Here is a 72,089-nt window from a genome sequence, read left to right on the forward strand (position 1 = left end):
GAATATTAGGCCAAGGTCATATAAACCAAACAAGAAAAACATGTACACATTACAACCATTCAATACACTAAATATAGTTGACCTATTGATTATAGTTTATAAGAAACAGACTAAAACAAGAAAACATTGACCAATGAACCATGAAAATGAGGTCAAGATCAGATGAACTGTGCCAGACAGACATATAGTTGACCTTTGCTTATAGTTTAAGAAAACAGACAAAAAAAAACAAAAACTTAACACTCAGCAATGAACCGTGAAAATGAGGTCAAGGTCAAATAAAACCTGCGAGACTGACATGTACACCATAAAATATTTCCATACACCAAATATAGTTGACATGTTGCATATATTATTAGGAAAAAAACAACCTCAAAACTTAACTTTGACCTCTGAACCATAAAAATATGGTCAAGGTCAGATGAGACCAGCCAGCTAGACATATACACCTAACAACCATTTCATACACCAAGTATATAGACCTATTGCATACAGTATACGAAAAACAGACCAAAAACAAAATCTTAACTATAACCACTGAACCATGAAAATGAGGTCAAGGTCAGATGACACCTGCCAGTTGGACATGTACGCCTTACATACACCAAATATACTAGACCTATTGCTTATAGTATGTGAGATATGGACTTGACCACCAAAACTTAACCTTGTTCACTGATCCATGAAATAAGGTCGAGGTCAAGTGAAAACTGTCTGACGGACATGAAGACTTTGCAAGGTACGCACATACCAAATATAGTTATCCTATCATTAATAATAAGAGAGAAATTAACATTACAAAAAATCTTAACTTTGTTTAAGTAGTCACTGAACCATGAAAATGAGGTAAAGGACAATGGACATCTGACAGACGGAAACTTCGTAACATGAAGCAACTATATACAAAGTATGAAGCATCCAGTTCTTCCACCTTCTAAAATATAAAGCTTTTAATGGGTTAGCTTATGCCGCCACATCCTGATCACTATCCCTATGTCGAGCTTTCTGCCACAAAAAATGAAGTTCCATTATGTTCACGGTGACATCCCGTTAGTCCGACAATCATTATTCCGACAGCCCATTACTCCGACAGCCCACTATTCCGTCAGCCCATTACTCCGACAGCCCCATTATTCCGACAGCTCATTATACCGAAAATGCATCTGTCTTAACTGTATAGGTAACTTTCTTCCAAAAAGACACAACTATGTTCTCTATAATATTTGTGGTTGTTCGTTTTGATTCCGATTCTTCTTCTCATGCGGGATATTTGTCTCAGTATATTGGAGTTGATACACATGCTTATATTGCAACTGCTCAGTCCCTACCCTCGCCCCTCTTTCGTTTTACGGGTCTGGGTATTTTATTTGTCTTTATATTTCGGCGTTTGTGTGTCTAATGTCATAGCTGTTCTAGTATGCAGTTTCTTTTTAGCTCACCTGGCCCAAAGGTTCCAAGTGAGCTTTTCCCATCACTTTGCGTCCGTCGTCCGTCGTCGTTAACTTTTACAAAAGTCTTCTCCTCTGAAACTACTGGGCCAAATTAAACAAAACTTGGCCACACTCATCATTGGGGTATCTAGTTTAAAAAAAAATGTGTCCGGTGACCCGGCCAACCAACCAAGATGGCCACCATGGCTAAAAATAGAACATAGGGGTAAAATGCAGTTTTTGGCTTATAACTCAAAAACCAAAGCATTTAGAGCAAATCTGACATGTGGTAAAAAAAATTATCAGGTCAAGATCTATCTGCCCTGAAATTTTCAGATGAATCGGACAACCCATTGTTGGGTTGCTGCCCCTTAATTGGTAATTTTAAGGAAATTTTGCAGTTTTTGGTTATTATCTTGAATATTATAATAGATATAGATAAACTAAAAACAGCAATAATGTTCAGCAAAGTAAGATCTACAAATAAGTTAACATGACCAAAATTGTCAGTTTACCCCTTAAGGAGTTATTGCCCTTTATAGTAATTTTTTAACAATTTTCATAAATTTTTGTAAATTTTTAGAATATATTTTCCACTGTATCGGGCCAATTTCATTATAGATAGAGATAATTGTAGCAAGAAGAATGTCCAGTAAAGAAATATCTACAAACACATCATGATTAAACAATTTTGTACTGAATTTATCTGTGTCCATTGTTTAATATGCACATAGACCAAGGTCAGCGACACAGGCCCTTGACATGAGAGCCTCTAGTTTTTTTTTGTCTTGATCTTTCTCTGTTCACTAGATTTTCGGTTTCTCCGTTTTGCGTATTGATCAGGGGAGTGACTGAGGATTTTACTATTAACTACATAGATAAATATATCAGAGTTGGATAACACTACCCCTCTTTGGTCGCAACACTTTCTACCCCTTGTATCACTCAACTGAGCTTTATTTAGACTCGGAAATTAGCGACTAATGTAGCGTCAGTCAAAATGAGAAAAAAAAAGACAAATACAAACCCAGATCTTAAAAAAAGACGACAAATAAGACGAAATATGTGCTCTCAAAAGATCAGCAATTCCAGCTTCTATACCAAAACACCTACCCGTGCGATTTTATGCATATCATGTTTGTGAATGTGAATCCACGAAATATTGACAGTACACAGCACTTCAGATAACGATCGATCAGACCATCAGACATAGTCTGAGAGATGACACTCGATATATTTGTACGGGCTTATTTTGAAATCTAGAGCATAATATCAATATAACTGCAAATGGGATATACATTTCCCAACTCATTCGGTATTTAAGAACTTGAAGCTGCTGCTCAGACTTTATAAAAAGCCACTTGTGTCTGAGCAGAAAGTTGTTGAACCAAGGGTTTATGTCAATGGACGTCTAGTTCTAAATAAATTTCATCTGACAATACCAATATATGGCAAGCAGTTTTGCTATGTATTCTTACTTCAAGATATCTCATAAACTTTATAAGATTTCTATATAGTTTATAAGATATCTCATATAATTTATCAGATATCTTATATAATTTTCTTTATAAGATATCTCATAAACTATATAAGATATAATAAACTATATGAGATATCTTATAAACTATATAAGATATCTTATAAATTATATGATATCTTATATAAAACTTGTTTATAAGATATCTTATAAACTTTAGAAGATATCATAAAAACTTTATGAGATATCTTATAAACTTTAGAAGATATCATAAAAACTTTATGAGATATCTTATATAACATTAAAGATATCTCATATAACAATAAAGATATCTTATAAAAATGAAAATTATCTTATATATTAAAGGAGATATCGTATATATTATATAAGATATCTTATATATTATAGGAGATATCTTGAAATTCGAATAAATAGTAAAACGGCTTGCCATACCAATACCTGGTTGATAAGCAACTTCACAAATAATACATGAATTGATGGTCTTGAAGTAAGGATTCTGAAGGTACTGATGTTGTTGATCATCTTCGTGTTGTGGTGTTCTATTATGTGTCACTGTCTTTATATAAAATAAACCAATTAACCTTTAATATTTAGTCAATGTTTGTTAAAATCCTTTTGGTGTGGCTCGGTAATCATATACATCCAATCATCGTGTTATTGTGCTTTTTCATTTTCTCGTCTTTCATGTTTGCCTATGATTTTGTTTATAATTCATTTTGTTTCTCATTGTTAACAGTTGTTTTTATTGTGATTCTGAATTAGCATAACATAATGTTGACTGCTGTACCCCAATTTTTGACATTTTTAACTATTACGTCTGTTTGTTTTGTTCACACATTGTTGTCAATATAATGGATTTTTTTGCGACTATTATATCAGTCTAGAGATTAAGCTACCTTTAAAACAAGGCTAATCCACCAATAAGGAAATGCCTATACCAAGTCAGGAATATGACAGCTTTTTTCCACTTTGATCGAACTTGATCTGTGTTTTAGTCATAAGCATTTTGTAGAAGTTCATCACATTTAGTTGAGGCACACTAAAGTTAAGAGAAAGGAAACCAACTTTAGGACGTATGGGGGCATACATTTATGTAATTAGGAAAATCACTTCATCAAAATATATTTTAAAACAAAATCGTGCCCATGGGACATTGTCCCCATCACACCGTCACATAAACATGTTTTGTAAAAAGAAATTCTATGACATTGAATACAACTTCATAGTTTTATATCTACCAAAATTGATATATAATCCTAAAAAACGTGGGTATAAACTGAAGACAATAGCCTGTTGTTCAGTGGTTTTCGTTTGTTGACGAGGTTCATAGGTGTTCCTCATTTTTATATATAGATCAGAGCTTTGGTTTTCCTGTTTGAACAGTTCAACACCAAGTCATTTCGGGCCCTCTATAGCTTACTGTTGGGTATGAGCCAAGGGTCAATGTTGAAGATAGCTTCTTATATATTTTGACTTGGATGGAGAGTTGTCTCATCGACGCTCAGACCACATAAATGTCTAATGATGGCAAAGTGATCTTTGACTATTTCTAAATCTCTCCACTGTCAGAACAAACTTTTTTCTATCCATTGTAATGTTAACACAGGTGTTCAGCGCAATATTTGAAGTAAAAATGTAGTTATAAATCATCTAGCTGTCAAGTTTTCAATTATATTGACATTAACTCTTTGTACTCAAATTGACATTTTGGACTGTCAAAACTTTCCCAAATTCTATGCACAGCAAATAGGTACTTAATTGTTATGATAGAATGTCATCCAATTTATTTTTTCAAGTGTACCTATTAACAATGCGTTTTACTAATGAAAATACCCTTTGAAAGGGACATCAATGACATTTCTAGGCCTGGTTTTGCTAGTTTCCAAGGAATCAAATGCCATCGTTTTTTTCTGTGTATTGTAACTAGAAAGTGTACTGCTTGGAAAGTGAATAATGGTTGCAATTTCAAATAAATCAGTACCGAAGTAAAAAGTAAATCAGTACTGAAGTAAAAAGTTTAAGTGACTTGTTATATCACTCAACAATTTGGTTCAAAAAGGAAAACATTTAATAAATTTTGACCATCTGACCCCTATTTAGGGAAATCACAACTTATCTTAATTTTCCATTCAGTCCTTATATAGAAAGGACAAGGTACGATAAGCACCCCTATTTTCTAATTTTTCAAAACAAAATTTGAAAAAAAAAGGAATGTTATACATTTTTTTTCTAAGTCAGGCGCCTGCTTTTCAGTGGTTGTCATTTGTTGCTGTAAATATTTGTTTTGTACAGACATTAGGCTGTTAAGTTTTCTCGCTTTTTTTAAACAGGACCTTTCACAGCTTGCTGCTTGGCAAAGGTTTTGCTCTTAGAAAGCTGTAATGGTGACCTATAGTTTTTTACTTTTCAAGTCATTTGGTTTCTGGTGGAGAGTAGTCTCATTGGCAATCATACCACATGTTATATCTATATAATCTGTCAAGTTTTGTTAGAACTGATTCAACAGGTCCTTAGAAGATTTTATTTCTCAATATAAACAAAGATAAAGTACATGACAATCATCTTTTTGAATTTGGCAGTACCCTAATTAAAACACATGATAAAAGCATTATAGGAAACATCTCTGGCCAAGTCTGTTATTTTGTTCAAACCATTCTACAACAGGTTGGAAATTTGAATATTTGTGTTTTTCTGGTCTAACCATTCTAGAACAGTTTATTGAATATTTGTAAAATTGTTAATCTGTCTTGTATTTGGTGTCAAGGTGACATATACGTTCTTGTTTCCTGATGGATGGTTGTTGTCTCATTGACAATTAAAATGCATCTCATTATTTTAATAATGTATTGTACATTATGGAAGTTAAAAATCTGACAATATTGTTTTTATCCATTAACCTTTATTTGATACACAACAACTGAATATTAGAAATAAAATTTGGAGAATGTCACAATCATCATACATAAAATCTTGGACTAATCAAGCTAAACTCATCATGCAAATAAGTTATCCTTTCTGACTCTTTAATCTCTCCAGTATTTGGTCAATAAAATATTAAGTAGTATTTACATTAAAACTGCACAGATAAAACACATAGGATTTCAGTATTTGGTTTGAACATACTTTTTTCACACCTGACATCAGAATGATCATCTATAGTAGCTTCACTAGAATCTCAAGATTAGCACATAATACAAAATGTTCTTACAACAACAAGAATGAATATCTCCATTCTACAACTGATTTATTTGCTTTTATCCCTGATTTTTCAGATGTTTCCAGCTATAAAAAAAATGCTCAATATCAACCTGTTCTTACAACATAAGAAAACCACGAACTGCTAAATGTAAATATGGCAAGTAATTTTGAGGATTCCATAATCCCTGTGACTTAGTTGTATTAATGAAAATTAAAAACATGTACAAGAAAATAAATATATAAATCTTATTACTCTAGTGCATTTATTAATTACATTCATCTACTTCAGAAAATAAATATTCATTTCAAATAAATATCCATCAAATCAGTACATCATAGAAAACTGAAAACTACCTGCCATAAATTATATGAATAATAACAGTCTAATTCTACAAGCAAAGTTTATAAACATGTTTGTACAATACTGTTTGAGGTTTACATTAGTAACTTCTTACAGAGCATACAAATCAACCCATCATCATCATTATAGTAGCACTTGTGAAAATAAAATGAACACAAAATATTTAAAATTACAAGTCATTTAGAAATGGAGATCTACCAATAGTAAAAATACTATAGAAACTTCTTGATGCAGGTGTGATATTTGCTTGATGAACACAGTAGTCATGGAATGCTTATAAACTTGTCAGAAAGTCATAACTTACCACAAAACGTCTAGCTTACAAACACAACTACAAATACTCAAAATTTTGGATGATCATTTATTTTAATACAATTCAAAAGCATGCTACGAGCACAATATGTATGTCATGTCAAAAATGGATCACTTTATAGATAAAAGCTGCCGATCCTCAGTACCTTACATAGACTTTGGCAATCTTTAACATGATAATTGGTCAATTAAAAGCTGGAAAATATAAATGGAATTACAAAGTGTTCACATGGTTAATCTTCTATCACTGTACCACAAGCAGGTACAATCACAATATGCTATAACACAACATCTTGCCATTATAAGATCCTTATCACAATGTACAAAAAATCTAAAATGCTGCGACATATTTCTGGCAGAGTTCCAGATCCTATGTTTTGATATAATGCCTCAACAATTATGCTTAAGATATGGAAACGACCTGACAGCAGTTAGCGAGACTTCTCCTCGTAAACTGAGGTAGGCACAGTGTCGTTAGGGGGTGGGCGTCTAGCACTACAAGTGGAATCACAGTCACCCACAGATGATTGGTGGACAATATCACAGTAGTTTGTTTACACATCTTAAAAATAAACATCAATATACTTATTATATCTATTTTTTTTATAGTTTTTTTTTTTTTTTTTTTACATTTTTATAATACACATGGCATTTTGAGAAGTCTTGACATAAATAAAACAATGAGGTTGTGTGCACACTTAAATACACCCTTCAATAAATTAGAGTTGTTAGGTGGAGGTTATCATGACCAAGCCCACCTGACAAGAACAAGGAATTATGAAAGACTAAAATACTTCATTGGAAGTAATGAAAAAATAAAATGTGCTGTGCTTCTTGGAAGCATTGAGCACCAAAGTATTTGCATCGTTGGGGGCTGGTCCGTATCTCTGACCTAACAACTCAGAACACATTGGTTAACAAATGGAATACTGTATCCGCCCCACAATTAACCCGCTTTTATATAGAGATCACGAGGCAGTCACATCGACTCCCCCAACATATTGCCGAGCAGAGAGTTGGCATTGTGGTCGTCACCTCCCCAAAGACCACTTCCACCATTACCCCACATTCCCCCCGAATTGTAATTATTGGCCATATGGTTAGCCTGAGCTGGTTGATTCCAGGAATCATTGCAAACACCCATGCTGTTTTGGCGGTACGCAGAATTATTAGGCTGCTGCGGCTGCGACTGCCACTGACTAGATGACTGGGCTGTCATGGCAAATCTAGCCGCTTCATTGTCGGACACAAAATCAGCTACTATGGTTGTGTTTCCTAATACACATGTGTTGAGCGATTTCTGTGCTTTGAATGCTTCTTCCTTTGAGTGGTATCTGACTAAGGCTTGGCCATTGTTCAAACTAAGATAAAACCACACTAGAGGACCATGTTGCATGCAGAGGGTCCTTAATGTTGATCCATCTATCTGTAAAGTAAATGAATATTTGTTAGTATTTGCTTTAAATATTTGAACAATGAAATATTTCTCCCATAATACATGCATTCTCATGAAATTGAAATGAGAGAAAAACAGGAGGAGACACCAATTTTGCTTCTATACATAATCCCAACAAGTCTCATTGAATTGTTATAGGTGTCATTTTTATTATTGTGATTTGTATTTTCTTTTTTAAAATCATCCCTCATAATCACAGGTGTTAAGCAAACATGAATCAAACAATCAATGAATTATAATAACAGCTTTAAACACAACAATACTATAGGGTTATTGCATGAATATTGTCTCGAGTAGAATTTTATATTGCACACACTTGCGAGTGCAATATATGTTCTACGAGGGACAATATTCATGCAATAACCCTTTTATTGTATAGCAATACAATATTTGAAAGTAAAAATTGGTTTAAATTAAGATTTTGACTTTAATGACGTCATGAATTTATAAGATTTATTGCACTAGTGCAATATTATAGGGTTACTGCATGAATATTGGGGAATATTGTCCCGATTGCCAGCCGATCGCAAGCTCGTGCAATATATGTTCTACAAGGGACAATATTCCCCAATATTCATGCAATAACCCTTTTATTGTATTGCAATATAATATTTGAAAGTAAAAATTGGTTTAAACTAACATTTTGTTGTTGATGTCATGAATTTTGAAGATTTATTGCACTAGTGCAATATTGGAATTTATTGCACACTTACTTTTGGTTACTTTCTGTGGGAAATATTATATTGCTATACAATAATATACAATTACTGTCTTTTGATGAGGTAAATGTGTAGTTTTATTCACTTTTGAAAAACTGATATTCACTGAGGCCAACGGCCGAAGTGAATATCAGTTTTTCAAAAGTCAATTAAACCACATATTTACCAAAACAAAAGACAGTAATTGTTTTATTCCATGTTCCGAGAGAAATGTATGTAATGGCAATTATTAACCAAAACCAATTGTACATCAAACGTTTTTTTACCAAAATAGTGCAGGTAAAAGCACGCGACGTTATGCGCGGTGAATATCCTTTTTCCGCAGGTGAATATGCTTATTTATTCAAAATCCCATTCATATAGAAAAACCTACTAAAGTTTTAACAATATGGAATAATATAATTTATTGCACGCTAACTTTTGGTTACTTTCAGTGGATAATATTATATTGCTATGCAATAATACATTTTATTATCTGTAGTCTTTAAGTCAACTACATCTGTTATGGTCTAAAGATAAAAATCAACCCTCATATTAAAGCAGCTAACAATGGGATTCTGCAAATGTGGCTTCGACCATGTCTTGTCAATACATTTAACTATCTTATGTAAACCTGAAATAATTCAGTGGTGGTCTTTTGTTGGTGAATATCATATTTATATTTCTTTCTTTGTTTCTTTCACATAAGTCTGGCCATTAGTTTTCTCATATAAATTGTTTTACATTTGTAATTTCAGGGCCTTTTAAACAATAGCTGAATATGCGGTATGGGTTTTGCTCATTGTTGAAGGCCTAACCAACTTTAAATAACCTTTACATGGTTCAGATGATTAATGCATCTAGATATTTCACACATTATTTAAAATTAAAACCTTACAATTATTTATTCCAGATTAAAGCTACTTCTTAGGGCCGTTCCAGAAAATAATATATCCCCCAGGAAAGGCAATATTATAAATTTTATGTGGGTGGTTTATTTGAAATACCAAAATGCAAAGGGAAAGTTCAACGATCTCATTTATTTTTATTTGGGGGGTAAAAAAGTGCATTCCCTGGGGGGACAGTATTTTCTGGAACAGCCCTTGTTATATAAAAGTCAACTTACTTGAGGAGTGAGATTTTTCAGGATCAAACAAGGAGTAATATTGTTTGACATCCTTGCATCCCAGTTAGACATGTTCCCTGTAAAAAATGACAAAAATGTAAAAAACCATATACAAAATGTAATCAACCTGTTAATTCAAAATTAATACCTGCAAATAGTGGTTTATCGTAATTGTCAAGTCATAATATGTCAGATTTAAATCTTTTGAAAAAATATCTCTTTCAACATGAAGCTTTGATACAAGTCACACTCTACATTGTCAACAATGCAAAACAAACAGGTCAATGAGATTATAAGATTTATCTATTCATTTTCTTAAAGTGTTACTTATTATGAATTCAACTCTCTAAGCTAAAAATCTGTGTCACTAAATATGTTGCAAAAGTTTCAAGGCAAGAGAAGTTACAAATGAGTAATACAAATCATTCATTCACACACCATCTCATGTAAGAAATGAACCAACACAGTCACAGTATAATACTAAATAATTAAATTAAAAATCCATTTGGTATTGTATCACAAGACCAAACAGCATAAGACTAAGCTGGTATTCTTAAAGTGTTTTTTTTTGTTGTATAAACAGACTTAAAAGGTGTGTTATTTTTTGTGTCATTTGGTTTCTTGGCGAGAGTTGTCTCATTGGCAATCATACCAGATCTTCTTTTTTATAGTGTACAACTGATCAGTCCATATTTTTAGCTATGCAATAGTACAAGGTTGGCAAATTTCATCCAGACCTTACTGATATATTTATACATTGATTGGTATTAATTGAAGGGTAAATCATCATATCATTTGCGAGTCAAGTTTGTGACAATACTTGATTGTTTAATCAAATAAATTTAAAATGAAAAAATTCTTTTTTCAGCTGACTTGAAGACAAATAAAACAGATTTTTAGTTTACCTGAATTGAAAGAAGATGGGTCAGTTCTGGTTCCTGCCCAGGAATGTTGACGATTTACACCAGACCAGTTGTTTGGCTTCAAACCTGGTGGTGGACGCTGCTGCATGGCACTGTTCTTTGGTAATGGCACACCCCATACTTCGTTGGAGAAAGACGTTGGAGCCATGGAATCGCCGCCACTCCACGACTTCTGGGACATATTCTTAGGATTCATAGGCGGGAGGGACTCACTTGGACTGGTTTTAGTGATTAATGATCCTAAGGAATCATCTCTGATGGTATTGACACTTAAACTGAGAGAACGAGAAAAGCTTCCTGGCGTGATATGTGGATCATCTTCGACACTCTTTTGAGTAATTCCTGGCCAAGGTTTACCAGGTACAAATTCTGGTATTGCATCATTAATAGTGAGAGAAGATGATGTAGATGGTAAGTGAGATTCTTTAATATCTTTCCCATTCTCGTCAATTGTAGATGTGGGGCCCGTTGATGAGACACTGATTGTAGGCCAACTCTGGGACCCAGATGTAGTTGCTGGCACATTGGACCAGGTGGAATCTCCTCCAAGTTGGGTTAGACCAAGACCACCATACTGAAGACTGGACTGTGATGAGGCCTGGCTAGTTTTAGACGAGCCTGGGGCCTTGTTTAAAGCACTATATTCTGCATTAGCACCAGAATCTGGACTGGACTCTTTTTCTGTGGGTTTCTTCCACTGACTAAGTTTAGATTGTTGAGGTTGACTGTTGGGCATGTTGAGATTTGAGAGACTGGACTCGATAGTGGAGATGGCATCCTCCGTTGATGATTGTGAAGTTGTTGTTGGTTGAGGTTTAATAAGAAGACGTTGAGCATCATGGATTTGACGTTGGGTTATAAGAATTTGTTGTTTGATCGTATTAATTTTCATATTGACCTGTTCAAGTTGTTGACGTTGAACCATTGGGTTCATAGAGACACTGTTCTTTTGAAGGACTTGTTGGGTAGTGATAAGCTGTTGTAGACACTGCTGATGCTGTAGTAACTGCTGGAGTAGAACCAACATATACGGAGGCAATTGCTGGTTGAGAAGTTGTGGACTGATTAATCCTGCCTTAACGGCAAGGTGTAACTGCTGGAGAATCTGTTGTTGGGCCATTTGTTGTGCGACAGCCTGAGCTCGACCAGCGGCAGGCTTTTTGTTTTGTTGCGGAGGCATAATACTAGTTTGACTAGAGACTGGCTGACTAGGTCCCTTGAACGCTTGAGCATTTGGTGGAGGAAAAGGAGTATTTGGATTAGGCACAAATGGATTGTTTTCCTGCTGAGTATCTGATATGTCATTATCACTTATCACTTTGGACTTGGCACTTTCCAATAATACATCATCTCTATAAGTAGCACCTTTTTGCTTGTATAGTTCAGCTGAAAGTACATAAGAGTTCTATGTAAAAATCTTATATCTATTTGAAATAATGTGTTTATCACTTTATCCCCTCATTAGCACACAATCGATTATTTTTTTTAATTGAAAATGCAACATTTGATTACAGTAAATCATTTAAATGTCAATGAGCTTTAACACAGACATACTTATTGAAACTGAGGATTTCAGATTGAATTGTAGAGACCTAACAATCAAAATCTGAAGCAAGAACAAGAAACTTGTGTGAATATACAACATGCCTATTACAAACTATTTTATCTTTTAAATCAACATTACTTTACTGTGGATTATAACAGTTAAAAAAAATTTTAAAGTAATATTTCATACAATTTTTTTCTTAAGCTTACTGCAAATCATTTTGATACATTTCAAAAGTAGTTATTTGTTTAATAATGCTGTTCAGTAAACATTTTACTATTATTCCCTCCAAGTCATAAAATCAATATAAACAACACAATATTTTTAAGCCCCCTTTTTTTTTCAAAGTCCGTTATCATTTTGTTTTCTGTTATATTCCATTATTTCCGCGTTTCTGTATACTATGAATAGACATATAATACATTCTATGTCTCTGCTATGTACATACATATACATATTTGAACTATTAATTCTAAGTTTCTTCTCCATGGCAATCACTGCTATATTATAAAGAGTGTCTGTATATATTATAGTACTTAGTATTTTAATCATAGTATACAGTACATGCAGATAAACACAAAAATAATTGTCCTGTCCCCTTCCGAGAACTTATGAAAATTATGTGCAAGTTAAAACCGAGGTATAATAGTAGTGGTTCTTACGATCTAACAAGAGTGCACACGCTGAAATGTCTCGCCTTCTATACAAATCATTGATATTATGTTGATAGTCCTAAGTATAAAGCTAAGCTTTATAACAACTGTCACATAAACTTAACATTAACCAAGATAACTAAACATAGACCAATGAACCTTGAAAATGAGGTCAAGGTCAGATGAACCATGCCAGGCAGACATGTACAGCTAACAATGCTTCTATACAACATATATAGTTGACCTATTACTTATAGTTTAAGATAAATAGACCAAAACACAAAAACTTAACACTGTGCAATGAACTGTGAAATTGAGGTCAAGGTCAAATAAAACCTGTGCGACTGACATAAAGATCATAAAATATTTCCATACACCAAATATAGTTGACCTAGGCATATAGTATTAGATAAAAAGACCAAAACTCAAAAACTTAACTTTGACCACTGAACCATGAAAAAGAGGTCAAGGTCACATGAGATCTGCCTGTTAGACATGTACACCTTACAATCGTTCCATACAACAAATATAGTAGACCTATTGCATATAGTATGAGAAAAACAGACCAAAACACAAAAATTTAACTTTGACCACTGAACCATGAAAATGAGGTCAAGGTCACATGACATCTGTCCGCTAGACATGTACACCTTACAATCGTTCCATACAACAAATATAGTAGACCTATTGCATACAGTATGAGAAAAACAGACCAAAACACAAAAATTTAACTATAACCACCGAACCATGAAAATGAGGTCAAGGTCAGATGACACCTGCCAGTTGGACATGTACACCTTACAGTCCTTCCATACACTGAATATACTAGCCCTATTGCTTATAGTATCTGAGATATGGACTTGACCACCAAAACTTAACCTTGTTCACTGATCCATGAAATGAGGTCGAGGTCAAGTGAAAACTATCTGACAGACATGAGAACCTTGCAAGGTACGCACATGGGTCATTCTCAGTTATTCAGCATTTTTTTATATACCTTGGTGAAAAATATAAATGTTGGCTTTTGGTCCATTTTTTGGTATCAAATTGAGACTAAAACATTGATCTTTATGGTTCTAATAATAAAAAGATAGTTCAGTATGTGGAAATATATTTTAATTGAATTTTTTTAACAGTACCCTCTGTGTTTTGGATGTTATATATTTTTCATTGACAGTATCATATATGCATTAAATGTACAATTTCAATAGAATAATTCATATATTTTAGATAAAGAAGTTAATATCTTTAAAATTAAAATCATTTATCAACTGATATTACAATAGAAAGGGAGTAATTATGTATAATTTGTTGTTGTGGATGTGACTCAAAATTAATACATTAAAAGTTTAGTTCAACAGTTTGTGTGTCAATTATTTTTAAAGGAGAATTCATAAGATTTTGTTGTGGTTATTCATTAAACAGATACATTGGACTTTTCAAATAAATACTCATTATTGCATATATTTTTTTACGGAATTATTATGGATGTTACATTTTGACAATTGACAAAATGGAATTTGTATAACATCCAAAACATAAAAAATATCCTGAGTTTGTGCATCAAACAGTAATGTCCAAAACATGTCACAGAATTATAAGTATATTCCAGAGCAACGGTTAAACCATACACATGTTAAACTAATTTTAGTTTATATAATATAATAGTACCATGTTTATATTCCCTCAATTAAAATTTAATGGGGTTAGTCTGTTCTTTCTGTTTTGGATGTTACTTGTTCGAGTAAAATTTAGGTCACAATAACATCCAAAACAAGTGTTTGTGCATCAAACAGTAATGTCCAAAACATGTCACAGAATTAGAAGTATATTCCAGAGCAATGGTTAAACCATAAACATGTTAAACTAATTTTAGATTATTGTAAAATAATAGTACCTTGTTTATATTCCCTCAATTATAATTTAATGGGGTTAGTTTGTACTCCCTGTTTTGGATGTTACTTGTTCGAGTAAAACAGTAATGTCCAAAACATTGATCATTGATTTGAACATTGTATAATAAAACAGATAATAACTTTGGATATTGTTTTATTTTTCATCATCCAGTGCTACGATATTTAAATAGTGCAGATACACAATTTTAATATATAACTTATTTTTAACTAAAATCGTACGGACATTACGCAACCACGTGCTTATCACGTCAAAATATAACATCCACAAAAAGGTTGACAGGTCAAAATGTCACCGTCCATATGCATCTGTGTTGTTTATCGTCAAATTGGCAATTTCCGTCATATTATATTTACCTATATATTGAACCACGTAAATAACTGATCATGCAATGAAAACTTACCATTTAGTTGCGTATTTATTACAATATCAATGAATTTAAATTAAGTTTTGGATGTTACAACTTGCTTCCGCCTGACCGATGACACTTAACTTCATTTTCGAAAGTCCCACGGCTGCTTTGTGTACACAAAGATCGATGACGTCTTTTTGGACGAGTCCAAACTTTCATTTAGGGGGGTTGGATATCGGACGATTGTAATATTGGAAGTAAACGAGGATTCGTTTTGGATGTTAATTATTGACCGCTATTACCACGTCTGTAAAAGATTGACGATTTCTTTTTATTATGAAGCCCTGCATGTCATATCATTTTACAAAATACATCTAAAGACAAAACCCCTGTTTACTTTGCGAATAGTGTTGTCCACATTCTGTTCTGTGTAAATATTTATCGCAAAATTAGGTAAGGTTTGACCGATGCAGTAACATCCATACACTAATTTTTATTACTAAAATATATATATTAATAATGCCCTGTTTATTATATTTTATACATGAACAAGTAAATCTGAGTATATAGTTTTTATTATTCCTTAACTTGCCCTGGTTGTGCATACAAAAATGACATAAAAATATGATTAAATATGACCATGGAAAAATGTCCCAAAATGGACGCCATCAAAACACCCTTTTTTTATTTTAAAACTCTTGTAAATTTCTTTCTTCTCCACTTATTATCCTTAAATTATCTTTACTATCTATTCAACATTAGTAGAAAAGAATAACACATCAGATTTGCCAATATCTCCTTTATTTTCTTCACAAATTATCATCAAAGTCCAATGGTACTGAATTGCTGATTAACTGAGAATGACCCATATATCAAATATAGTTATCCTATTACTTATAATAAGAGAGAATTCAACATTACAAAAAATTTGAACTTTTTTTTCAAGTGGTCACTGAACCATGAAAATGAGGTCAAGGACATTGGACATGTGACTGACAGAAACTTCGTAACATGAGGCATCTATATACAAAGTATGAAGCATCCAGGTCTTCCACCTTCTAAAACATAAAGCTTTTAAGAAGTTAGCTAACACCGCCGCCGTAGCCGCTGCCGGATCACTATCCCTATGTCGAGCTTTCTGCAACAAAAGTTGCAGGCTCGACAAAAACCACAATATGGACAACACTCTGATCGGCTTATTTATTTTTCATTTTTGTTATCTATCATACGATTGGTTCTCAATGTTAAAACCGGTAGTCATGTCTGACATAAAAGTCGGTCTGATGACTGAATGAATATACGGACGCCTCTATTTTCGTTTTTCTCCCAAAATAACTCAAACTGAATAGTCATAAGAATGGATGACAAATGTGACTATGCATGGTACCAATAGGACACAGAGGCATGATGATCAATTTATTGTGGGAGGAACAGAAGCAACACACAAAATGAGGTCTCTTTGTTTAATAGTATAGATATATTTCGGTCTTATAGATTAACCAAACAATGTTACATGTAATTTTCAGTCTCAATATCGTCTGTACATACTAATTTGAATTGAAGTAATTTTTCCAGGGAAGAACTTAAAACTTTTTTTTTACATCATCTTAATACCCTACAAACAGCATGAAAAGACAGAGGTGCTATTCACTACAATAGAACTGAACCTCAAATAGAAGTTCACTAGCACTCGACTTTATACTCCACTGTTGGTCTTGCTATCCAAAGGAAAAAATACATGAAAGAGCAATCACTAGTCGCTTATAAATCCAGGGGTTCAAATTTGTTCTAAATAATAAAAGGGTCAGGATCATTCAAAATTTTCAGAGAAGATCTCCACAAGAAATTCCCTGGAACTGTATAAAGCATCAGTGTAAATAATTGTAAGTTCTTGACTTTTGTAATTCAAAAATGAAAAGTCCCTTCCTAGAATTAACAGGTCCAAGAGGTCCTAGTCCTCTGACCCAAACTAATTTGAACCCTTATAGATGTATGTATACGTGTGTACGGGTGTGACTAACCTGTTTTTAACTTTTATGTAAAAAAATCTTAAACCCAGCATATACTTACCGAGAGCACTTTGATAATTCATATTGTTGCTTATTAATGCTTGCCCGGCCTCATCTTTCTGTTAAAAAAAAACAAAACATAAAATATTTTAAGTTGGACAAGTAAGAAAAAAATTCAAGAGAAACCTACATATGCTTTTATAGCCCACTCCCCTTTGAACTAACTAGCTGTATGATCATGTTTAAAGAAGATATCAAATAAATATACAAAAGTTTGAATATCCTTATTTGTACAACAGAATGAATAGGTCATAATTACTTTCATTGGTCTATCAATACGGTATTAATTTCAGGGTGGTTCTTTTTAAACATATCAGTTATCCAAGAAAAGCATTATTCATATTAAACGGCAAGACTTTGTGAATCTATAAAACAAACAGCAAATTTTTAACTCAAAATTAATTGCATACAAAGTGTTTATGTACACATTTAGGTGCCCCTAGGTAAGTAGTATTATGAATATGAGTGGTGAGACAGGTTTTGATGGATTTTTTGTGTTTCAACACTACTTTTAAGCACCTTAGACTATTTACTGGCGTCCAATTTTTATTGGTGGAGGAAGCCAGAGTGCCCAGTAAAAACCGCTGACTTTTGATAGGAAAAACTGACAATGCTAGTCAATTAAGATTGGGTTCAAGTGCACTCCCACAAGCATGGTTTGAAACTAACAACCTCAGTGTTGACTGGCTAGTGATTACAGCAACTACTTAAACCACTTGGCCAATCAGGCCAACCCCCCCCCCCCCCTGGTGAGACAGGATAATGCTAAACATATGACTTTCTTTTAAACACAAGGAAATAATTTAAAACTGAACATTTGATCTCTTTTCAGATGAAGTCAAAACTTTTTCAGACTTATGCATATCTATTGATGAATATAATTTATTAATTAAATCCCGACAGGAATAGACATTTAGATGATGATGATGTTTATTGTAAATGGAGTACATGTGCATATCAGCCTTTTGCAAATAAATATTTGTTTTAAATTTCACTGGACATGTCAATAGACGTAATATAAAAATGCTAGTTTTTTTGGGGGGTATTCAATCCAAATGAGTGTTTTTTCTGTGCTTAAGATAAAATCAATGGGAAACAACATTAAGAGTGTGCCAACTTTTTATTTACATAAGACTGAAACACAGATTCAATTAAACGTATAAGTTCTGATACATTTAAATCTCCACTTGCATAAATACACATACAGTATGAACTATAATTGTAGTGTTTACAAATTAAAATCATAAGTCATAAATACGTCAGCTATAAAACTTTCAAAACAAAATAATTTATATTTTAACATTGGACTGCTTATTAATTTAATATTATTAATGTATTTGTATAATGTTTGGCCATAGGCCAGTTGATCTTAAGGCAAAAATCAATCAACTTTAAATGTTTCAAGTATGCTGTTTTCTTTCCAGATATTTTTTGGAAGAATGTCAAATTTGCATACCATGTTACATAGTGTTTATTTTAGAATGTTTTGTCACATTATATAAAATTATTCAATGAGGAACTGGACTTCACTTAAATATTATGAGTTTTTTTAATATTTGAAATTTTATACTTTTATACTTTATCTCACATTACTTGATAAGTGAGTGCTTCTTTTTACTTTGATTGAACAAAAGTATATTTTAGTTTAATCAAATTAAATAGAAGCACTTGCATATGAAATAAAGTGAGATATCATTAATATAAAACACTTATTTATTTACAACCTTAGACGCTAGACATAGGATCCCACAATTAAGCTTATCAATGTTACCGAGTTACTTAATTCAAACTATTGACACACAGAAAAAAACAGTAATTTTGATAGTAAAATGGGAATGTTGAAATTAAATGGCAATATTTCAGTATGTTAAATAAGCATAACATTCAAAGTCAATTAACCATGACTGAAGATGAAGGGCTGATTTATAACCCTGGGAATGAGTAATTCAACTGCATACCAAATATCATTGACTTGTCATATTAGCGGTTACCCTTAAACTGACGTAGTTACAAACTTTGAACCATGAATGCAGTGACAGGGCCACATAATCTCAATGTAAATGACAATTAAAGTTGCTACAATTCTCATCGACTTACTATTAGACGTTTCCCATAAACTTTCTGTTGGAAAATACCATTACTTTAATTAATTGTTGAAGTAGACTCCATTGTGAGTATCCAAGTCATGAATTACAAACTTTAAAATCAACTAATGATCTTATTTAGAAAGTTAGATGTTGTCCACAAGTGTATTACCTGAAAACCAAGCTCCATTAGCTGCTGAATCATACGACTCCTCATCTGAGGCTGATTTCCACCAGGAAATCGGCTAGCACCACCCTGTAAATAAACAACACATGTCATTCCTTATCACATCACATCACATCACAACAATCAATCTTTTGACAAACAAGCTACAGTATCTCTTCCTTAACCTTTGTTTACCTTGATCAAAGTTTTCTTTCCCCTAATCCAACCAGAGGCGCTGCTCCAAGTAGAATTATTTTCTTGGGTATCATCCATCCACGTTCCCATGTCTGTATCTTCCCAGTTTGTACTCTTGTCCTCATTCCAGAACATGTCATCCTGCAACAAGACACCAATCCATCAGGACCCTGCCAGAATCAGCATCAACCTCTCAGGCCCTTCCCAAGCTGAAAATCCCCCCCTTGTGAAATTATCCTTTATCCGTGCTTATGCTGTCTACCATATTAATAGTAAAATTCCAAACTTGAAATCCACCTTATATTCCCAATACCCACAAAATTTGGAGAATGCAGTTTTTAGATCAACTTAACCTGAAGTTATTGTTTAAGAAATAACATACAAAAGTAAAGATGGACCTGAGAAAATCCTAAAACCATTAGGCCAACAGTTCAAATTGTCATTAAGTTGCAGGCACCTTAGTCTGGAGAGATTGAGCAATATGTGATAATGTCAGCATTTGTGACAAGGTTTAAAACAGTTCAAAAGCTCGACATTTAACCAAATATATGATGTTTTCAATAACAAAAAAGAAAACCCCAATAGCAATGAAAGCATCAAAAATATTTCACTACTTAAAATCACTTTATACCTTTGAGTTTCAAGGATTAATGTTTTCTGTATCAGTTATAAAACTTTAAAAGAAGTACCAAGGAATCATGTTTTCAATCTCTAAACTGTTATAACTTAGTTTGACCAGGGAGCCATACAATAGACATATATTTACTTGCAATTATAAGATCTGATTATTTCTGTATGGTACTTTAAGAGACAAATAGCGATTCCCCCTTTGGCTAACAGAAAAAAAGAGGATTTTACCAAAAATCATTTTTCCCCGCCTTCCTATCTTTGAGAAGTAAAATTTTAAATATTACCCAATTTGACTACAATAAAAATATATTTTATATCTCTTAACTGCAGACCACTTCACTTATAAAAATTACTGTCTTAACAAAAAATTATTTCACTATATGACACCAAAATACCATAATGAAACAAAAGTGCCTGAATAATATTTATTTTGTGCTGAGTTTTGTTATGAACTGAACATTATTTTGTGAACTAAAACAGAAATTAGGTGTTAGTAAAAAAAAAGTACCCTGTAACTTTATTAAATAATTACACTGCAATCTATAAAGAAAATAAATATGCACCACTATCTCAGCATTATCCCGAACTAAACTCAAAAATATGTTATCTATCGCACAGTGCACAACCCATTTTTTAAGTTATGAAGAAAAAGAAAAAACAATGTGGAGACTGCAGCTTGTTTGTCAACAATTATGTAAAAAACAACAACAAACATGTAGATTAATAATCATGCATCCTCCTCCCCAGGGGAATCAACATTGGTCTGAGATCCTCATAATGGATTAAAATGGGGAATTTGACTATGAGGATCTCGAAAGGCTTGTGACTCATGCAAATACTGGATGTGATCTTACCTTATTATAATCAGACGTATTCCAAACCATGTCTGCCTCACCCCAGTTGAAGGTACCTTTTGGGTTGGGACCCTGTTCAGGTGGGCGATTCCAATACCTGTCCCCATCTTGACCCAAGTGGGAGGAGGAGACTGTACCCACACCAACAACAGGGTTTCCCAGCCTTACCTTAACACTGGGGTCCTCAGACCATGAAGGCGTCTTTGGTTTTTGGCCAGCTGCTGAATTCCACTGATTATTTGTTTCTCCCCAACCAGCTGCCTGAGCCTGCAAAAAAATTTAAACTTACAGAAATCTATAAATATTGTCTGGGTTCTACCAGCTGATAGGACTTTTTCCATTCTACATAAAGTTTCATATTTTAAAAGTAAATTAATCGACACAAATTTCACTGTAACGTGCTATGCTTTGTCTTTCCCCTAACACAGGTAATGTCAGTTAAAAGAACTTTTTAATATGAACTTCTGTCAGTTCATAGAATCAAAAACATCAAGTAATGATTTTTCCATGTGTTGTGTGAACAAATGCATTGCTCCTGATTCCGTAATTGATACATTTTTTTTATTTGGATACCATGTGTCAAGTCAACTCAACTAAACTGAGCCATCTTTTAGTATTTCTTTTATAAATGCAATATTGATTACTCACCTTCTACCTGAATAACAAAAATGAACAAATATGTTTAATATTACACAACTCTTACACTTGTGGCATTCAAGCCTTCAAGTATAAATAAATAATGTTTAATGTGGATGATACCAGTTCGAAAGAAGATAAGCAGCTAGGTCAGCCTACAGACTTCCACATCATCATTGTATTGCAAAGTTTGAATCAACATGTGTTGGTGTATTATTCTTAATAGTAGACAGTTAAACCAATCTATCATTATCTGCATATTCAACATAGATTTGTTTAAAATCACATGTTTTTAAGGGTTTTGATATGTATCTTTTTTTTGGGATTTGGTGTACAGGTACTTGTTTAATTTTCTCAAAGATACCCAAATATTGATTGATTTAGAATATGTTATACCGTTACATCCAGAATATGTTATACAGTTACATCCACCATAAAGAAAGAAAACTAATGGTAAAACACACCTGTTTTGGAGAACCAGCAGCCCAAAGACATGTTCCATCGTCCACTTTTGCAGGTGGAGGAGGTGGTTGTCCCCATCCAGGTGGCTGTGTTGGTGGTGGTGGCGGTGGTGGTGCTTGGTTCCAGTTTGGTGGATTGCTAGGTGGACCTGGTTGGTTCCAGTTTGCTGGTTTACCTCCTGGATTTCCCCAAAGAGCAGTTCCATCATTATGTTCCTGTTTGCCAGCTTCTCCATACTGACCTGAACGTTCACTGGGCCAAGAACCAGTTTCTGTTTTCCCGCCCCACTGACTTGAGGCTGTATCATTAGGATTTGTCCATGTGTTTGGATCCTTTGCCTGAGGATCTTCCCACTGAGCAGAATTTCCTGCTGGGGCACTTGTCCATGAACTGGTTTGCTGGGGTTCTTTTGTAGATTCCCAGATACCAGTTCCATTATTATTATTCCACATATTGCTGTTATTATTGTTTGGGTTAGCTGCTGCAGCAGGTTTTTCTGGATTTACTACTGGTACTGTTGCTGGGAACTTTCTTTTTGCTTTTGGTGTGGTTTCCATTTCCCATGCTGTATCTTGACGAACTGGTTTCATACCCCAACCATCATGACTATCGATGGCTACACGAAATTCACTAGGAACATCTGACTGTGATATGCTTTGAGATTGTGCATTTTGATTTGACACTGGATTGGAGGGACTAGTAGAAAGGCCTTTACCGGCAGCCTGAGCCCATGACGTAGGTTGAGGTTGGAGACCTTGTGTTGAATCTGGTGGCCACTGTTGTTTTGTAGATGCCATGGATGTTGGAACAGTGCTATCACCCCAACTTGAAACACTACTTGCCGAAATTGGAGCCGAAATTGGAGTGGGTGGAGGATTAACTGGCCATCCAACTTCGGGCATCATTTCTGGTTTTTGTTGAGCACTATTGCCATTGCCCTTGCCTGCTATATCACTGGGTATAGTTCCGACTGCACCCCATGAATCACCTACAGGCTTGAACGCTGAAGTATTTGCACCATAAGAAGCCTGATTAGAGACGGAATGAGACGATTGCATACTTTCTGCTGCTGACTGCTGTATTTGCACTGAATTTTGTGGCCTAATCCCTCCCAGATTTTGTCCAAGTCCCTGGGGGAGGGTTCCAGGGACATTTCCCCAACTTCTAGAAGGATCACTAGAACCAGCTATACTAGTTATTCCTTGCATATTATTTGAAAGACTTTGAGGATATGAGGAGCCCCAAGTGGAGCTGTTTGGATTTGTATCCCAAGTGTTTGATTCAAGTCCATTGAGAGAGTTGCCCCAAAGGGCAGTGTGGTCCTGACTGGACGAAGATATCACAGATCCCGATTTGGCAGAGGCACTATCTTCACCATTGTCTGAAGTTGTTTCGGAATTGTCACCTCCAATGGAAGGCCAGGACTCTTTGTCATTCCTATCTACAATAACACTTGGTTTCCAATCTCCTGCTGGTCCTTGCCATTGAGCTGCCAATTCAGCATTGGCAGCAGCTAGAGCACCTTAAAATTAATACAAAACATTTTATGAAACACTTTTACATCAATTTGTATTTTCCTTTTATAGACAACTTATATTATCAGGTCTATAGAAAACAGCTGTTATAAGAAGTGGTACATGAATACCACAGATTGTTGGTAATCAAGGGATAAGATCTGATATACAGCACATATTGAATATGCATAGGTATTGCAGAGCTAATCACTGAAAATCACAAGCATTCATTTAGAAAAATACAATAATTTTTTTTTTACTGAATAAAGTGTATACTTTAAATTTTGCTCATCATGGTGCAACAGTCAACTGATTCAGGGCTGTTCAATTGAAACTTATATTGAGGACAGTAAAAGCACCTTGAAAATGGTGAAAACTACACTACTGAATTGGTTTTCAAATTTCCCTTTCATTACACCATCCAAATCAAATATAAACACCCATCCAGAGTTGTGATTTTCATGTGCCTACCCACTGCTATGCACAATTTTTTTTCTTTTTAGCCAAATACTCTTATCTTATCATATAACAAAACCATCAATGTCTTTGTGCAGTTCAATCTGAAATTATAACTAAGAAAATGTATGTCAGTTACCCATCCATCCACTTCCCACACCAGGTGGTCCTACACCCCATCCCCCATCATCTTCATCAACACCAGCTCCAGGCATGGGGCCACTATTCCCCCATCCTCCGCTGTTCACTTGATTATTCATATTGACTGGTTTTGCAGCTGAAATATAAAATAAATTATTTTTATCACTTTATTAAATTTTAACATGACAACTTAGTTGTTTTTATTGTTGGGTTATCATCTTACTTATTGACTATAAAACAGTGACACATTTTTTTCATTTGATAGATTGTGCTGTCTAATCATTTAAATTTTATTACTGAAAAAAGCTGCACAAGTGAATTGCTTTTCATTCATTGATTGATTTACATAAATATGCAATCTTTCTAGACTAAAGCAGGAAAAACTGTCTTTCAAAATTATGTAATTGCTTTCAATGTTAGATTTTTTTTGTAACCAACAAAGATTGGCATGGCTGATCGAGACTTTTAAAGTCCACACTTTACAAGCTAAATCTTACCTTGCTGCATTTTGTCCTTTGGCACAAATAAATCTTAAAACAATTCAAACTTCACTTAAAACAGCACTTTTTGTTCTGGATTAACCTAAAATAAAAAAATAATATTAGCAATCTTAACCCTTTCACCGATTGCTGCCCAGACAGAAGCTACTCTGAGACGATGGCTTCCCTGGCTGCTTTTACTCAAGTGGGAGACCTAAATAAATGTCAATAAAAACTTGTTTATAGTTATTTGTGTATTTATTTCATTCACTAACACCATGTTCACAGTTTTGTTCATTTTTTGATAATTTTTTCTTCATAAAATATTCAAATTTTCAAATTTATCGGCATTATCTAAGTGAAATTCTCAAAATTCTGCTCTTAGACCCCAAATCGTAATTTTTTAACCCAAAACGGCAAAATTTTGAAAAATTTTATGAGGCTGTACAAATTCCTCACACTGAACGATGTCCATTCCAAGTGTTTTGTATATAAAACGACATTATATGTCAAAAAAGTATACTAGTTTGGCTTCATTTCTTCCATATTCTTTCAAAAAAAATGTTCCCTCATTTCAAATTCTCGTAAATTCCGTAAATTTCGTCTGATTTTGACACGGTCTTCAACAAACGGAAGCGCCATGTTTACACTTTCATCCGGGTATTCATCAAAGAAAGATAACTCATGTTTGCACTGTTTTGAGCGGAAAATATAAAAGAGGTATTCTGATCCCGGTAAAACGGGACTCATCGTCAGCTGTCTGAAGCGTGAATCCCGGTAAACCGTGACTCATCGGCGAAAGGAAAGGCTTTTTGAAAAATAAAAATTCCAAGTTTACACATTAATAGTTTATCATGACAAGTTATCCATCTTTAATGTATTAGAATAAATCAGTATTTTTTTGTAAACCTCTTATTTTAGTTTAAAAATGGGTAAACATTTAAAGCAAATTTCATCCATGTGGTCTTAAAAAAATCGGTAAAACTATAAACAAATTTCATCCATGCAGTCTTATTTAAACTTTTGTTGCTACACTTAACAAGTTTTTATATGCAAAACTATCAAATTCAAGATAGTATCTGAAGAAAAAATTTTCTTTCTTGTGAATTGTGTATCAACTAGATTTTTGTTTGAAATAAGCTTTGAGATTAAGCAAAGTTTAACTCGAATCAATTCAACCAAGGATAGGTTCAATACTTTTTTCATAAAAAAAACTGTAAGCCGACCAATATTCAATTTCCTATTGGAGGTTCTGACACTGGCCTGACAAGAACCGAAAATAAATATTCTAGCCAAATACTGGATGGAAATGAAAATTCTTTCCAACAGAACCACAGTATATTTATATATTGTGTATTAAACTGACAATACATTTTCCTTCCATTTAGGTGTCTAGCAAATTATGTAAATTGTGAAAATTAATCTACAAAATACCTCACTATTCCTCCCGAAATCAAAATATCTTCTAATGCTGTCAGATTTATAACATGACAAGCATTATCATGACCACTCACTTCTCCCTGTTTGGATGCCAGGCAGAAAGTGACCACTACAATTGGACACCTATATGGTACTTTCAATATTCAATGGACAGATTATTTCAGAGATTCTCTTTAAATGAATATAACATGCAAAAAAATTTCAAATTGCAAGTCAATTTATTAAAATATTTTCAATTCAAAATTTGTACATTTTCCTTTAACACTTACCAATAAAAGAACATCAACATTTAACAAATAAATACATGGCAGCACAACCAACATAACAACAACAGTCTGAAAGTAGAAAGTAGAAAATATGTCTTTTCTTTTAAACTGCATTGTATAAGCAATATACAATTTAGGCAATATTTGGAATTTGACATTATCAACAGTGATTCTGCCAGTGCTGGTCATTTTACTCATTTAAAAAAAAAAAAATCTTCTTGAAATTTTTATAATGTTTTTTTAAGGTACACATTCTACAATTTTTTAAAGTTTGTCCATATGTCGTACTGTTAGTTGCACTACTGTTCCAAGTTATGGGGAGGGTTTTGTGCCAGCCAACATGTTTCATCCCACCATATTCTGTATATGCCTGTTACAAGTCGGGAAATTCAGAGGTTTTTGTTTTATTTATGTACATCATATTTGTTTTTTGTGGCACCACTGTCCCAGGTTAAGGGAGGTATGACCAGACATGTTTAACCCTGCCGAATTCTGTATGTGCCTGTCCTAAGTCAGGACCTGAAATCAGTTATAATTTTTTGTTGCTGTATATATTTATTTTGTTCCAGGTTTTTTTTTAACATAAATTAGGTTGTTAGTTTTCTCGTTTGAACTGTTCAACATTGTCGTTTGGGGCCATTTATACTATAGTTGACTACGCAGCATGGGTTTTGCTCATTTTTGAAGGCTGTACAGTTACCTATAACGTTTCACTCCTTTGATATATGTTGTCTGCTTGAGAGTGGATTAATTGCTAATATTACCAAATCTTCTTATTTTCAGTCACATTTCCCCTGATCTGATATGTATCTTTTCGCAAATAATGTCACTTAAAATTTTCCTGAACTTAAATATGAATAAATTTTACAGGAACAAGTTCAATACAACATCTTATTTATTGGAAACAGGAAGTTGAAGAGATTGTGAAAATGCATCATCAGTACAGCATTCTCATATGGAGCCCAAGACCAAATTTCATATTTTTTAGTTTCAGTAGAATATTTGCAGACCGTAAATGGACAAACATATGCAAGCTAAGTGTTTCAGTGAAGCTAATTAAAATAATGAAAAACAAAAGTTATGAAATATGACAAATACATAAATTTTTAAGAATACAAATTCCTCAGTACACTGCATGCATTGTACTTACTTTGGATTAAAAGCAGATCAGGCAGTGAGTTTGTTTTTGGTCAGTATTAATGATGTGGAACTCCTGCAAAAAGAAAAGAGCATCCCATTATATATAAATAAAATGCAACCAGGTGCTCCGCAGGGCGCAGCTTTATACGACCGCAGAGGTCGAACCCTGAACAGTTGGGGCAAGTATGGACAAAACATTCAAGCATGATACAGCTCTGAATTTGGATTGTGATCAAATTTTTGACATTACATGGTTTTTTTTTACACAAAACAAATGCCAAGATTTTACAAATCAATTAAAGATTTCTTCTTCAAACTTTTTAAATCTAAAATTAAATAGTTGACACAGCATAGGTTTCTGACACAGAATGAATGTGGTCTAATGAACTTAAAAGGTTTTTTTTTGCCTTTGAGCAAATCACTATGCTGTTGAATATTAATCCTCTCAAAAAAATGTTTGAAGAAATTTTCTTTTTATTTATGAAATCTGAAATGAGAAAAATTTAACCCCCCCCCCCTTTTTTTTCACATCCCCGTTTCCCTTTTTCAAAACTGATATCAATTCAAATTTCTAATGGAGTTTGCAACAATAACTACTCATTTAAATACATCATAAAGTATTAAGATGTAAAAAAACTGCTTGTTATCACTGAATGGTAAAGATTATTTAAATTTATCAGTTGGTAGTAAAAAGTGTATATACATTGTATATTGTATATAACAAAGATTTAAGTTGATTCTGGACAAAGAAAGATAACTCCAATTAAAAAAAAATCTTGCTATTGCACAAATAGGATATTTCTTGCTTACTATTCTGGACAAAGAAAGATAACTCTAATTAAAAAAAAATTTGCTATTTCACAATATTGTGCAATTAGATATTTCTTGCCATTGCACAATACTGTGCAATTGAAAAGACTTGCTATTGCACAATACTTAATATAATAATTTTAGATCCTGATTTGGACCAACTTGAAAACTGGGCCCATAATCAAAAATCTAAGTACATGTTTAGATTCAGCATATCAAAGAGGCCCAAGAATTCAATTTTTGTTAAAATCAAACTTAGTTTAATTTTGGACCCTTTGGACTTTAATGTAGAATTTGAAATTTGAAAACAGGACCAAAAATGAAGAATCTACATACACAGTTAGATTTGGCATATCAAAGAACCCCAAGGATTCAATTTTTGATGAAATCAAACAAAGTTTAATTTTGGACCCTTTGGACCTTAATGTAGACCAATTTGAAAACTGGACCAAAAAAACTTCAATAATCAAGAATCTAAGTACATTTTTAGATTCAACATATCAAAGAACCCAACCGATTCATTTTTTGTCAAAATCAAACTAAGTTTAATTTTGGACCCTTTGGACCTTAATGTAGACCAATTTGAAAACGGGACCAAAAGTTGAGAATCTACATATACAGTTAGATTCGGCATATCAAAGAACCCCAATTATTCAATTTTGATGAAATCAAACAAAGTTTAATTTTGGACCCTTTGGGCCCCTTTTTCCTAAACTGTTGGGACCAAAACTCCCAAAATCAATACCAACCTTCCTTTTATGGTCATAAGCCTTGTGTCTAAATTTCATAGATTTGTATTTACTTATACTAACATTATAGTGCGAAAACCAAGAAAAATGCTTATTTGGGTCCCTTTTTGGCCCCTAATTCCTAATCTGTTGGGTCCTAAACTCCCAAAATAAATACCAACCTTCCTTTTGTGGTCATAAACATTGTGTTTAAATTTCATAGATTTCCATTTACTTAACCTAAGGTTATTGTGCAAAAACCAAGAAAAATGCTTATTTGGGCCCTTTATTGGCCCCTTATTCCTAAACTATTGAAACCAAAACTCCCAAAATCAATCCCAATCTTTCTTTTGTGGTCATAAACCTTGTGTCAAAATTTCATAGATTTCTATTAACTTAAACTAAAGTTATGGTGCGAAAACCAAGAAAATGCTTATTTGGGCCCTTTTTGGCCCCTTATTCCTAAAATGTTGGGACCAAAACTCCCAAAATCAATACCAACCTTCCTTTTATGGTCATAAACCTTGTGTTAAAATTTCATAGATTTCTATTCACTTTTACTAAAGTTAGAGTGCGAAAACTAAAAGTATTCGGACGCCGGACGACGACGACGACGCAGACGCCAACGTGATAGCAATATACGACGAAAATTTTTTCAAAATTTGCGGTCGTATAAAAACAGAACACTGCACAACTACATGGGAAGCAAGAAAACAAATTGATCTTGCTTTCAGTAAAGCAGCTTAATTTCAACTTCTTTCTGACACGAAAACATATTAAACAAGTGAAACTGCGAGCTACTGCTCACTGATGATACCCCCGCCGCAAGTGGATAATATTAATAGTGTAAAAATATGCAAGTGTTCGGTAAACAGGAAGTTGTCGAGTGATGAATCTGAAAACGCATCACACGGTATAGCTGACTTATATAAATCCTGAAACCAAATTTCAGAAATCCTTGTATTGTAGTTCCTGAGAAAAATGTGACGAAAATTTTCAACTTGGCTATCATGTGTAAAATCATACAAGTGTTCGGTAAACAGGAAGTTGTCGAGTGATGAATCTTAAAACGCATCACACGGTATAGCTGACTAATATAAATCCTGAAAGCAAATTTCAGAAATCCTTGTATTGTAGTTCCTGAGAAAAATGTGACGAAAATTTTCAACTTGGCTATCATGTGTAAAATCAGACAAGTGTTCGGTAAACAGGAAGTTGTCAAGTGATGAATCTGAAAGCGCATCACACAGTGTGGCTGACATATATAAATGTTGATACCAAATTACAGAAAGGGTGGATGTGTAGTTCCTGAGAAAAATGTGACGAAAGTTTCATGGGACGGACTGACTGACTGACGGACGGACTGATGGACGGGCGGACTGACAGACAGAGGTAAAACATTATACCCCCCCTTTTTTAAAGCGGGGGTATAAATATTTAAGTATTACAAGGGAGTGTGTGATGCATGAACATGTACTGAAAAGCCACATTGAACACTTCACTATATATCCAAAGTAGATCTTTTCCCCGTTACATAATGTTATTCAGATTAGGGATTGGTAAAGCCTTTGCAATAGTGATTGATATTGATTTCAAGACAGACTGAAAGAAATTCCACAAGACTAATAGAATCTATACAATATTTTCAAGATAGAAAATTAGCGTCAGTCCTGTGGCAGCAAAATTTTAATGTGAAATCCAGCATTTTCAGCTTAAATCACTTAACATTTTTGTAAGCATATAGAAAATGTAAGGGATTCAAAAAAAATAATTTACTTCTCTTTTGCCACTTCTTTTATTAATTAATTCAAACTCAAGTTATCTGTAGTTTAAATTAAGAACTAAGAAGCATTAATTAGATGGTGCATATTAATGGCTTAATGTGAAGCACATGCTTACAACCAACCAGAATACTTTCATGGACTTTTCCATTGAATGATCTGCAGACCTCTTGCAGAAAAAAATCTGAATTTTAAGAGTTTTATGTTGTCCAACTTAATCATTTTTCAGTGAACTCTTACTTTTTTTAACCTTGAAGTTCTGATTTTGACAGAAAATTAATAAATTAGTGTTGAAATATTTAACAGCTAGCTATAGGCAATAATCTAATTAATATTATGTGTTAATTGAAGGGTGTAATAAATTAGTGGTCAAATGACTTCAAATGTTACTAGTACATGTATTTAAATGAGTTGTTTTGTACAACTTTCATAAACATAATGATAATCACTTGTTTCAAAGTGAATGCTTCTAGTGTTTTCCATAGTTAAATGCTTGGTTGGGTCCATGGTGAATTTAAAGTGTGTTTTGCAAAACTTCTGGAAATTCTGAAAATTTAACTTCAACGTTCGGCTTTTTGATGGTTTGCAATCATAATCAAATGAGATAACAAGTGCATATGATAACATAATATATGAATTTTTTTCCTCAAAAATTCCATCATACAATGTATACCATAAAGATATTTATCAAAGATCAAAGATTTTAAAAACAAGAATAATCGTCAGTTGAAGTTTTTTATTATAAATTAAACAGAACATGCATGTGAATGTAATTTTTTAGTTCCTATTCTTTCAGTTCTACAGGTGTATTGCCAACTGACTTAAAATGTTTAGTTAACAAAAAAAAAAGAAAGAAAAGGGGAATGAGCATCCCATGTGTCACAAATAACCCTGCTTGCATAGGTTCGACACTAACGCTAGCCCGAGACTAGTAACTTTTGTGTCTGGCTAGTAAATGTCCGTTGCGCGGTAGCCCGAGGGGCTAGTAAATTTATTTGTCATTGAACATCAATCTGTTGTACTTTCGGCAAAGTACAGTCCAAATGCCGGTCATATCTGACAACTTCGTCGAATATTGTCTACACTAGTTCCACGACCTCTTTATTTACATACAGATACAGATACTGGAGTGTAAAATTTCTACCGTAAACCAGTCGCTATATACAGTCAACTCGGTCTAAGATTACTCGGCCCATAAAGTAAGAATGCACCCCGTTTCAAGATAACCCATTTTGAAATAAACATTAATTATACTGCATATACATTTTGGTTTCATTATATTTTATTATTAATCACATCAGAGATCCTGATAAATCGTGTGCATAGTTTAGCCTTATCTATTACATAGTCATCACGTAAATAGTTTAAATTGGAAATGTTCTTTCGTTCTTAAAATAGAGCGTTGAAAGGTTCCCTGTTGAATTTTTCCTTTACTCCAAAGGTACACGTGGTGATGAAAAGTTTTCGATCTTCTCTGTCTTTATCAATTAGCGTTTGTCATGTCGTCATAATTCTTTTCATATTGCTCGGGATTTATCATTACAGTTGCAATAGACTGAAACGAAAGTAAATTTCCGGTAATAATATTAAATGTGATTAGCTTCATCTTGAGAGCTGAGGGGTGTTGATGATAACAAGACTAAGCCATTGGTATCAGAAAGCGTCCATTGCAAGTACCGGGATGTATGCATGTCATAATGCATTAACGAGAACAGGGTAAAAACTCGTCATGAGACAAATCAGTTGGAACATGAAGACTCAGCATCAGAAACCAAAAGTAAAATAGGGGACAAGTCAACTTATTTATACATGTAAATAAAATTAAACAAAAACATAGTTTTTTTGTTTAATTTGATTATTTTAGATGAGTTTTTTGTAAGCAAAAAAAGTGTCCCATGAAATTGTGTCTTCTTGAACTATATTTCACAATTCATCTGACAAACAAATTCCCGTCGTTAAATTTCTTTGGTGTTCATTTTTTTTTTATGAAGATATAAACAAGTATAAAATAGTTATTTTTCAGACTGAAAACATCTTCTTTAAAGGCCTCAGAATGCAGGATTTTGCATCTAAATTTCAAAATAATTCGGGGGGGGGGGGGGGGGGGGGGGGGGGGGGCACACAACAATGTGTGTATGGGAGTATATTACTATGCCTTGAAAATTGTGAACCGATGACAATCCGAGGTTAATTGAGATTTTTTTGCACCCTCATTAATAAACAATCCGATGTTATTTCCACAAAAATTGCATGTAAAAGTTTGTATAAAAGTTAATGTCGAACCCTGTCTATATCTGAAATTTATTTGACCAGAATTTCAAGATTTCTTATTCCCACTCTTTACAAAACCAGGAATATTAACATTTTCAGGACCAACCACTTATCAAGATGCATATAACATTCTGTCTAGCATCATGACACAACTTTTTTTATTTATTAATGAGGGTGCAAAAAAATCTCAATTAACCTCTGATTGTCATCGGTTCACAATTTTCAAGGCATAGTAATCTACTCCCATACACACATTGCTGTGTTCAAAGAGGCCCCACAGAATCTAGACAGTCTAAACAAACTAAAATTGTTGCTTAATGACATTTGTCAACTTTACAAATTATTTCAATAACATAGTATAGCCCTTAAAGGGAAACTTCGCAAAAAAATCAAAAATTGATATTATGTCCATTCTGTATAGAAACGCTCAAATTCAAAGATATTAAAGTTTTATTCTGCTAAATAAGAGATGACCATTGATTTTCAATTTAGAGTATCAATTCTCTGCATTCGGCCATTTTGTCATCTTGTCCGATTTGAAACCACGATATGTCTAAGGACCAAAACTACAGTAACCTGATGTAGTCGTTATTGCGTGTCTATATTTTGTCAATCGTACCGTTGTTTTATCCGACTAGTTAACGAACTTGATACGGAAAATTTTCTTATTTTTTAAAAATAACCATGGTCTGTTAATATTGGAAATAGTTAAAAAGTCAAAGTTCAAATCATAAGTAAGTGTTCCGTGAAAATTGAATTGTTTTTGAAAATCTAATTTGTTCACAATTTTATGTAATAAACTTTATTCAAATAAATTCGTATCTTCTCTCAACTGATCACCCGCATGGCTAAAGGTACTACTCCCAAAGGTATTGTGAGGGGTGTGAGGTGACACGTCCATGTATTCAAGCGATTTCCTGTTGGGCTTGTAAGTTCATGCATAGTTTCACTTTTAAGGGTATTGATCAGTGTACACGGCCGATAACTTATAACTTTCCATTTTGAACTATTAAGTGTATAATATACATCTCTGTCTTGCGTGTCCGAAAGTGATATAATATACTAGTCATTACTAAACACATACGCTTGTTTATAAATAACATTTCTGGTGTAAAGAATATTATTTATATAAATATAAATAATACACAAAAAAAAACAAGATTTGATGAAATAAAAATCTATATACATATTTTTTCCAAGGGTAAATTTGGTAAAATGTAATATATACTTGTTGTCAATAGTGAAGGACAGATTGGAACATACCAGAAATATTGATTTAAAAAAATTTACGCACATGTCGACCATTCGTTTATACGCCTGGATAATAAGTTACGGAACTATACATGTAGCACAAATTGAAATATATACATGTATACATTGAACATAAGAAAGAAACATACATTTTGTGTAAATTGGAGTAAAGGTTTTGTAAATAGACTAGTCCTTGTATGCCAACAGTATGTAATAGACTATTGTATACCAAAAGAAGAAGAAGTTTCAAGAAGAAGAGAGTCAATTTGATTTAAATACAGGTCGATATATAACTTTCTTTGGCCCATCGAAGTTATGGACATAGTAAAATCACAGATTTATGTATCAATTAGATTGTTCTCGAATAAAGGAAGAAATTCGTCATCATCACAATTGTTCCTACATGCATGTAATACATACGCAACTGGATGTACACAATGATCTCCAAGGGATGTGAATATTTTCCAGGGAAAACTATAGAGTAACAAAGTTTCAAATCAATTTTGGGATTTATTTTCTTTCTTTATATTCAATGACAGCAATTTAAAGAATAAACTGTTTGTCCGCTTTAGGGGTATTCTTGCCAGTTAAAACAGACTTAAAATTTGTTCTGTTTTTTTTTAAACATCATTGGTCAAATAGCTAAAGTATTATACATTGTGAGACAAAGACTTTTTTAATAAGGACATTCCCGATTATGCCTAAATTTTGTTGATGATCCTTTAATTTCCTAAATTTTTTAAAACATCTTCTTTTTTCATATAGCTGAAGTATTCCTGCGTTGTGAGATTTAAAATATTTTGATGAGAACATTTATTCCTAAATAGGTAAATAAAGATCGCTTTGGATGGACTAATTTATGTAATTGCAATTGTTAAAGATCTATTTGAAATATTTAAGGTTGCCGATTCTAATTTAAAATAGTACAATTTTAAGTTCATACACTCGTGTTTAGAAGGCTATTTTTATTTATAATAAATTTATTTAATTAAAATAATTCAGTATTTTATCGTTACAAAAGTAATCAGAAGTCATAATTCATTTAAAAGTGATCTTATGCAAAATATAAAAATATACAACAGCTATCCAGTTATTGTGCGACCTTATTATTCCCGTTAATTTTAATTCTTTTTTTTTACATTTTTGTGTCTAAAACCATGACTGACTCTGTTTACCATTCCTATACGAAATGTTGTTCACACCTGAAATGCCAGTGAACCGTGACGCCTAGATTTCACTGAACAAAGATCAAAAGATTTGAATTACATAATGCTAATCTTTTAATTACCTTGAGTTTAACTACGCATTCAACATTCACTAAGTGTCACAAAACAATACACATTTTATTTCCACCGTACAAGCAAGTGAAAATGTTTGCTGGAATGAAGCAAAAAGGTCAGAATACAAACATGTATTTTAAATACACTATCGATCATGTCAGTTTCATATGTTTGTTTAAAGTCATATGAAACCTCAAATTAAAAAAAAATATGCATATGTTTTTTAAAACTAAATGGATAGTTTTCATTATACAACTTATGTACATATACTTTTTTCTGAGGAAAATTCTTTAATTTGTCCACATTTAGAAGAAGTTTACTTATTTTTAATTGCTTGCTGCCAGGAAGCAATTCGCCGACATATTTTCCGTATGCATAGTGACCTAAGCGTGACCCTCCTCGTAAAAATCCGGTGATAGCAATACGCATGAATCTGTCATTAAAATAAACAATTACCTGATTGTATACGTTAAACACGTGCTAAATACCCATGCTTTTTGTTGATTAATTACTATAAGGTGACAATCGGTAAACTTCGGCTTCAAAACACGGCAGTAATGAGTAGCCATATTTGTTAAATCATAACAGACAGAGAGAAAAAAAATTGACGATTATACGATATATTTGCGTACAAAATGATAAAATCGTGCACAGAGGTCTAAGTTTATGATATACTAGAACACACCTGTGATATCACGGGTCCGTGATTGAATTAAAGTATATAAGTATGCGCAAGCCTTATTTTAGTATTAGTATTTCATCTGTTAAAGTCATGCCGATTATAAGATACACAGTTTTTCTCTGTTTTCAAGTCTTTCTGTTTGAACCCGTCAAACTGTAACTTATCAATTATTGGTAATATTAATTATTTGGAAAACAAAAGGTCCTGGAATGGAGTATTTTTTAATCAACAGCATTGTCCTATATAAGTTATAAGTAAAGTTGAATTCTATGCCTCGCTGTTTTACGTCATGCCCACTAACAAATTGAAACTGTACCTATACGCCTTATTTTTAGTCCAGATTTTTAGTATTCGTATTGTTATCTTAGAAAGTCTAACTGATTAAAATACTACAATAGGTTACAATTTGACAATTTGGTAGTGTCAACCCTGTGGTTATGACCTGTGTATATAGCATATTAATCCTGAATACAACGTTTGGTGGTGCGCCTGTCAGATGCGGAACGTACAGATAAGGTAATGGGTAACAGGTGAATATACTATTGGTATCGGTAGCGGACTCGACCCGGAACTTCTTCATTATTGGCAATATTAATTACGTGGAAAACAAAAGGGCCTGGAGTGGTGTAATTTTTAATCTACACCTTTGTACTATATTAGTTATATATAAAGTTGAATTCTATGATTCGTCGTTTTTACGTTATGACGGCTGACAAATTGGACCTCGTAATTTTAGTATTATAGATACATGCATTGGTTCAAGAATTGGTTAAACATTATTTTTCACCAGTCACTCGTTTCTTATGACTTTAAAGTATTTGTAGGAAAAAAATCATAAAAATGTTCTATTGTATGATTTACTTTTATTATTAAAATCGTTTAAAAAAATCCACACGATCTTATTTTAGAAGTTGCATGGCTTTCACTTATTTTTCGTTGGTTAATAGCTACACCAAAAGTCATTGATGCGCTTTAAATCACGTTATCAGATGGTTAACGAACAAGACTTAAATGAGATTAATTTCACTCTCGGCATGCAAAAAGACTTAAACTACGTCACATAAGTCAAGAAATAAAATTAATAATTTCCAATTTTCTTCTTCATTAGTTTTCATATCAAAATAAAACTTGGTGAATATGTTTTTTATGGTATTATGAACATAATAAGATGAAAAGTGAAAAATCGCGAATTCACCCAAAAACTTTTTATCAACTCGTCTTGAAACTAAACATCAAAATTGTCCCTTTATAAAACAAATTGCAATTTGGTCAAAATTTTGAATGAGTTGCAATTGGTGGATAGCAACACTAACAGTCAAGTCACTGTAAGACTATATAAATTAGGAACATTTTTACTAGTCTGAACCAAAATTTAAACGTCTGGGTCATCAGACTTGTTGCAAATGGTCGCAGACTAAATATAACTATAAACTTCTTTCTTGAATCATGTCTTTCACCAGGAAAGATCGGCAATTATTATTAATGATGTCTTTCACCAGGAAAGATCGGCAATTATAATTAATGATGTCAATAACCAGAAAGAAGGCACTTCCCAAAAATATTTTGCAGTAAAATCTGTATGCTCAACAGTTGTTGGAAGTGATGAGGTCTACATTTTGGTCATGTGGTGAGTAAAGACAATTTAACTAACCATAAACTGTATCCCGAGACTTGTGTCTTGACACTATCAAATTTATGGTATTTGTTATAAAATTACTTGTCCGAAAAAAAAGTTACTTGCCCTGATAGTTCCAATAAATATTGAAGTATTTCATCATTAGCTAATACATAATTCTTAGTACTGTTTTGCATCACAAACAAATGAAATCCACTGTTTATATCATGTGCAAAAATTTCGGAAAGTAGATTAATATCTATGGGACAGAAACCTTACAGCAAACCAACCAATAAAATGACATGTAAAGGTCATTTTTGTAGCAGTTTTTGAATAAAAATTGTAGCCAGTAGGTACATATAATGATATACTAATTCAGAAAACAGTGAGTGAAGAAATGGAAATTAAATAATGGATAAACTATTGATTTTCTTGGTGTTTCTCTCAACTGACACACTTGGTTTTTTTTTTATAATTGTCTTAGTGGGCAATTAAAGCATCCCTTCTATTTACCACTCTGACAACAAATAATGTTTACTTGACCTTTGATATAAAAAAAAAATATTTTCCAAATTTCCATCCTAGATAGCCAGGTGCAATCTGATATTTGCGATGTCTGAAATTTTCACTTCCATATTTTTTTTCAATACTCCTTATCCTCCGTTTTTTACTCGACTCATTACACTTTTTGTCTTGCTTGCCTGCTGTTTTATAAAGTATTTATCAATCTGAATCTCGATGCAAAATCATATAAAATTACACTTCCGGTACATGATGGATAAAACCTATTCGACGATCCCGGGTCAATGAACAAACCCAATGCAAATGTTACACGACTTGGGTTCGACTACTTATTTTTATTATTTTGTTAATCGATCTATTTCTGGTATTATGTAATATTTATGCCATTAAAATTGTTTTTTAATCGCTGACCTTTGGTTTCTTTTACATAAATTAAACATCTTTATACATTTTGACATTAATTCTATACATTTGTTGTACTTGAACCTTGTCTTTTATATTTTTTTACTTGTCCACGGGCAACCCAGACAAAATAAGCATGCATATAATTTATTTCCAAGGGGGAAGCTATAAGGATTACTGGAGTTCCATGACCCTGAAAGCACGTCCATTTCATTTATAATAGAGATTTTCTATAACAATTTCCAAAATTCTATTTAGAGAAAAGATGCAAGTCTTTCAGGATCTAAATTTCAAATTCAGGCCATGCAACAAGTTCTTCATGTGGTGTTGCATATATTTATACTAAAAGATATTTCTTGAACAGTAAAAATTACTTCCTTAACTCTATATTGAAGTAATTTCTAGAAAGAGCATATATCAATCGTCATAAGGATATGGAAAAAAGCCAATATTTTGGTCTATGCAAGGACATGGCCACCATTTTGAATTTATAATGTCGCCGGCAGCCATTCCATTACGATTGTCAATATGGCTGACGTCTGCGTTAGGCAATCAAAATAAACCATAAGTCTAGCTAGTGATTATAATTACACGACCAAGGAATAAAACATTCCACATGTTTAGTTTCGATATGTTATCTATAATATATTATGCTTGACATGCATATTCGTATCCAAGCCAGCAACAGTCTTTGAACCTTGACCACAACCCACTCGGAATGTCTACAAAATTCGACTTGTATCTTTTTTTTTTTATTACACTATCATCTTATTTGTATATATAATTTCAACTAAATTATCGTATCATTTTATAATTCACAAAATGGCCATCAAGAGCACAAGTATTAAAACGTATTTCAACATACCTTAGCTTGTACGGAATGAAATGTTTGTTGAAGGCGAATTCTTCAATACCCTGTCGAGATTGCACGAATATCACAGAATTGAAAGTTAATTACAAATCAATTGTCACAACTTACAATACATAAATATAGCACCGGTTATGAGACATTATTATTGCTTGTTTAAAAGTCTTATAATATCCTAATATTTAGTGTTTTCGCTCGACAAGGGCAACCTGTGTAGCAGCCCCATGGCGAGCTACATTTAGTTTATTCGTAAGTACGCATGCGCATGTCTATCACATGATAAACAACAAGTGCCCGAGAAAAAAAATGCACGGACGCAAAACATTTCTGAAATCATTTTCTTCGTCCTAATAATGATATAAATTATAACAGATTCTATATTTTTTATGAAAAAAAATAAAACAATACACGTGTGACAAAGTGATCAAAAATTTCCATTCCTCATCACGATTTGTGTAGAGGTTCAATAACGGTAAAATATATCAACAAGCGTGGGAGGCCAAAAGCAGGGAAATATAAATATACTTCGAAATGAAACGCAGATTAACCACGCTTGTCGATATTGTTTATACATGGGATCATTAATATAAAATTTAATATAGAAAAAAAAAATTAAATTGCACAAAACTTAAATTATTTCAAGGATATATATTTATTACTATAAACTAAATATATGTCCTTGATTTTATTATAGTTTTATTAAATATATATACTAAATAATGACATGTACATACATTAAAAATTATTTACATCCTTTTCCAGGAATTTCAATATGTAACATAAACTAAAATGGTGTTCAACTACAGACAGATTTATCAATGACCCAATATTGAAGATGCTATTTATGGCATATGACATCCTGCAGTGTCATGTTTAAATTTAAAACCTTAACTTTGTCATATTAGGCAGCAACCATTTGATTTTCTGGGGGGGGGGGGGGGGGCTATGGTTTTTTTTTGGAAAAAAAAGTTTGTTTCCAGTTTTTGGAGAAAAAAATAATTTGTTTTTGATTCTGAGAAAAAAAAATTGTTTGTTTCACCCTCAGCTGCCACTATATGTAATGTTAATATTGAAAGAAAAAAATTGTTTTCGACTTGTCGCGAAAAAAATAGATTGTTTTTCGCCACAGGCGAAAAAAAAAGTTTGTACAGAAAAAAAAACCATAGCCCCCCCCCCCCCCATAAAATCAAATGGTTGCTGCCTTATGGTCATACAAAGCTCCTAAAATATGTCCTATACTGGAAAACTAAGTGCAAATATTTAACAAACGTTATTTATAGAATGTAACAATGTTGGTTGCTGAAAGTGAAATTCTATTAAGATGTCTAGGAAGAAATTAAACTAGAGGCTCTAAAGAGCCTGTGTCGCTCACCTTGGTCTATGTGCATATTAAACAAAGGACACAAATGGATTCATGACAAAATTGTATTTTGGTGATGGTGATGTGTTTGAAGTTCTTACTTTACTGAACGATTTTGCTTCTTACAATTATATCTATCATGAACTTTGCCCATTAGTAACAGAGAACTATATTTGGTAAAAATTTACATAAATTTACCAAATTAATGAAAATTGTTAAAAATTGACTATAAAGGGCAATAACTCCTTAAGGGGTCAATTGACCATTTAGGTCATGTTGACTTATTTGTAGATCTTACTTTGCTGAACATTAATGCTGTTTACAGTTTATCTCTAACTATAATAATATTCAAGATAATAACCAAAACAGCAAAATTTCTTCAAAATTACCAATTCAGGGGCAGCAACCCAATACCGATTGACCGATTCATCTGAAAATTTCAGGGCAGATAGTTCTTGACCTGATAAACATTTTATCCCCTGTCAGATTTCCTCAAAATGCTTTGGTTTTTGAGTTATAAGCCAAAAACTGCATTTTACCCCTATGTTCTATTTTTAGCGGTGGCGGCCATCTTGGTTGGTTGACCAGGTCACGCCACACATTTTTTAAACTAGATACCCCAAAGATGATTGTGGCCAAGTTTGGATTAATTTGGCCAAGTAGTTTCAGAGGAAAAGATTTTTGTAAAAGATTACTTTAATTTACGAAAAATGGTTAAAAATTGACTATAAAGGGCAATAACTCCTAAACGGGTCAACTGACCATTTTGGTCATGTTGACTTATTTGTAGATCTTACTTTGCTGAACATTATTGCTGTTTGCAGTTTATCTCTATCTATAATAATATTCAAGATAATAACCAAAAACAGCAAAATTTCCTCAAAATTACCAATTCAGGGGCAGCAACCCAACAACCGATTGACCGATTCATCTGAAAATTTTAGGGCAGATAGATCTTGACCTGATAAACATTTTTATCCCATGTCAGATTTCCTCAAAATGCTTTGGTTTTTGAGTTATAAGCCAAAAACTGCATTTTACCCCTTTGTTCTATTTTTAGCCGTGGCGGCCATCTTGGTTGGTTGACCAGGTCACGCCACACATTTTTTAAACTAGATACCCCAAAGATGATTGTGGCCAAGTTTGGATTAATTTGGCCAAGTAGTTTCAGAGGAGAAGATTTTTGTAAAAGATTACTTTAATTAACGAAAAATGGTTAAAAATTGACTATAAAGGGCAATAACTCCTAAACGGGTCAACTGACCATTTTGGTCATGTTGACTTATTTGTAGATCTTACTTTGCTGAACATTATTGCTGTTTACAGTTTATCTCTAACTATAATAATATTCAAGATAATAACCAAAAACAGCAAAATTTCTTCAAAATTACCAATTCAGGGGCAGCAACCCAACAACCGATTGACCGATTCATCTGAAAATTTCAGGGCAGATAGTTCTTGACCTGATAAACATTTTATCCCCTGTCAGATTTCCTCAAAATGCTTTGGTTTTTGAGTTATAAGCCAAAAACTGCATTTTACCCCTATGTTCTATTTTTAGCGGTGGCGGCCATCTTGGTTGGTTGACCAGGTCACGCCACACATTTTTTAAACTAGATACCCCAAAGATGATTGTGGCCAAGTTTGGATTAATTTGGCCAAGTAGTTTCAGAGGAAAAGATTTTTGTAAAAGATTACTTTAATTTACGAAAAATGGTTAAAAATTGACTATAAAGGGCAATAACTCCTAACTGGGTCAACTGACCATTTTGGTCATGTTGACTTATTTGTAGATCTTACTTTGCTGAACATTATTGCTGTTTACAGTTTATCTCTATCTATAATAATATTCAAGATAATAACCAAAAACAGCAAAATTTCCTCAAAATTACCAATTCAGGGGCAGCAACCCAACAACCGATTGACCGATTCATCTGAAAATTTTAGGGCAGATAGATCTTGACCTGATAAACATTTTTATCCCATGTCAGATTTCCTCAAAATGCTTTGGTTTTTGAGTTATAAGCCAAAAACTGCATTTTACCCCTTTGTTCTATTTTTAGCCGTGGCGGCCATCTTGGTTGGTTGACCAGGTCACGCCACACATTTTTTAAACTAGATACCCCAAAGATGATTGTGGCCAAGTTTGGATTAATTTGGCCAAGTAGTTTCAGAGGAGAAGATTTTTGTAAAAGATTACTTTAATTAACGAAAAATGGTTAAAAATTGACTATAAAGGGCAATAACTCCTAAACGGGTCAACTGACCATTTTGGTCATGTTGACTTATTTGTAGATCTTACTTTGCTGAACATTATTGCTGTTTACAGTTTATCTCTAACTATAATAATATTCAAGATAATAACCAAAAACAGCAAAATTTCTTCAAAATTACCAATTCAGGGGCAGCAACCCAACAACCGATTGACCGATTCATCTGAAAATTTCAGGGCAGATAGTTCTTGACCTGATAAACATTTTATCCCCTGTCAGATTTCCTCAAAATGCTTTGGTTTTTGAGTTATAAGCCAAAAACTGCATTTTACCCCTATGTTCTATTTTTAGCGGTGGCGGCCATCTTGGTTGGTTGACCAGGTCACGCCACACATTTTTTAAACTAGATACCCCAAAGATGATTGTGGCCAAGTTTGGATTAATTTGGCCAAGTAGTTTCAGAGGAAAAGATTTTTGTAAAAGATTACTTTAATTTACGAAAAATGGTTAAAAATTGACTATAAAGGGCAATAACTCCTAACTGGGTCAACTGACCATTTTGGTCATGTTGACTTATTTGTAGATCTTACTTTGCTGAACATTATTGCTGTTTACAGTTTATCTCTATCTATAATAATATTCAAGATAATAACCAAAAACAGCAAAATTTCCTCAAAATTACCAATTCAGGGGCAGCAACCCAACAACCGATTGACCGATTCATCTGAAAATTTTAGAGCAGATAGATCTTGACCTGATAAACATTTTTATCCCATGTCAGATTTCCTCAAAATGCTTTGGTTTTTGAGTTATAAGCCAAAAACTGCATTTTACCCCTTTGTTCTATTTTTAGCCGTGGCGGCCATCTTGGTTGGTTGACCAGGTCACGCCACACATTTTTTAAACTAGATACCCCAAAGATGATTGTGGCCAAGTTTGGATTAATTTGGCCAAGTAGTTTCAGAGGAGAAGATTTTTGTAAAAGATTACTTTAATTAACGAAAAATGGTTAAAAATTGACTATAAAGGGCAATAACTCCTAAACGGGTCAACTGACCATTTTGGTCATGTTGACTTATTTGTAGATCTTACTTTGCTGAACATTATTGCTGTTTACAGTTTATCTCTAACTATAATAATATTCAAGATAATAACCAAAAACAGCAAAATTTCTTCAAAATTACCAATTCAGGGGCAGCAACCCAACAACAGATTGACCGATTCATCTGAAAATTTCAGGGCAGATAGATCTTGACCTGATAAACATTTTTACCCCATGTCAGATTTGCTCTAAATGCTTTGGTTTTTGAGTTATAAGCCAAAAACTGCATTTTACCCCTATGTTCTATTTTTAGCCGTGGCGGCCATCTTGGTTGGTTGACCGGGTCACGCCACACATTTTTTAAACTAGATACCCCAATGATGATTGTGGCCAAGTTTGGTTTGATTTGGCCCAGTAGTTTCAGAGGAGAAGATTTTTGTAAAAGTTAACGACGACGGACGACGACGGACGACGACGGACGACGACGGACGACGGACGCCAAGTGATGAGAAAAGCTCACTTGGCCCTTCGGGCCAGGTGAGCTAAAAAAGAAGGCAGCTCCCGTATTTGCAATTGGATCCTATATGGCAACACTAGTTAGCCAACATGTTTGCCATCACAAAATATCTTTTTATAGTAGCCTCTAATCTTATGAAGTTGACTAAATATTTGTCACTGCAGCAAGCCAACTCTGAAGAAATTTTAAAAAGTTGTTTTTGCCTATCAAAGAAATATAAGCATTTTTTTTTTCATTTCTTAAGATCGAAGTTTTAGAACTGGGGTTTCAAATTAGATGGAATTTGAAACCAATCACAATTGAAAGCCCCATGCTGCCACTGTTTTTGTCTGTTAAAAAAAATGATATTTTTTATAAAAAACTCCAAACGCCTGACAATGTTAAAACTAGAGGCCCTAAAGAGCCTGTGTTTATATATGTGCATCTTCATCATTAGAAACTATACAACATTTTGAATAAATATTATCAATGACCAAAATCTCTTTTTTGTTGAACTTATATTGTTAATCATTTTATTCTGGTTACAGTTTCATAGTATTTGCCCAAAACATAAAAGGGTAAATATTGTCATTTTAGGGCAATAACTCATATAAGATGTGTACTGACAAATGTTCATTTGATAATTTTTGCTTCTATGAAGCTTTCGTCTTTTAAAGTTTTCAACATACTATGCCAAAACTAAAAATATTGGTAACAAGCATTCTGTGAGTATTACATGGCAATACTATAGTATTAATGAATGGGTGTTTTTATAATGGCCCTGTTATATGTCCAAGGTCTGTAATAATGGTCGAGGAAGTCTGTAATGGCACGAGGCAACACCGAGGCCCATTACAGACATCCAAGGTCATTATTACTGACCCAAAACCTTGTGGTACAAATTCATATAAATATCATTGAATCATACTCAAGTTATTGTCTGAAAACCATAAAATTCTAGTTGGTTCACTTAGTTGGCCCTTAGTTCCTAAATGGTTTGAGTCGTAACCACCAAATTCAGTCCCAACCTTCTTTTTGAGGTATAGACCCTCGTATAAAAATGCAAAAATAACAAAAATCAGGCCATTGGTATAAGGGCAACCATTCCAATAAGGAGCTGACGATTTCCACCATGCAAACATAGCTAGAGGCAAAATTGAAAAGTAAATGGTAAATTTTTTCTTTTAAGGACAATAACTCCTATAAGATTGATTAATTGTTGGTTGCTTAAGGGCATACAATACAGTTACAGAGGAGGTAATGAAGTTGCTAACGTAAAATGTTATTTTCGAGACGTCTAACTGTGACATATAAGAAAAGATGCATTTTTCGACTGATTTTTATCAGTCAAACTGATTTAATTTGTAACGAGTGCATGGACCCCTACTTTTGAAAACGACATTTTGTTTTATTTTGTAGGGAGATTATGTGAACCAAATTTTAAAAAACTGTAAATAGTGCAATTTTTTTAATGTTAATAAATATACAGCAAAAAATTAAGTTTTTTTCTCAATTCATGACCATTTGATAAATATGCGTTATTTCTGAATAAAAAATGCATAAGTTTTTAGAATACTTAAAAATACAGAAATTACAAATTATTTAACAAAAAACAATTTGTGTTTATCTTTTAAAACAAAAAAGTTGTGGCTTTCTTTCGAAAGATAAAATACGGCCACAAATTTGAATTTTGAGCAAATATACAAAATTTCGACCTTATTTAACTCAAAAAGTAGCACATGAAGGTATAATTTTTATTTCATATTTGATTTAATCAGGCAAAAAATAGCCTATATGGAAATTTTCATCAAACTGTAAATACAAGATCAAAACTGTATCGTATGCCCGTAACATACTCCTACAAGAGTTTGTCTGACAGTTTTGATGTTAGGAGACAGATGTACAGTTCATTATTTTCAACATTTCTGCACCAGCCATATGTTCCTTATTAGTTCTCAAGATATTAAACAAAACTTTTTTTACTCCTATATTCTTTTAGTAGTAGCCATATTGATTGGTAGGCAGCGTCTCAAGACACATATTTATAGGACTGCAAGAAAAATATGCGGTCATATATTGGTATCACGTCATTGTCATCTTCCGCGTCATCAGAAGACAGTTGATTTCGGGATATTAACTTTAGTTTTAGTTAGTAAAAATCCATGAAATTTAAACACAAGGTTTATAACCACAAAAGGAAGGTCAGGATTGATTTTGGGGGTAATGGACTCACATTTAGGAATTAGTGGCCAAAAAAGGGGCCCAAATAAGCATTTTTGTAGTTTCGAGACAATAACCTGTGTTAAAGTGTATGAATCTCTCTGAAATTATACCACAAGTTTCCATACCACAAAGGGATGGTCATATTGATTGGGGTTATGGCTCAAACTATTTAGGAATTAGGTGCAAAAAAGGGGGAAAACAAGGGTTTCCTGGTTTATGGACAATTAAGATAATTTTAAAGCAGTGGAAGGGAGGTAACCCAATCACAAGTACAATGTTGTGTTTTGATTTACACTTCCCTTACACTGCTTATAAATTATGTATAAAGAAATGTATTGTCTTGAGGTGATTAGCTGTAAAAAAAAAAAATTGTAGTTCCTTTTACATGTAATTAATATTGATTTTAGCCTTGTCTAAGTATGAAGAAATAGGGGGGAAAGAGAGCAGTAAATAAGAAATTGTGGGAAGTGACTTTTCTCATTTCAGATTTCAATCAAAGTGCTGGATAGCACCTCTGGAAAGTTTGCAACTGTAGCTTTGTATTATTCCAAAAAGGTTATTGACGTGTATTATTTCAAAAATGTATTTCATCACAGCTTGGATGTTTTAAACTAAACCATTGTCTTGTCAGTAATCATCAAAAATCACTTTTTTCATGTTTGTCATAAAAAGTATTGATATTTTCTATTGCAACCTAAAACTGTAGATCTAAAATATTGAAATATACAGAAAGCTCTGATAATTTCTTTTTAAGTACCCATGCCATGTCAACATCAAGGGCCTGTGAATTAGTATTTTTCTATTGGTTTAGATCCTTCATATTTGTTTTTAGTAAATTAACACGTAAGTGTTTTTGTTTGAATTGCTCCACATGTTTCCTATCGGGGCCTTTTATATAGCTTTCAGTGGCGGATTCAGAACTTTGCCTAAGGGGGGGCCGCTCCAGTCATGCTTCAGTGATTCCCTATATAATCAACCAAATTTTTCCAACGAAAGGGGGGGGCCCGGGCCCCCCAGGGCCCCCCTGGATCCGCCTTATGGCTTTCTGCATGTATATGGTACAGATATTTCTCATTATTGACGAGCATATGGTGGCCTATAGTTATTAATACATTTTCCTCCTTTGAACTCTTTTGGATAGCATTGATTCCTTGCAAAAAATACCACATCCTTTTTTATAAATAAGACAGTTACAGTAACTTAAATCAATACAAATGTAATGAAAGTGAATTTATATTAAAGGCTTTTATGTAAAATAGGGAACGTGTCCATGGGACACAAATGATGCCCCCGCTAGCATTAATGTTATAAAGGGTCACAACTCAAAAACTGTAAATGTGCATGACACTACCAAAATGTGTACTTGATCTGAGTTATGGGGTAATAAGCATTGTGTATACATTCTAATAACACAGTATTGCGCAATAGATTTGTTAGATCTTGACATTTGTTTTGTGTCAGAAACCTATATATTATGTCAAAAATTTGATCGCAATCCAAATTCAATGCTATATCAAGCTTGAATGTTGTGTCCATACTTGCCCCAACTGTTCAGGGTTTCGACCTCTGTGGTTGTATAAAGATGTGCTCAGCGGAGCATCTGGCTCCATTTGTAATGAGGCACAACCCTAGAGGAGTAAAAATTACTCCACCAAAATTCAAGATTGATCTTTGTTTTATTGTTAAAAGTATTAACACTGTATAAATTTCATAACATTTGGTTGAGCGAACTGAAGTTAGATAACTGAAACGAAAATAGTCAGCATTTTTTTACATATGTAAAGGGGCATAACTCTAAAATGGTATAACTATCGCCACCAAAATTCAAACTTGATCAGTGTTTGTGGTAATGAGCATTGTGTATAAGATTCATAGCATTTGGTTAAGACAAACTAAAGTTAGAGAACAGAAACTAAAATTTCAAGCAACTTTCCTTTTTGTAAAGTAGCATAAAATGCTAGAATGGTAAAAGTGACGTAACTAAAATTCAAACTTGACTTGTGAATTGTGGTTATAAGCATTGCGTATAAGTTTCATACAATTTGGTTCAGGCAAACTAAAGTAAGAGAACAGAAACGAATTTTGGGATGTACGGAGGTACATGTACGTACAAGTAAGGGAAGGACATACATACTTACAGCAGAACAAGGATAAAACTCAATGCGGTGGGAGCATAACAACAGCAGTATGACCACAGGAATAAAAAGTTTATATACACTAGATTCATAGAGGTGCTTATAACCTGTAACACATTTAGTTGCTGTTGTGAAATTAAGCATTGTCTTATGAGTTAAGAACATTTGAGAATTTTTGTTTTAAGCCATTCATTTGATATATTACGGTAATCATTGCCTCTGTGTTTGGGTGACAAAGCAATTGAAATCTATTAATATAGGGCATGGTATGCCTTTAAACTTTTCCAGATGCACAGGCCGCTTTTTGTCTGTAATCTATCTAAATTTTGAGGTGGAAATGCAGCCATTTTAGCCAAAGGGTACACATCATGAACCTTATAATCATTTCTATAGAACTTGTCTTGATACCCTGAGCTATAATATTCGAAGAAGTGGATGCTGACTCGGTTGCTTTTAATACGGATGCTATATGATACGAATTTACAATAACACACCAGAAGTGGTATGATGTAAATTATTGGAAGAAGACTGAAGAAGAACTGACGTTGGGTCGATGTTTTTCTGCTGTCAGTTTGATCCACTTGATCATGCTGAACGAGTAAAGTTCCTTATATCCACATTGGAATGTGAAACAATTAGTATTTAAATAACGGAATTAAGTTTTCAAATGATTTTTGGCATCAAAATCTTCCGATCGATGTTTAGACAAAAACAATGCATTTTTTTTTTTTATTAAAGCCTGTCATTTTTACCTTTACTCGTCCTTGGCGTGAGACGTTAGACATATAATATAATTATCGAGTATTTTATATTCTTTCACCTGTGTTTTGTTTAAACAAACCATTATCACTTTTCAATTATCCGACGGCTTGGTCAAAATGTCAACTTGTTCTCGCATTTTAATCAGTCATTCCCGATTCTTTCGATACACTCGGGATTTTCCCACGTTTACGTACGTACATATAGTAAACAGGTAAAAGTAGAGCGGGGAAATGTTCATTCATGAAATATTCATGAATGAATGAAAACGTAATCTCGCGTAGATTTCTTGTGATTTTCTCTACAGCGTTGAATGAAGTTAAATTCATCTGAATCGTCGGTGAATATTCATTTCTTTTTATTCAAGCTGTAATCTTTTCAGTCAAAACAGTAGTTACTCAAATTTTTAAAAGAATCTTCCAAGAATCAGAACTCAAACACTAGTACTACACTATCTCGGAGCAGAATATATTGCGATAATCTGTCAACCGGAAGTTTGAGGCCGACGCCTAAGGAAAGTAGCAATAGCAAGCTATAGCAAACTTTCCAAAAACTTAAAAGAAAATTTCTTCACAATTTTTTTTTTTGCTAAGAGAGGAGGTTGGGGTGGTGGTCATTCCCAATTGCATAGTGTATTGCACATAAGCAAAGCAAAATATAAATATAAATTCAAATCATATAACTAATTCTAAGTTCTTTGACTACAGTTATTCTGAGTCAGAAACCTATTATTATGTGTCAAATATTGAATTACAATCAAAATTCAGACCTGTATCAAGTGCGAATATTGTGTCCGTTAACTCCATTTTTGCCCCTACTGTTCAGGGTAAGACCTCTGCAGTTGTATCCAGCTGCGCTCAGCGAAGCAATTTATTAAAACTAGATATTCCAATAAAAATAATGCTTTAATTTTGCTAAATAGTTTAAGAGAAGATGATGAAGGATGCCAAGTGAGCTAATGAGGAGCTATTGTATGATTGCCAATAAAATAAAGTAAACAAGAGATCACAAAATGAGTATATAAACAACTTTAAAGCATTATGTATAAAAAAGAAGATGTGGTATGATTGCCAATGAGACAACTATCCACAAAAGACCAAAATTAAACAGACATTAACAACTATAGGTCACCATATGGCCTTCAACAATGAGCAAAACCCATACCGCATAGTCAGCTATAAATGGCCCTGATAAGACAATGTAAAACAATTCAAACGAGAAAACTAACAGCCTTATTTATGTAAAAAAATGAACGAAAAACAAATATGTAACACATAAACAAACGACAACCTCTGAATTACAGGCTCCTGACTTGGGACAGGTACATACATAAATAATGTGGCGGGGTTAAACATGTTAGCGGGATCCCAACCCTCCCCCTAACCTGGGACAGTGGTATAACAGTACAACATAAGAACGAACTATAAAATCAGTTGAAAAAGGCTTAACTCATCAGATGGACAAAAATACAAGTGGACATTGCCAGGTACTTATACATTCCGACACAAAAAGACACCTTTCAAAAATAAATGTGGAATGTGTCCAAAGGGACAGATGATGCCCCCTGCTAGCATTTTATAACATAATATAAAAGGGAAATAACTAAAGGACTGTAAAAGTGAAGCTTCCAAAATTTGAACTTAAACTGAGATCAGAGGTAATAAGCATTATATATTCATTTCATCAAATTTAGTTGAGACAAACTTAAGTAAGAGAAGGGAAACAAAATATCATATATGGTTATAAAGAGAAATTACTGAAGAACATGAATCAAAGTGCATGTAAGCACTGATCGGTAAAGATTGTTTTAATTTTCTCAGTGAGCATTGCATTGTATAAAGCATTGGTTCAAGTTGATGTAATTGAAAAAATGATTTTTTTATATTGGAGTTATCTTCCTTTGTCCATAATTGTAGTTGATTCAACCATTATGCCATTGATATTTTTAGATCAGATATTAGATTCCTTTTTTTTTACTTTGTAAAGGAGCATAACTTTTGAATGGTTGAAGTGACACCACCAAAATTCAAACTTGACCTGTATTTTGTGGTAACAAGCATTGTGTATAAGTTTACCTACAGTTGGTTGAAGCAAACTAGAGTTAAAGAACAGAAACAAATAATTCAGATTTTTTCATTTGTAAAGGGGCAAACTCAACAACGGTAAATGTAACACCACCAAACTTCAAACTTGATCTTAGTTTTATGGTAATAAGCATTATGTATAAGTTTCAAATAACATTTGGTTGAGCCAAACTTAAGTAAAAGAACGGAAATGAAAATTATTGTAATTTTTCCTTTTATAAAGGGGCATAACTCTAGAACGGTTCTAGTGATGCTACCAATATACACATATACACTAAGGAACAGACTGACAAACATAATGCCCCTAGGTAGGGCATAACTAGGTAGGGGATAAAAATAATGACAAATAAAAAGTAGGTTAGGTCAGTTGCTGAAATTTCATTGGCTATCAACATCTTTTTATGCACCCGCTGTAGTGGAGGGGCATTAAGTTTTACCATTGTCTGTCAGTTTGTACATCCTCAAAATTGGTTTCTGTTCTCTAACTTTATTTTACATAAATGATTACCGGTAATTATAAAAACAAGGAACATAACTTGTCATGTTAAAACCATATATCAATATCTTTAAGCATTACGAAAAAAAAGTGAAGAAAACAGATAATTTGAGTGAAATTTTCTAAATACAAGGACTATAACTCTGCACAACATTTGAATTTGATCTGTAACTTGTCATGATAAAATCAATACACCAATTATCAAATCAAGCATGAAGTAAAAAGTGGAATATTGATTTGACGGACTAACAAATGGACAGACAGAGGGATAGAGTGTTAACTTAAGGGGACTTAAAAAAACAGCAAAATATAATCATATTTGTTTTAATTTAGAACATACCTTTTAGTACAATTCTGGCACACTAACTTTCTTGTCTATAAAACTGGGTAAAACAATTTCTTTGCCAACTGAAAATAAGACAGAATCATGTAACACTTAACCATGTTAACAGATACAATTTTATCAAAATCTACTGTTATCTTCCTTTGTTTTTTAACCTAGACAGAATTCCCAAAACAACATCTGAGAACTATTTGTACTCAGCTTCAAAACACTTGAGGACTTATTTGTTAAATGGTATCCAAAAGTGAAGTTCATTTTTAAAGAAGGAAATAAATCCTTATTCTGGTGAAAAGGTTTTATTTCCTTTGCAATAAGTTTACAGAATTATGGCATCTTCAAAATTTGATGGATAAAATTCAGGGAATTACCTATAATCTAGTGTAAACATTATTTGAAAAAGTACTTTTCAAGAATACATAGGAGTAAAAGATGTTATGTATGGTAATATGTCAATGAGAAAGCAACTCAGTTGCAAACAAATCCAAATAATATCTAGGTCAAGATCTGAAACCTGTTCATGCCTGTTAAATGTCTATTATGCAATTATCGATTTTACCTGTAACATTATCACTACTAATAACATATAAAGTATCATGTGTGACCAACCATGCATGCCTGACTGATATTTTTGCACTTTTTATCAATTGATGATTTGATTGACAACAGGTAATCTAATCAACGAGTTTATGCTGCTGATGCTGGGCCTTTTCAAAACCAGCAACATTTTTCAGACCATGTGCCAGAATGTATTGTGAAGTGGATATTAGCGGGATATGCAATAAAAATTACCAAGAACCTACTCCATTTGGCAATTTCTGTGTATTATAAGTTTTCTCAATTCTTCTCATTGTTGTAGAGTCAGTGAGTTAATCCACCTCATTAACATGTTCTCAGACACATACAGAACTTATCTATATATTTTTGTTCTTTTTGGTAATTTACCTTTTTCTTTTTAATTGATCTAACTTGCAATGAAATTCAATTTTGAAATATTTGCCACTTGCTCAAAATTTGTATCAAAGGTACATGTTAAGAATACATGTAGGTACCAGTTCAGAACTTATTTTTTAACCATTTTTAACAATGTTGAGCAAACAGGTGAAAAAAAATGATTTTATGGGAGCATAGCTATAATCCGACACCCCGAAATTCGACAGTCCAGTAGTCCCACAATCCGATACGAAGCCGTGCTGCTGCAAAGGATGATTGTCTTCTTAAAATCGTATTAGCATACTGCTGAAACGCGAGCAGTTTTTAAAACTTAATCAAAGAGCAGAATGCTCTGAGGGATACGATTGCCATATAGTTTTCATTGACACATGTATAGCAGTTCTGCCAACTTTTCATTAAGCAAATTCGTGAGATTTGGCCAAAATAGAAAAGATCAAAGAGGAAAAAAATTGATCCAAGGATACTGCTGCAAAAAAAGCATGAACATGCGTGAGTCTCACGCATTTTTGGCAGCCCTGGCCTTGATAGTCCAAATAATAATGACGTCTTGAAAGGCTATTATATTTTTTTTCTTTGACGCCTTACTTCGACGTCGAAGTAAGGCTTCATTCAAAGAAAAAAAATATAAGGCATAAAACTTTGCTCAGTGCTTGGAGCACAAAAATCATGCTCGAAACAAGAAATCAAGCAATTTCATTGGTTGATTTTCGAGTATGAGTACAAAATAACTAACTCGAAAGTTTTATGACCGCAAGGTACAGCTGGATAGTATTATTTTCAAAACTAATTCAACTACACATGCAAAGGTAATATAAATCTGAATAGTCACTCAACTTTAAAAATAGCTAATCCCGGATACAAGTGTACGAGCAATGTACTTATTGTGTTTTATTTGTGTGCTATCAATTCCAAGTTTACTTTCCACAGCAGTCACTGAGAGAGAGAGAGAAGGTATTTCACTTCATAGTTCGAGATTACTCTGATGTCCGACGGCTGGGACCGTGGGGGACTTTTATGCTAGTATACTTAAATTTCAAACTTAAATAGTCCCAGTCCCATATATTATATCAAGTATTATTGGATGCCGAATTAAATTTTAAATAGGTGCCGATTTGACTAGATGCCGATTTAACCAGGTGCCGATTTGACTTTTTCTATGGGTGCCGATTTGACCAGGTGCCGATTTGACTTGTACCCAGTAATCTCGGGACTATTCACTTCGTATCTTATCACCGTTAATTCTAGGAGGAACCCCATTTCCCAGTTCCATATATTATATCAAATATTATTGGATGCCGAATTAACTTTTAAATAGGTGCCGATTTGACTAGATGCCGATTTAACCAAGTGCCGATTTTACTTTTTCTATGGGTGCCGATTTGACTTGTACCCAGTAATCTCAGACTATTCACTTTGTATCTTACAGTGTTCTAGGATTTTTTTGGCACCTTGACTTACCAAGGGTAAGATCAATAAAAAAAATACTTACCCGCCATAATAACTTTGAATATTGTAATTTACTGAACAAAGCTGGATTCGGATACGATTGAATTTTGTACAAAATTTAAAAAAAACGATTTCTTACTAAATTTGACAAATATGTTATAGTTATTACTATGTCATTTATTAAGAGCTATAATAAATGCAACTGTAAGTTTATTTTCCTCCGATGACAAGAAAAAAAATCGTTTATGTCCCGATTTAAGCACCAGTTATCAATCCGGATTTTCCGATTTTACCGACATCGTGACCGACTTTTAGAATGATAGGAGAAGAATGTGGTCTCTTTTGCGCTTGATTACACCTAGTAAACGAGTGCTTGAATAAAAGCGCCAATAGACATCGACAAAATCTTCGATCTTTTATCAAAGTTTTTTCTCATGATTTAATAAAAATAAAAAGCAGATATGGGAAAATTGAAGAGGACCGGGAAATTTCAAGAGTTTTTCGGCTTCCCCGAAATTGAAAATTGACTTACCACCGGGTGACAAAGGCTAAAAAATGACTTACCCGTTGTCCTAATCCACTAACCCCGGGTAACGGGTAATGGGAATCCTAGAACACTGTCTTATCACCGTTAATTCTAGGAGGAACCCCATTTCTAACTCTTTAATTATTAATTTCCTTTGGGTCAGTGGGCATGAATCCTTCCGTACACACTCCTCTGTTTAAATTGAGATCGTTCTTAATATAATACGACGTTTATCGACATCTTACGAGTTAATTTTTTCTTGACGATTTTGACGGGAAATACTTCTGAAAGGGAGACAACTCGAAACGATAATATGGAAGACTCCATTTCGGCTAAAGGGGTGTTATAGGTAAAACTTCATTGATTTTAATTTAAATGATGCATATGATAATAAATTATGCAACAATAATATTAAACCCTCAATAGCAGGCAGACATTGAAAGAATCCAATGAGTTTCAAATTAATTAATAAGCGGGGAATCCAGAACAACCACTCAATCTGATACCCCTTGAAATCAAGAACACTATTCGCATGCGCATTAATACATAAACAAACCCGCGCCTTGCGATTTGGAACAAGAACATTTATTTAATTTATTATATGATAAATGAGTCTCAATTTCTTTATGAGAGTACAGTATCAGTTTCATAACGGTAAAATATAGAAAACTCCACTTCAGTTCTTATATGACAGAAATAGAATTATCGGAATTCAAAGAACTCTCGCATTTATCAAAACTGGGGAATTCCCTCTGACGTGTTTCTAAATTTATAAAAACACTAAATATAAATACTGCTTAATTCTGATTTTCCGTGTTGTTAAAAACACGCATATAAGTCAAGGGGAAAATCAAACATGATTCATGAAGATTATGAGAAGAACATTACAGGAAAGTTGTTTATGTTCAATCCTTTTGCTTCTTTTTACCTTTTAAAGCAAGACAATCATAAGAATCTGAGATGTTGCTGAATGTTTAGAATAAAACGGTTGACGTGAGGGAATGAGCCCTGAGTCAACGGTAAAAGTCTACAGATTGCTTAAAAGCAATCGTATCCCAAAAAGTGGAATGCATCGAAATGAGATATAAATTAAATCCCTTCTTGAGGGAGGGCAATAGGGAGTCCTTTAACATGTTAACAACACCTCGATTTTGGCAAAAACAGTTAACAAAAAATGCAGAAATGCTGATAACAGTTAACAAAGTGGGTTGAAAACAGTTAACAGCTTAAATTGATCTCAGATAACAGTTAACAACACCTTGAAAATGGCCATAACAGGTTAATACAAAAAGGTATTTTGTACATACGCAAGCGCATGCATATATTCAGGAGCACATATATTGTTAAATATACTGTTCCAAGATGTAATGTATAATCTGGTTGAACGTGATATGTCACAAGTATTAGATGTATGCTTTTATATCTGAGGGGTTTCGCCCCGAAGATATGAAACGACTAATTCGGATAGAATAACATAGAAGTATCAATATTTTTTTTTTATCTTTCCTTTTGTTTTCTAAAACAAGCAATTGGTTTTGATAAAATAGGAATAGTGTCATTATCTCAAATTTCAGTCAAGATGCAAAACCACTTTCAGAACGGTTTCATAGTTAATGATTTGGAATGAAATCTTAACTTAAATTGCGTCTATTTATAATACCTTATCATTGCTCTAGCTTGTATGGCAATATAATAAACCGCTGTACTACATGTATCTTGTATTTTTTTGGTTTACAGATTGACAAAACCTGAACTCTTTGCTGATGAATAACATATTATGGATTTATATGTAAATTATTATAAGGACCTGAGCATCCCTAGTCATAGAATCATCACGACATGACACCAATTATGTGAAAAAGATTGGAATGAAGATGGGCAATGACATGAAGACAGTACACAGACAAAGCAGATAGCGGTTAAGACCTATGACTGCAGTGCTGAAGTTTTTAAAATGACAGCATGACATAAGAAAGGCACTTTAGAAACAATGAATTTTTTTTATAGCAATACAAACATGACAAATACACTAACCAAAACATGATTTAGATTTATTCAACACAAAACTGTTGCCAGAATGCCTCTTTATTTTGAAACAATGAAAAAAAATATATAGTCAATAAGTCATTGCAAGTCTCTAACCAAACCATCAACACACAAAAATGTTTTTAGAATGTCAATTTATTATGACATAATGAAAAAAAAAATCGAGTTTTGGTTAGTATTAATTGGGCAGTAATAGTATTGCTATAAATATGTTTATCATTGTTTTCATAGTAAACAAAAGCAAACGTATAGGGTGCAAACGGACTTTTGGTAAGAACATGTACAGTGTGAAAGTGAAAGGGGGGCGAATTAGAATGAGAGCGATCATGTTTTAAGGTGAACGGACCCGGATTCTGTTCATTTCCGATTCGTATGGGATTATTGTGGTCCTGTACAAGACGTCATACTGACTGATTTGTTAATTTTCTGTGTGAAAAAAATATACCAATTTACAAACGTTCCATGTCTATATAGGCATACTTTTCAGAGACAAGTGACCGTGCGTCGGACTATCAGGCTGTCAGATTATAGGACTGTCGGACTATCGGGCTGTCGGATTAAAGGACTGTCAGACTATCGGATTATAGGTCTGACCCCGATTTTATACTGTACTACACAAAATATTTGGGAAATTAAAATCTAATAAGATTGTCCACCTCCCTCAGTCATAAGCCTTTTACGAGAATCAAGTTTACATACTTGCACAACATAAATAGACAATCTTTTCCAGGAATGACATGATTCAAGAAATGAGGTATGAGCATGGAGCATGGCAGTTTACATTTTACATGCTCTTTTACCTTAAATGTCAATGTCACAATATTGAATAAATGTTGCAATGATTGGAAATGTTTGAAAATGTTTGATTTAAGGGCGAGTTAAACGTTGATAAAATTTGGAAACAGGTTTTTATTTGTGCGTTCAAAAAAATATTTACGGATCACACACTTCATTTTACCTTTAGAAGTTATGCATGAAAACGAAAGCTAAGCCAATTATATTGTACTATATTAATGCATTGAGATATATTATACTTTAAAAACTAAAAATGCAGAGTTATCTTATTTACATTGCCTTGAATGTTTGTAAACAAAACAGATGGTCGCTGAGCACTTTTCATGGTTTACAAACAATATGGCTTCCGTCTGATGTTTTCTTAGATTACCTGCCCCTGAGTTGCACTTTTATTTTCATCCGATCTCATTCGAGCACCCCCTTTTTTCTCTAAATGCTCGTTTTGTTTCCTCTCCTCAGTTTTCTTAGTCGGAGATGTTAAGGCTTCAATTACAAGTTTTAGAATAAAAACAACTTTTTTGCTACTTATTTCCGTACAGTTGTATGATATCAGAGACACATATATAGTTGTGATCTGTAATCTGTAATCTGTTATATAAATTCTGCCAATGTAGGCACACCTCTTCCGAGTATTGGATTTCACAATATGAATAAAAATATCTTCCACCAATATCACTATACACTATTTACATTGTACAACATATTCTTGACGATAAAATTGGGCTTAATGTCAATATCATCAACTCATTAAATATTTTAAAATCTAAAATATTTATCAAAAGATATCACTGTTTAAGAGTAGACAACCAATCGTCACTTAGGATTCATAAAATGTTATTATCTACTTTCTTTTCTTTTCCTTTATATCATCTAATTGCAACAGTCTATACCTTTCACAATGGAGATTGTAACATAATCGTCTACATTTTGGATCTATAATGTTCTGTATCACTTTAAAAACTTTTTCATTTCTTAACTGAGGAAAACTTAACATTGTCATGTAAGTAAAGGGATCTATGATCAGTTGTAAAATGTCAAAATGTTCATCTTTCATATTAAAGACAGCTAACTCTTCACTACAGGAATTAATTAAATCTTCCAAAATTGGTTTTCTGATATCTTCTAAACTTTTACAGGTTAATAAAAAATGTGGTAGGCCCCTAAAGTTTCTTCTGTTTCATTACACAGTTTGCATATAGACAGTTCTGTATTACTTATAAATTTGGCTCTAACTGTTTGCAGAATGTAACTCCCAGTAGCTATTTGGTCATCATCAGAACTCTCAACAAGAAGTTGATCTGATATTATACTATATATAGCTATTTTTCATTGAAATTGTATTTTATTGCTTTATCACTAATATCAGAGATACTAATATAGTATACATTATATCTAAGATCATATTACTGGGCGCCGAATGGGACTCTTGTGGTTTTGTACTCAAAATTCAATTTTGTACGGACAAAAGTGACTTTTGTTCAACAAAAATAAGTTCAGTTTAACAAAATTTGTATCATACTACAAATTTAAAATTTTGTCATACAAAATTATCTATCATGTATCAGCGGACAAAAGTCACTTTTGTCATGACAAAATTCATTTTTGTTACACAGACTTGAATTTTGTTACCTAATTTGAAAATTGGGCGACAAAAGTCAATTTTGTATTCAAATTAGTTTAGTTTGGTTTCTGTGAACTAATTTGCATACAAAATCGACTTTTGTTACACAAAATTGACATAAATGAATTTTGTCTCAACAAAATTGACAAAATTGACTTTTGTCTCAACAAAATTGACAAAATTGACTTTTGTCTCAACAAAATTGACTTTTGTCTCAACAAAATTGACAAAATTGACTTTTGTCTCAACAAAATTGACTTTTGTCTCAACAAAATTGACTTTTGTCTCAACAAAATTGACAAAATTGACTTTTGTCTCAACAAAATTGACAAAATTGACTTTTGTCTCAACAAAATTGACAAAATTGACTTTTGTCTCAACAAAATTGAAATAATTGAATTTTGTCTCAACAAAATTGATTTTTGTCTCACGAAAGTCAATTTTGTCACATAAAAGTCAATTTTGTTGTTACAAAATTGAATTTTGTCGTCACAAAAATGAATTTTGTCGTCACAAAAATGAATTTTGTCGTCACAAAATTGACTTTTGTCTCAACAAAATTGACAAAATTGACTTTTGTCTCAACAAAATTAACAAAATTGACTTTTGTCTCAACAAAATTAACAAAATTGACATTTGTCTCAACAAAATTAACAAAATTGACTTTTGTCTCAACAAAATTGATTTTTGTCTCAACAAAATTGACAGAATTGACTTTTGTCTCAACAAAATTAACAAAATTGACTTTTGTCTCAACAAAATTGACAAAATTGAATTTTGTCTCACAAAATTGAATTTTGTCTCACAAAAGTCAATTTTGTCTCACAAAAGTTAATTTTGTCTCACAAAAGTCAATTTTGTCTCACAAAATTGAATCTTACCTCACACAATTGACTTTTGTGATTTAATTTCCATATCAGGTAACAAAAGTCAATTTTGTATGCAAATATGTTTATATTTGCATACCTTTTAGACAAAATTGACATTTGTCATGACAAATATGAATTTTGTCTACAAAAATGAATTTTGTCATGACAAAAATGAATTTTGTCTACACAAATGAATTTTGTCATCACAAAATTGAAGTTCTCACAAAACAAGTCTGTAGCACATAGTTTTGTAAGACAAAAATGATTTTGTTATGACAGAATTGAATTTTGTACAAAACCACAAGAGTCCCATTCGGCGCCCCGTACTTATTAACAAATTACCTTAAAAGCTATATTTTTGTTAATTATAACAGAGACATATAATACAATGTATAATATGTCTCTGATTATAAGCAAGCTCCAAGAAAGAGGTCTTTGTTAGTTTATAGATTATTTTGATTTTTTTAGTCATATATTTCTTTCAACAAATTTTTTATTTTATTAAAATTACTGTTAAAGTATAATGTCAAAATTTTCAAACAAATCCTCCATTAAAATGTGTTTCTGGAATGTCGGGGGCTTAATTTCAAAATATAATGGTAAAACACATGATCCTCATTTCATACAAAATATTGAAAAATATGACATGGTCTTTTTAGCAAAAACACATACAGGTCTCAACAAACACATGAACAGAATGGGATCTTTTCACTATCATTCAATTTCGCAGAAAACAATCTAAGCATAATAATAGATATTTTGGAGGCTTAGCAGTTTTGATTAAAGACAAATTAAAACCATATCTTAAAATCTTAAATAATACAAATCCAGATTATCAATGGGTACTTTTGCAAAAGAATTATTTTGGTTTTACAGAAGATCTGTATATATGTTTAATATATTTTCCACCTAGTTGTTCAGCATACACCCAGCGACTCGACCAAAACATTCTATTCCGTTCATTTCCGATTCGTATGGGATTATTGTGGTCCTGTACAAGACGTCATACTGACAGATTAATTTTCTGTGTGAAAAAATATACCAATTTACAAACGTTCCATGTCTATATAGGCATACTTTTCAGAGACAAGTGACCGTGCGTCGGACTATTGGGCTGTCAGATTATAGGACTGTCGGCCTATCGGGCTGTCGGATTAAAGGACTGTCAGACTATCGGATTATAGGTCTGACCCCGATTTTATACTGTACTACACAAAATATTTTTTGTAAAACCTAATTTGCTAAAATTAAAATAAGCTAAATTTTATTTTTCAAATTAGGTTTTACAAAAAAAATAATTTAAAAGATGCATTCTCATATTTTTTAGGTCCTTGTTAAGTGTAAATCACACCAAAACAAAGGTTCTGTTAAGCCTTTATTATAAGGACTTTTTATACAGTTCATTTGAGCATATGCAAATGACCCTGATGCACTAAAGTGCAAACCAAGATATTTATAATTATTAACATTATCAATCAACATATTTTCATAAGTAAATTTTTCACAAATGTGTCTGCCTGCTTTGTTGAATATGAGAATGCATCTTTTAAATCATATTTTTTGTAAAACCTAATTTGAAAAATAAAATTCATCTTATCTTATCTTATCTTTATATCTTGTCTTATAAATACCCATATTCCATGATCTATCAGGGGGGATAGGACCTTTATATCGGGACTCCGGGATCGGGTGTTTTTAAGCTCGGGATTTCGCGATTGACCCTTTGCGGATCCGGGAATTCTTTTTTCTAATTTCGGGACCTCGGGAATTCGTGTTTTTAAGCCCGGGATTGCGGGATTATGACCCCTCCTACCGGACCCCATCTATGCATATACTCACTATGAAGACTTGTATTATATGTCTCTGGTTTTATCAAGGATCTGTATAATTTGTATAATATTAAAATCATTGGTTTAATCATGAATTCGTATCACAGAGCACACTGAGGATCACCGAGGCACTTGTATCCAGTTGCGGATCCAGGGAGAGGATTCCTGGGGTTAGAACCCCAGGCTCTATCCTTGCCTATGGGTTGGGAACCCCTTTTTAAAAAGGCAGTGGCTATTTAACCGGCACTGAATAATACTGTTCATTGATGTGATTAGTAGAAAAAAAAAAGATTTATAATAATTTAAAATAATTTTATCACAATATCAAGCATTAAAAATACAGTACAATCAAAAATAAAATATTGAAGATGTTCTTAAACAAATAATTTATAACTTTATAATATTAATTTAAAGCATGAAAACACAATTGTAAATACATTATTAAAAATATTTTTTTCTAAAATATTTATAAAAAAGTTGATTTTTTAAATCTGTGTAAAATCTATGGTTTAAATATCCTGCCAGTGATAACACTATTGTTATGCAAAACTACATCATAAAACAGACATGACAGACAATATTAATAGTTAACTTGTTTGCTATGAATTTTAATTGGACACATGAATTAATATTGGCAATTGTTATAAAACCAATTCTTTGCCTTTGGAAGTTTTTTAGTCTAGCTCAAGAAAATTTTTGCCACTCCAAACAGGAACTACACATTACACTGGCTTCCTTTGAATCTACATCATGTGGCCAAAATGATGTGTACTCAAAGCCGGGGGTAAGTCATATGGCGAGGGGTCTTGGGGCCGCTATGGTGTTAATAGGGGAAAATCCTGCATTCTCGCAATTTCCTGGGACTTAACATGACCTCACAATAATCATATTTTCAGCAGTTAAAAATCCACTTTTGAAACTAAATATTTGATAAATAAATTTGAGGAAAAAAATAATTTCTCTATGTTTTAGTCTTTTTTCAACTTTTAATTCTCAAATATAATTATAAAATCAAGGACCATTTTCTTTTCTTCCTTATACTGAAATAAAATGTGTCAGATGATTTTTTTTTCACGGTTTATGTTCAAAAGACTAGCCAGATAATTGCTTGATTATAATTGTATTTCTCAAGTCTTCTCATGGTACTGAAAGACCATTCTGTAATTGCATCGGCAACACAATCACAATGCTGGTTCCGTACATAAAAAGAGTATACTAGTTCTGGAATGTAGTATAGCTACAAAGTGACTATTATATTTGTATTTCACTTTTTAATATATCTTATTACTTCTATTCTATTCTTTCTTCATTTTTGTCAATTTTTTGTATGTGTATACGCAACATAGTTTCTTATTTTTTTTTAAGATAAGAAGTTTAAGTGTTTATATGAGCAACAGTAACAAAAGTTTTTAAAATAAAATTTGATATTTAATTATTATTCTTAAATTTTAATTCCAGTGAAATAGAATTTAATCAGAGCCGGCTAAATAGCAAATTTGCTATTTTGCCGGTGCCGGTCAAATAGCAAATTTGCTATTTTGCCGGTGCCGGTCAAATAGCCACTGCCTTTTAAAAATAGCTGGATCCGCCCATCTGTATCTGATTTCACCCTATCTACCTTAATATGCCTGTGTCATAGAATTATACTTAATGTCAATTTCTTGGTATTTTGTTTGTTCTGTATCTGTAGTGGTACGTGTGGAATCCTGTTTAGGCAGGCTTTTATACACGGTGGAGAAGAGCGCCGTTGTTATGAGCGGTGTTCTTGTAGAGCGGTCTTAAATGCCTCTACAGAACCTGCATGCACACCTTTATCTGGTAGTTGGTTCCAGTAAATAGTTGTTTCCACAAAGAATGAATGTTTATACTGTGGTTTGTTGCTGTTTGGTACTTTTAGTCCTTTGGTGTTATTGATGACTTGTCGTTCGATGATATTGTCAGTTTCACAATTTGAATACGTTTTGGCTTTTATCGTTCGTTTAGGTTGTGCTGGTATGACAACATTGTCGGCTGGCAGAGCCGGCACCAGTCCCTCAACCACCTTGTAAATCAGAATAAGACGGAGGCTGTGTCTTCTGTCTCTATTTCAAGTTGTCGTCTCATGTTTGTTATGGATCCTGTTTCTAGACTTCTGTAATTTTTCTTGATGAATCGTATGCCTCTGTTTTGGAAACGTTCTAATTTGTCAATATCCCCTTTCATATATGGATTCCAGATTGTTGCGCCATATTCCATTGTCGATCTTACCGTATGGATATGTATGCAACTTTCCTACATGCCTCTTGTATACGTTCCTCAAGTTCCTCATAAGAAAGCCCAGGGTGGCATTGGCTTTCTTGCTGATGTTATTTATGTGGAAACTCCATTTCAGGTCGGCTTTTTTGTTTGTGGATAGAACATAGCACTTTTTGGCATTGAAACGCATTCCCATTTTGTCGGCCCAGATTTCTAGTTGTTCCAAATCTGTTTGTAGTTTTTGTTGGTCTTGGCTATTTTTAATTGTTCTGTATAGTAGGCAATCGTCGACAAATAGTCTTACTGATGATGTTACACTGTCTGGTAGGTCATTGATGTGGCACAGGAACAGGATTGGTCCTAAGACTGTGCCCTGGGGGGCCCCAGAGTCAACTGTTGTTTCGCTAGATGATTCGCCTTCTACGATGGTTCGCATTGATCTTGCAGTTATGAAGTTCTTAAGCCATTTGTGTGTGTTTCCTTTAATTCCATATTGATCTAACTTGTGTAATTATTTGTTGTGTGGTACTGTGTCGAAAGCTTTTGAAAAAACAATGAATCGATGAATTAATAACAATCATAAAGATATTTCTCTATCCCCCACAAGTCATTGGTATGTCAATTTGAAATATAACGATAACTGATGAATAGTAGACCTCTCTTATGATCTAGTGTATTAACAAAGTGTTTATATGAAATGTATTGTTCAAACTAATGTTCGTAATCTTGGAGCCATAACGGTTCCTTTCTTTCACGAGAGGAATGTCTGATTGGAGTTGGAGCTTCTTTAGGCGGCGAAGAATTAGTTTGTGTCAAATCCAACGGAGTGCTTTGTGAAATGGGCGTTTTCATACCCTCTGTTGCTGTTGGCACATTTGGTAATTGTGAATTTTTCAACGCAATATCTGTAGGGTGTGACTCATTTTGACAAGAGTCTCGATCCTCGAGATTCTGTTCGTCTTGTGAAGTAGACAAGTCTTCAGTGAGCACGTTCTTTTCTGCACAGGGAGCACTAGAGAGCTTTGTTTTGCCCTTAGGAGATGATTCATGTAACACTGGCTTTATTTGTTTGGCTATTAATTTCAAATCAGTGTCAATTGATATCCTTTCTGGGTATTTGTTCACTGGTTCGTATTTCCGAATAAATTTTCTGTTGCGAAGAGTAACTCTACCCGATCCATCAACCCGTATTATATATTGGTCAAATTGTCTTACTTCAATAAGCTGTCCTGTTTTGTCCAATTTCAATGGATTCGCACCAATCTGATTCTGGATTCGGACATGGTCGCCAATTGTCAATGGGGGTAGTTGTTTTGTGTGTTCGGAAAGTTTTTCGGCTACTTTCATGTGTCTATGCCTCAAAGCCTCCTCGCGTTTCGATAAAGTGTCACGCCATGTGTCATGCGGTTTATACCGACCAGGAAGAATTGGGATGAAATCACGAATTGGACGTCCAAACACACACATAGCTGGTGATAATCTTGTTTCTCTATCAGGTGTATTGCGATATTGTAGAATTGCTCATTGTAAAGAATCTGTTTCAAGTTCACCATTTGATCCAGTGTTATCAGTGATTAAACGTTTGACTGTTTTTACGCCAACTTCAGCTCTGCAATAGCTATGCGTAAAAGCAACCGATGAAAGGCGATGATGCACTCCCCATACTTTAAGGAATTGTCTTGTTGTAGAGGTAGTAAATTCTGGTCCTCCGTCTGAAGATAACTCATCGGATATTCCGTAAGTAACAAATGTTCTTCGTAGACACTCAATTAGACCGTGTGCACCATTGTGGACCCTTTCAATGATTGACCAGTTAGAATATCTGTCTACGACTACCAGGTAATTTACGCCTTTATAATGGAAGAAATCAGCGCACAAACATTGGAAAGGATAATCTGGGTACACAGGTGGTGTTGGTGGAGCACATGGTTGTGATGGTGCCATTCGATTGCATTGATAACACTCATTGCGTAAAGTAGTGATGTCTGGGGTTATTCCAGGCCAAAAGACTGACGACTCTGCACTTGACATCATTGATGTGACACCTTGGTGTGCTGAGTGGAGTATAGTCAATACATTTTTGCGGAGTGCAGGAGGAATTACGATGCGATCCTTATACATGACTACACCATCTACTGTGTAGAGTTCTTCTCGAAATTGAAAGAATTCTCGAAGTTTGGTTGGCATTTCATGACGGAATTCAGGCATTCCATTCTCGATTATTTCTACCAGTTTAACCATATCATCGTCACTGTTGGTAGCAACACGTACCATGTTCCAGGTGATTGATTGTAAGGTGTTTATTAACGAGGCTGCGGCAAGTTGAAGTTCTTCATCTGAACATGCATCACAACAATCGTCTTTCATGATTGATGACAAAAAATTGTGTTGAATAGTCTGAAAAGACAAGTAATCAAATTGGTTGCTGTCTTCTGTAATCAATGCTATGTCATCAATTAACTTGAGTTCCTCTGAATTATATCCTGTTGGGATCCGTGAAACGGCATCGGCAGCACGATGTTTTGCTCCTTGGACATGCATCATTTTAAACTTGTAACGCAATGTTTTTTCTTGAGGTTTCGTAGCCTGGTGTTTGAAATCTGGTCAAGTGATCTGTCACCAAAAATTTTGAGTAGTGGTTTGTGATCTACGGCAATAATAAGTTCTTCACAACCAAGAACGAAATACCTGGCTTTATCCAGTGCGTCAACAACAGCTAAAGCTTCACCCTCTACTGGAGCATACCGTGATTCAGCACCATGAGTGAAGCGACTGCCTACCAGTGTAATTTTCCAACCCTCGTTACAACAGAATGGTAGAAACTTTTGGCAATTGCAATGCTTTTGAAATAACCAGAATCCAAGTCCGGATTTTGACCAGTCAGTTGCGAAGCAAGTCGTTTTTTTTAATATATGCGTACCCCTTCCTCGATTTCGCTAACAATTACAGTCCTTGTTTCTTAAAAGAGAGTTTCGAGTTGAATATCCCAACGAAATGGTGTTCCAGGTTTGATCAATTGACGAAATGATTTTAAGCGATCGGCCATACTAAATGCATACGAAACCTGATTAACAAGGCCAAACCACGATCGAACGTCTGTTATGTTCTTTGGTGTAGGGAAATCCAATATTGCTTGCAGGTATCTTTTGCAAGGGCGCACACTATCATTTGTTATTTTGAATCCAGCAAACTCAACTGTATCTTGTGCGAAGTGGAAATTTTCGGGGTTTAAAGTTATTCCATGTTTTCCACAAAGCTCCAACCAATGACAAGCTTGAACGAAACTTTCTTCAATATCATCAGACCACAGAAGAGTATCGTCGACACATTTAGTCTTGTGTGGCACATCGGCCACGATCTCGTCGAACTTTCTTCTGTAACCATCACCTGATGCAATGTATCCTTGAGGAGCAGTCTTGTACTTGTATCTTCCCCATGGAGTGATAAAGGTGGTAAGATGTCGGTCTTCTTCTCTGATGGGTACACTATGGTAACCATTCCAAGCGTGAAATACAGTCTTGTTCTTGCCTCGAGGGACTGATCTTGCCTGATGGAAAGGGGATTGTGTATGATGTGTTTCCCTTATTGCGTGGGCGTTGAGAGCCTGGAAGTCTACTGTGCGTCTCGATTTTCCATTCATTTTAGAACATATAACCATACGATGACACCATGTTACAGGTTCGCCCACTGGAACGGGCTCTATAACACCAAGCCTGACGTCCTGATCCAATGAAGCTTTCACGTCATCCTGCCAGTGCAAGGGAACTGGAACAGGAGTATGACATGCCACTGGCGTTGCTTTAGGGTCAATCATAAGTTTCAAAGGTGGACCTTCCATAAGTGGTAGTGGTTGGTGTTCACAAGTGTTAAAAGTGCTTGACTTGTAGTGTTCAAGTAGAAAGTTTTGGAGTTTAGGAACGTTCTCCTCTGTGGGTGGGAACGGAAGTTTCACTGGTGTCGGAGGAGGTAATTGCCTCTTTGGACAGTTGCAGTCAATTTGTGTTGTGAACCTGTTCTCATCGTTTGTCAGTGGGGAGGTATCAGTGACACTTCCGGTAATTTCACCAATAGTAGGAAAGTTCTCTGATATTATTCCAAGTGTAATGCAAGCTTCTTTGCTGAGAAAGAATTTGTCTGAGCTGTCTGTGATGTACACAATTTGTCTAGTTTCTAGTTCGTTCTTATCTTGGTCCTTTCTGATAGTCTGAGAATGACGGCCCCAAGAATAACAATGCCTTTATTGTTAGTAGCATGCATCTGCATATTTACGGTATTAGGTCACGTTTTGTTAGTCCAATTTTGTAAAGCACTTTGATTCCAGCAAGACAACTTTGACAACCAGTGTCAGCCATTGCAGGTATGACTGTACTTCTCTGTTGAGACTCTAAAGAGGTTTGAAAACCAAGCTGCTTGTAATCATCTTCCACTACTTTAACAACTATGTTGATGAACGGATGGGGTTGTGATGGTCGTTTAATCCATGTGTTATACATCTGCGAGTAAAGATGATGATCAAGTTGGATGGTTCGTTTCCCTAAAGGGGACACAGTTGCCGCACAAAGAGAATCAAATACAGCACTCTCAGATTCTTCACTTTGTTTCACTTTTGGCTTACTAGTATTGCTTCGACATACGGATTCATAATGGTTGTCACGTTCACAGTTTTTGCAAGTGTGTCCGTATGAAGGACATTCTTTCTGCCTAATTTTAGGTGGAACACTTTTTCCGTGTCCCTTTTTTCCACAGTAACCACATAAATAAACCTTGTTGTTATCATATTTTTTTGTGTCTTTGGCTACATTGGCATTTCTTTTTCGACGATATGAACTAGAGGCGGCTTCAGCGCCATGTGAATCAAGAAAGCGTGATGCAGAACGCTTACCGGCTTGCTTGGCATCAACGAATTTGAAGACTTGTTCCAGTGTCACATCCTGATTTTTGTCTTCTTCTTCTTTGTATAAGCTTCCTATAGACAGGAACACCTCTAATGATATTAGAGTATATATGAGGGTAATTTTGTGGATAATTTTTTGTTTTTGTTTCTTTACAACTATGTACAGCACATTATGTGTATGTTTGTTATTATACGTACTTTTTGGTTTTGTTGTGTCTTTTAAAGTTATATATACAGATATTGCTTTTTAACTGGTTTATTATCATATGCTTATCTTATTTACATGTGTCAATGATGTGTTTTTCCTATTCATGCAAGTGACAATAAAATTACCTATATAATAGATGCTTACATGGGTGTAATTTACATAGGGAGTTTATGATGTTAAAAGAAAAAAAGAAAACTTGTTAAAATATCAACATAGTAGCCAATGCTTAAAATCTAAAACATATCTTTCATTTCATCTAGATATGATATCCAACTTTGCTCAGTATGATAAAACAAAATTCATATTAAAAATACATTATGATTTTAATATAATTATTTTGTGCTTTATTTTAAGATGTTTGTACCATTTAAAATTTCAATGGTTTATTCTGTAAAAACAAAATCCTATTCAGTTTACCTTAAAAAAAATAGGAAATTAAAATGGATAAAAGTATTAACAACGTAATATTGACTAGAGGAAATAAAAAAAAAAAAAAAAAACAACAAAAAAACAAATTAAAATTATTACAAAAAAGATTAAAAGCCATGATGGTGATGTTAAAAGTAAAGACTTTATCTGCTTCACTTGTAGTTTTTAAAATTACTTTCACAAAATCATAATCATTATATATGGTTGTTGTGCTTGCAAACGGGTGATTTTCACCTTCATGTTGATATTATTATCAGAATATATCCTTCAATGTCCTTTTTCACTTTGAATATAGGCTTTTGTTTCAAACCTCTACACACGTATAACTGTCACTACATGTATATATTCATTGGCACATATTATTTGTTGTTTAATGCATCCAGTACTTCTATTCTCTTTGCGTGAAGTTGGAATAATAGATTTCTACATTTTTCTTCTATCTTGGTCATGAGTTCACTACTTATGTTCAGTGTTTCTTTGAAATTATTACAATCCAGTATCAATTGTGTTATTTCCATCTTATTGCAGCAGAAAGTATTCCATTTAATTGGATCAATATTATCCAATATTTCCATTTTCATCTCTACATAGTATTTCTCTCTTATAGTACTTAACACTGGACAAGAGGTAACCATATGAATAATGTCTTCATTTTCTGTATTGCACAGCTGACATAACGGTTCTGCTACAAAGTGTGTGAACTTGTGTTTGTCCGACTGTAAGATATATGCTCCCGTCATCATTCTGGCTTTTATAATTGCTTTTCTTAATTCAAGTCGTGGTTGATTTTGTAGATTCCATACTTGAGCTGTTTTTCCAATTTCTAAATTTTCTATGTTCATATTTTTTAGACTGGTTTTATTACGAGCTTCAGATTTTA

General features: G+C 33.5%; 1 protein-coding gene across 11 annotated transcripts; it reads right to left on the reverse strand.

Annotated features, from left to right (window-relative positions):
* Positions 1 to 5,807: 5,807 nt before the first annotated feature.
* Positions 5,808 to 59,503, reverse strand: LOC139489653 (trinucleotide repeat-containing gene 6C protein-like). 11 transcript variants are annotated; one of them, XM_071276293.1, is made up of 14 exons: positions 59,399 to 59,502; positions 53,358 to 53,425; positions 28,010 to 28,072; positions 26,863 to 26,928; positions 25,172 to 25,256; positions 24,673 to 24,810; positions 22,566 to 24,085; positions 21,634 to 21,732; positions 19,982 to 20,122; positions 19,793 to 19,876; positions 17,538 to 17,595; positions 10,985 to 12,388; positions 10,080 to 10,156; positions 5,808 to 8,225 (listed from the first exon to the last, which is right to left on the reverse strand). In XM_071276293.1, the coding sequence occupies exons 5-14, from the start codon at positions 25,179 to 25,181 to the stop codon at positions 7,779 to 7,781; spliced, it is 3,978 nt and encodes a 1,325-aa protein (XP_071132394.1). In that variant the 5' UTR covers positions 25,182 to 25,256; positions 26,863 to 26,928; positions 28,010 to 28,072; positions 53,358 to 53,425; positions 59,399 to 59,502; the 3' UTR covers positions 5,808 to 7,778. The 11 variants fall into 11 exon arrangements, 8 of the variants coding, with proteins under 8 accessions (XP_071132394.1, XP_071132390.1, XP_071132392.1 ...); XM_071276289.1 differs by having other exon boundaries at positions 21,466 to 21,732; positions 59,399 to 59,500; XM_071276291.1 differs by lacking the exon at positions 19,982 to 20,122 and having other exon boundaries at positions 21,466 to 21,732; positions 59,399 to 59,500.
* Positions 59,504 to 72,089: the final 12,586 nt, after the last annotated feature.

Source organism: Mytilus edulis, chromosome 9, assembly GCF_963676685.1.
Source record: "Mytilus edulis chromosome 9, xbMytEdul2.2, whole genome shotgun sequence".
Classification (NCBI taxonomy): Eukaryota; Metazoa; Mollusca; class Bivalvia; order Mytilida; family Mytilidae; genus Mytilus; species Mytilus edulis.

Coding starts and splice junctions, on each gene's coding strand:
- LOC139489653 (XM_071276289.1), bottom strand. Junction 24,086..24,672: donor TGTGGGAAGTGGATGGATGG/GTAACTGACATA, acceptor ATTAATTTTAAG/GTGCTCTAGCTGCTGCCAAT. Junction 10,157..10,984: donor CCCATCTTCTTTCAATTCAG/GTAAACTAAAAA, acceptor CATTTTTTACAG/GGAACATGTCTAACTGGGAT.